The sequence below is a fragment of the Bos mutus genome, chromosome 21 (genome assembly GCF_027580195.1).
Source record: "Bos mutus isolate GX-2022 chromosome 21, NWIPB_WYAK_1.1, whole genome shotgun sequence".
NCBI lineage: Eukaryota > Metazoa > Chordata > Mammalia > Artiodactyla > Bovidae > Bos > Bos mutus.
In genome coordinates this window covers 22,500,347-22,571,161 of record NC_091637.1, presented here as the reverse complement: position 1 = coordinate 22,571,161, position 70,815 = coordinate 22,500,347, and the positions used below count along the sequence as shown (strand labels likewise).

The following is a 70,815-nucleotide window of genomic DNA, read 5'->3' as shown; positions in this document are numbered from 1 at the left end:
CAGAGCATGTGAAATGTGCTGAAGGCTGTATATGAGGTTGAGGACATGGATGCTCCCTGGATGGAGGAGTGGACACTCCTGTGAGTAGGCAGGAAGCCTGGCCAAGTCCAAGAAGGGAAACTGGAACATGTGAGATAATTATAGACCTGCTTTATGTCAATGACACCTGAGAATAAGAAAAATATAGAAAACTAAACAGAGATGAGAATGGAAACAATATAGAGCATGTAACAGCTGCTCAGCTCCAGCCACCCAACCGTATTATCTATCACCAAGGGAATGTAGCCTAGTGACACCATATTTTTTGAGTCTTCTAAAGGAGGTAGACATCTACATTTTCAAGTGAAATTAAAGTGCTGTACAGCAACCAAACATGCTGTTGTTGTTCAGTCACTAAGTCATGTCTAACTCTTTGTGACCCCATGAACTGCAGCATGCCAGGCTTCCCTGTCCGTCACAATTTCCCAGAATTTGCTCAAACTCATATCCATTGAGTCAGTGATGCCATCCAACCATTTCATCCTCTGTCATCCCCTTCTACTGCCCTCAATACTTCCCAGCATCACAGTCTTTTCCAGTGAGTTGGCTCTACTCATCGGATGACCGAAGTACTGGAGCTTCAGCTTCAATATCAGTCCTTCCAATGAATATTCAAGTTGATTTCCTTTAGGATTGACTGTTTTGATCTCTTTGCTGTCCAGGGGACTCTCAAGAGTTTTCTGCAGCACCACAGTTCAAAAGCATCAGTTCTTCGGTGCTCAGCTTTCTTTATGGTCCAACTCTCACATCCGTACATGACTACTGGAAAAGCCATAGCTTTGATATACAGACCTTTGTCAGCAAAGTAATGTCTCTGCTTTTTAATACACTGTCTAGGTTTGTCATAGCTTTCCTTCCAAGAAGCAAGCGTCTTTTAATTTCATGACTGTCACATTAAATGGACACAAAGTTGTCATTTACTCTTAAGTATGAATCATAGGGTCATTTTGGTAGTAAGTTGGGAAAAATGAAGAGACAGTATGACCCTCCAGTTTCCCTCACCCCAGGACCCCTCCCCGACCCCAGCAGTGCCCACTGGGAGGCCAACAGGCTCCAGGGCTCCACTGGCAATTGGGGCTGAAAGAGCTTTGTGAGTCCAGGGAGGTTCTCAGGGTTTGCTCTGTGTTTCTCTTTCCAGCCTCAGCTTGTCCCAGGTTTATTATCAGCAGAGGTGACAGGGCCCCTGATGGCAGGAAGCTGGCTGGGGCTCAGGCTGCTGGCCCTTCAGCCCTCTCAGCAAATAGTCCCTTGGAAACAGGGCAGCTGTCCTTGAGGAGGGGGCGGGCTGGGAGGGGCCTTACTCCCCCCACACACTGGACCCTGGAGGAGTCCCTGTGTGAGCAGGACTGCAGCCCTGGCTGGCGGGACTGTCTTGGGCAGGTGACCTGGGCAATTCCGTGGTCTCCAGGGTCCCTGCCACTCTGGCCACATGTCCCTGTCACAGCCCTGAAACCCCTTTAGGCCCCTGTTCTTCTGTCTCAGTTGCAGTCCAAGCCCCTCCTCCATGGGGAAGGTTGGCTCCATGCCTGCATCCCTTCTGGGTCAGAAGACACCTATTGGGCTGCCTCAGGGCCACTGGGACCCTGGGATCCCCCCAGTCATCTCCACTCTGCCACTCCCAACCCCACCCCAGTCCTGGGTGCATCCTCAGGGTTGTCCTTCCCAGGGGTCCATTCGGTGCCTTCTCTTTCAGCTCCTGCCCTTAAAAAGGGCCCCATCATCTGTCCATCCCCATCCCCTCCCTGGATACCCTGAAAGGCTCCATGTCATAATCAGACACAGCATCCTTGTTTATTTCTAATCCCTTCTTCCCAGCTTGGAAGCTGCTAACTGGGGGCTGGGGGAGGGGGTGGGGCTTCCCAGGTGACTAAGTGGTAAAGAATCAACCTGCCAAAGCAGGAGACACAGGTTTGATCCTTGGTTTGGGAATAGCCCCTGGAGAAGGAAATGGCAACCCACTCTGGTATTCTTGCCTGGGAAATTTCATGGACAGAGGAGTCTGGAGGGCCAAAAAGAGTCAGACACGACTAAGCATAACACAGCTGAACCAGTCTCACAGGCCTAAAATCTTCACTCAGGTAGGGCTAGTCCTAGATCTTCCCAGACTCACAGTGGGATGGCAGCTTCAACCCAGGGTTCGAACTCAGGTCTCCCGAATTGCAGGCTGATTCTGTGCCAGCTGAGCCACAAGGGAACCCCAAGAAGCGCATCTTCCCCACCCAAGAATTGAACTGGGGTCTGCTCCATTGCAGGCAGATTCTTTACCAACTGAGCTATCAGGGAAGCCCTTTAAAAACCAAACATTATGTTAATTTATTCTGCGGCTCCCCCATGATACTCCACATTGGAGTCTTGCTAGGTTGGGGTCTCCCTTCCCCAGTGGGAAAGTCACATGTGAAGGCAAAACTGGGGGAGGGAATTCACAACAGTCCCTACTTCCCATGTCATCTTGTCCCCACGGCCTTGCTATCACCCCTGGCTCCTCCCTGTTCACCCCTGGAGCTGCCCTCCTCCAGGTGGGGCTGTGTCCCTCAGATGGCAGCTCCTTCTGGTGATGCTGCAGGGAGGAGAGGCCGGGACACTGTGTCTTCAGGTTGCTGTGGAAGGAGGCTGTGGCCCTGAAGGTGTGTCCTGGGTCCCAGAGCTCCAAGCTTTTTCCCTTGGCTCCCACGCATGGGCCCTGGTGACATGTGGGCTGTAAAGCAAAGTGTTCAGGCTCCCAGCTTTGGCGTTTTTATCTGGGTTCTCACTCCTATCCATGGAACGTTATTTGAGGCACTTGGTTCCCTGAGCCTAATTTTCTCTTTGTCAGATGATTTAGGACAATGTATTTATACAATCACTGTTCTGAAAACTTTGAGGTCAGATCTGCTCCAGAATCAGAATTTTTCAGTTTCAGGCAGGTGACATGGTGCATCTACTTTATAGGAGATAAAACCCTACTGGAGTCTGAAAGCACTTAGTAATCAACACATTCGGTTCTGTGTGTGCTCAGTCATCTCCAACTCTGCAACCTCATGGACTATAGCCCAACAGGCTCCTCCATTCATGGGGTTCTCCAGGCAAGAATGCTGGAGTGGGTTGCCATTTCCTACTCCAGGGACTCTTCCCCACCCAGGGATCAACCCATGTCTCCTGCATCTCCTGCGTTGGCAGGCAGATTCTTTACCATAGCTCCACCTGGGAAGACCCAGTCAAATATGTTAGTGTTTTTGCAATTGAACTTTTGAATTTTTGCACTAAGTGAAATAAAGACCATAAATTGTCTCATGTCCGTTCAGGCCAAATATTCTTATGAAATAAATTTTTTAAAACTTGTATAATTTTCAGAGCCTTGGAGACTGGAGTTACAGATAAGGACAATTCTACCTTGTGTCTCTGATAGTAATGGCAAAAGCTGAAAGAGATAAGTAATGTTTATGGTCTGACGCCAGATCCAGCGCAGCTGTGAGGTTGGGATAAGCCAAGTCTGACAAGGCCAAGGGTGAAGGGTGGGGAGAACCATTCTGGAACAGCTGTGCGGTTACCCAGGTGTCTGAACCATTGGTTCAAACTCCACAGATGCTGAGCCTCAGCTGTCACAGGTCCCTGAACCTTTTCTAGGCATCTGACTTAATCCACTACCAGAGCTGGATCTTCACCTGATGAGTCCTTTGCAAGGACCACGGCCATTCCATTGACAGAGACCCACATGACCATCATGACATCCGCGTCATTGTCCTCAGGTTTGGGCTCTGTGACCAACAAGAGCTACTTCCTCCACTTCCTGCAGCTGCTCTCCACCTGCATGGCCTTCTTCCTGGTGACCAGGGAGAGCACTTGGAGTGTGCTCATAAGTAACTGGTCCATGTTTGTCTGGTGCTCCTGCTTCACCGTGACCCTCCTTACCCTCATAGCTGAATTATGTGGACTCCAGGATAAACTTCACTTCTCCTGGGACAGACTTCTCATCACCTCTGCCTGCTACTGCGCCCTTTTCTGCCTCTCAGCCTCCATCATTTACCCCATCATCTACCTTCAGATTTTTCCCGATGGCTCCCCCCGACACCATGTTATTGCTTCCACTGCATTCTCCTGCATCACTTCTGTGGCTTATGCTATCGAAGTGGTCTGGACCTGTGCCCGGACTGGCGAGTCCTTCTACTCTTTGCTAGGCCTGCTCAAGAGGCTGGAGATCTTCGTGGCATGTGTCATCTTCGCCTTCCTCAGCAACACCTACCCGTATGAGCACCAGCCAGCCCTGGTGTGGTGTGTGGCCGTGTACTGCATCTGCTTCATCCTGGGGGCTGTGGCTATGTTGTGGCACCGGTGTGACTGTGACAAGAGTCTGCCCTACTCCTGTTTGGGGTTTGGGCAGTCTGTGCTCTCCATCCTCCTCTACACCACTGCTCTGGTCCTCTGGCCTCTCTACCAGTTCAATGCGCAGTTCGGTGGGCAGCCCCAGCGGTCCAACGAGTTGAGCTGCATTGATGAGCGCACTTCCTACATGTGCGTCTGGGACCAACGACTGGCTGTGGCCATCCTGACAGCCATCAACCTGCTGATTTACGTGGCGGACCTGATGATCTTGACTGTGGTCAGTGACCGAGGCTCTACGCAGGGGCTCCAGATTCCTCTTCTTACCGAGCTCTGCCTCCTCTGACACCCTTTTCCTGGCTCCTCTCTCTCGTTTATCTCACTCTCTTTGCTGTTTCCTTCTCTCCTTCTGCTCTGTCTCCGTCCTGTCTTGAATGTTTGCCCACATTCTGTTTTACCTCTTTCTCTTGCTTCTCTCACCTTTCCTACATTTTCTGCTTTTTGGCCCTCTTTCAGTTATTCTTGGTTTTCTCATCTCCTGTTTCCAGACCAGGACATTTTCCTTCTTTGGATCTATTGTCATAGCCGTGAGTTCCGGGAAACAAACTCACTCAGAAGGACAATGCAGATAGTGGAGTACAGTTTATTACACTGGTGGGCCCAAGGCAGAGTCTCCTCTTAGTCAAGGACCTGGACCAGTTTTTGTGAAAACTTTATATACCTTAAGTGTACATGCCCAAACCCACCTCCCCAAATTCCCTGAAACTAGTCTGAACAAAGGAAAAGAAAGATACAGTCAAAGATGACCCATGATTCAGATGCCTTGCTGCTGCTGCTAAGTCACTTCAGTCGTGTCAAACTCTGTGCGACCCCATAGACGGCAGCCCACCAGGCTCCCCTGTCCCTGGGATTCTCCAGGCAAGAACACTGGAGTGGGTTGCCATTTCCTTTTCCAATGCATGAAAGTGAAAAGTGAAAGTGAAGTTGCTCAGTCGTGTCTGACCCTTTGTGACCCCATGGACTGCCACCCACCAGGCTCCTCCATCCATGGGATTTTCCAGGCAAGAGTACTGGAGTGGGTGCCATTGCCTTCTCCTCAGATGCCTTAGGCCTAGGTAGTTAACAGAGGACAATTATCAATAGGCCTGTGGTTATATCCCAGTAAGCATAATAGAATTTATGATTCTATTGGTTTACACAGATAATTAGGGTATTCTTTTAGGTGAGGGAGAGTCTAGGTACGAGCCCTGGGGTTCTTCCATGGCGGGTGAAGGGGTGGGGAGGGGGTCTGGTTTTCCAGTTGGTATGTTGTTTCCATAGATACTGGGCTCAAAGTCCACAGTCCGGACCAAGATGGAGTCCTGCTTTCAAGATGCAGCCCGTTCTGTCTGTTTCCTCCTTCACTATCAGGACCCGAGACTCCTTCCTTCTCTGCCCACCACCCTTCCCACCTCCTAAGGTGCTGACTCCACAGCACACAGCCCTCTGTGCAGCTGTCACACCCTGGGCCTCCAGAGGGGCCTCGTTGCCAAAGGGTGTCTGTCTCCCTGACGGTGCCTTAGTTGCTGTGTGTGTTTGGTGTATGTGCAGGTAGCTAAGGATTTGACCCCCTTTCTCTCAGGATAGGGCCTTGTACAGTGCACTTCCCCTTTCAGTTAAAAGGAAAAACTCCAGAGGTCAATAGTTTTCAGTGAGTTGCAAGCTTAAAGCAGAGACCCTGGATCCAGAGGCCCTGCCTGTTGCTCAGTCCCACCTGAGATTGGCTCCAGAATTTTTGTGGGCTCACTAAAACTCTCTGCCTAGACCTCATCTTAAAGCTAGCAAGAGGTAGATGGCTTCCATTCCAATTACACTAGGGGGAGTCAAAAATTGAACTGGAAAAGAACTGCAGTTTCTTGAAGACAACCTCTGAAGTATTTTAGAGGGGCAGGGATGTGACAGCCTCAGAGCTAAAAACTGCATATCCTGCCTCTGCAGGCAGAAGAACATGGACCTTGCCGCTTAAAGAAAAATAGCCATTTAAAGCTGATGTTAGCTAGTATCAACTTTAAAAAGTAGTCACAACCTAGAAGATGAGAGTTATGTTTTATTTGATGGGAGTTTTTAGGACTTCAAGCCCGGCAGCCAGCATCTCAAGTGACCCTGAGAGATATGTTTTGAGGAGGCGGGGTTGGGAGGTGGGCAGGAGTCAGATTATATAGAAGCTTGTAACAAGGAGCAGGTAATCTAAACATCAAAGAATTATTGCTAATTAAGGAAATCCAGATCTCTCTAGTTAAAGAATTTAACACTTTTCTGTGAGAAGATGCAAGAGTTTGAGCTTACTAAAATCATTCCTTTCATTTGCATCTCAGCTGTCTTGGGCCAGCATCCAGAGATTTGATTACTCACATCCTTAGTTCTTTGTTCATGGTAGGGAGTGGCAGCAGCTCATGTTGCCAACTCAGTAGCTGCTGGACAGCAGGCATTGTTCTTCCTGGGCTCAGAAATTCACGTTTAGAGGGCTGGAAGACTGTGACATCCTGTTTATTGATATGGCAGGAAATACTCCATTTCACACTCAGTTCAGTTCAGTTCAGTCGCTCAGTTGTGTCCGACTCTTTGAGACCCCATGAACTGCAGCACACCAGGCCTCCCTGTCCATCACCAACTCCCGGAGTATATCCAAACCCATGTCCATCGAGTCAGTGATGCCATCCAACCACCTCATCCTGTCGTCCCCTTCTGCTCCTGCCCTCAATCTTTCCCAGCATCAGGGTCTTTTCCAATGAGTCAGCTCTTCACATCAGGTGGCCAAAGTATTGGAGTTTCAGCTTCAACATCAGTCCTTCCAATGAATATTCAGGACTGATTTCCTTTAAGACTGACTGGTTGGATCTCCTTGCAGTCCAAGGGACTCTCAAGTCTCCTCCAACACCACAGTTCAAAAGCAGCAATTCTTCTGTGTTCAGCTTTCTTTATAGTCCAACTCTCGCATCCATACATGACCACTGGAAAAATCATAGCCTTGACTAGATGGATCTTTGTTGGCAAAGTAATGTCTCTGCTCTTTAATATGCTGTCTAGGTTGGTCATAACTTTCCTTCCAAGGAGTAAGTGTCTTTTAACATCATGGCTGTAGTCACCATTTGCAGTGATTTTGGAGCCCAGAAAAATAAAGTCTGTCACCGTTTCCATTGTTTCCCCATCTATTTGCTATAAAGTGATGGGACCAGATCTTAGTTTTCTGAATGCTGAGCTTTAAGCCAACTTTTTCACTCTCCTCTTTCATTTTCATCAAGAGGCTCTTTAGTTCTTCTTCAGCCTGTGTAATTTTTCTGTTTTTGTTTGTTTCTTTTCTTTTTGATCAAGGGCCAAATTACTATGTGACCTTATTCTTAAAGGGAAATGTCTTTCAACCCTTTTTCAATTGGCAGGTGGGTTGGGTGGGTGGATATTATTGCTACAACAGTAAACATAATTCCAGTGCCTGACTATGTTACACAAGCAAGTTTCCGTGTGCCAGTTGCTTTCTGCTGCTCCTACATGCTTCTCTGGGACTCATGTATAACGTGATCTACATAAATGTATATAAATTTAAAGAATTACCTGGAGTTGCTTGGTCCCAACAGTCCCTGCTCTGAATCATAGCGAGAAGGCTTGTTCCTTCTCCTTCATCCATAATGTCTTTTTTAAAAATATAAATAGAAAGATAAAAGCAAAAAAACAAAAACAAAAACAAAATCAACAATCTAATTGACCCAAATTTGCCTAGAGTTCTGAAGCAACTGAGCAGACTTCCATTCTCACCCAAACCACCATCTCTGTAAACCTGTCCCACTGTCTCCCAATTTCCATATTAGCCAGAACCTAAGGGCTTGGCTCAGTGCTGCAGATCTAGCGGTTGGGTCCCACCCCAATGCCCAGCGTTCTGTCCCCTAGCTCTTAAAGGGGCCATGATAGCACCTGGAGACCCCTCTATAAAGATATGTGCCTGTGTGCATGCTCAGTGTGTGTGTTCCTGGGCATGAGCACACTGAGAGCAGCAGCTCTCTGCAGTAACTAGTGGCTGTGATGGTCCCAAAGTCTCCTGCTCCCAACCACAAACCCACAGAACCCAGCATCCTGGCATCACCAGGGCCACAGGGGCCAGGCAAGCAGAGCTGTGGGGGGTGGGGGGGCAGGGGAAGGCCCCCCACTGCTGCCCCTTAATCCTGTACTGGGATTAAGTGTGTGATCTTCACCCACAGGCAGATAGGGTGGATGGGGAGGGCTCCCAGGAGGTGATCCCCATGGTGAAAAAATGGTAAGATGTAGTAATTTCCCTATTTTAAGGCAAGACAAGAAAAATTTAGACAAAATTTTTAGTTTGCTCTTTGGGCCTCCTCTCTGCCCTCTGGTGTGCAGTGTGCATCTATGTGCATTATGCGTTAACCTGACTTCCTCAAGGGCAAAACTACTTGCTCCACCATAAAGATAAATTTTCTTCTTCAGGCCCCAATCATGTAACTCCTTAGAAGACATCCCTACTTACTTATGACTGGGTTAATGTCATAGGCCATAGTATTTGTGTTCTGTGCTTTTCCTAAGATAATTGCTTCCTGCTTTAAAAAAAATATGTGATTGAGCCTCAGATAGAAATAATGATGACTTGAAATGATTGACCTAAAGTATAGTACTGTAAGATCCATTGTTGTAACAGTACGACTCTGGAGAGGGGAAGAAGCAACAGGGGGGAAATATTTGCTGGAATCTGACAAACTAGTAAAACAGGTGGTCCAGAGGACTGAGGTTACTATTAACAGGACTAGGTGAGGCCTACCAACAAAATCTTCTCCTGACCTGGGAATGCATTCCTGGTGTCCTGGGACAAACTGGTTATGAATGTCTCCCAAACCTTGGTTGAAATCAAGACCAAAAGGCAAGGGACTGTGATATAAAAATGTTGCCCACCACCCAGTTCTACAAGAATTAAGTCATTAACCACTGCAGTCCTTGACTTAAAATCAATCCTGGAAGGGATTCAGAGTGAAGATCAGGCTGAGGCACTCAGTATTCTGAGAAAACTGACAGAACCGGCCCTCAGATATTTAGATATCTCCAGGAAAAATTTTCATGAGCCCAGTTTCTTGCATCTTGCCATACTTAGAAAAGCACTAAAAGCATTAACTAAGATATCTGTTCCTCCTGAGTGAAGTAACCTTCTACCAAGCTATGTGCTGGTTGCCATGTCCCCTCCCCCAAGTCATATAGGCACTGTCCTCCCCCTCTTACATCCTGGGAACAGACAGAGACTCTCTCCCCAGTTGCAATCTTCGGGTTGGCTTGAAATAAAATTTCCATCTATTTTTCTAATAGATTGACTATTAGTTTTTCATCCACAAAAGAAAGTATGTGTTTACCTCCACAAGTTAAATGCAGGAAACTCATGATCTGATATTTTCCTGAATCAAATTGAACACAGCCCTGGGATCTCACTTCCCAGGAGGATGGAAATGCCTCTCTGCTTTAGTAGAAGAAATGCCCAGGGTGGGCTCACCTGAGGGGCTCACTGTCCAAGCCTCATGGTTCATGAGGGCAGCTGCTCCATCCCTCCTGTTGGGGGATTAAGGGTCATTTGTCACAATTCCAAGCCTGGTCCAGTCCCTCACTGTGGAGCTCAAAAGAGAGTGTAAAGGTCCTCTGCTTAGTCCAACCCTCTCATCATAGAGGAGGAGCAGCTGGACCCCAGGGAGGGACAGGACTTGTCCAGAGTCACCCTGTGTGTGGCAGAGTCAGAGTCAGGACCAGGTGTCCTTTCACCAGGCTGGCTGTCTGCTCACGGCCTCACACTGCTTGTGACAAATGTGGCAGCAGCATCCTCCAAACTGGGATTCTGCCCCATCCACCCTCATTCTGCACAAACCTGCCCCATCCCCTGAGGAGGGCACTCACTGCTGGGTGAGTCTACTAAAGTATTACCAATGCTGAGAAGAGAGCATGGCACATTGAGGTGTTTGTGGAACGAATATTACAGGAGCTTACAGGATCAGACTCTAGGCTAGACCTCCCAATCAAGATACATTCCAACTCTTCTGCCTTTAGGGGAGATGTTTGAGAATTACCAGACATGTTTTATCTCATGTATTCCTCCTAACAACCCCAAGTCCTTGCATGAAGGATGTCTCCAGGGAGGGGACAACTGAGAACCTGAGACAGTATTTGAAGATGTCCTCATCATGTAAGTCTTGGTGAGAGACTAGGCCTCAGACACATAAGAAACTTAAGAGGCCAGATAAATAGCTGACTTTCCCCTCAAGTGGTGTCTGGACACACACATAAGTAGTAGGTGACACACAGACACAGGTCAGATCAGAACTCCTTCTGCGGGGCCTGCAGTAGGAATAGCCGGAATACTGGAAGCAGTAGCACCCACTGTCTGCTTCCAGTGGCCACAGTGCCTGGACCAACTGCCCTAGGCTGTGGCTGCCCAGCACCCCTCCTTCCCTTCCTCATCTAGGCCTGGTCTAAGCCTGGTTTCTCCCTAATAATTCTCCAAGCTACCCAGCAGGCTTCTAGGACAGTTGTTCTCTGCTTAAGTTGTCAATGATATTCTTTACAGGATGTAATTAGGATTTGTCATGTCCAAAAGCAGGTGCTATAACCATTCCTTGGATGAGGAAACTGAAGCTTAGAGTGGCATTGACTGAGCACAGGACTACTGTGTGCCAGGCTGAGCTCTGGTCTCAGTTCAGGGTTGGAGGTGTGTAGACATGTCAGGGAAAAGGCTCTGAGATGACCAAGAGGAACTGGAAAACATTCTCAGTGGCTCAGACTCTCTCAAAAGGAGGGAGGTGAGGAGGCTGGATGTTGGGAGCCGCGTTAGGCATTACTGACAAAATGGAGGCACAGCCCCAGCCCCATCTCTTCATTCCGCAGGCACGGACCCGGGATGAAGGAGTCAGCTCTTGTGATTCTGACTTGTTTCTTCCTTTCTTCAGTTGAGTTATCTGGAAAGAATGTTAAGGTGCTTATTGTTCTTGAGAGAAACATGAGAAAGCACAAAGCCTTCTGTAGTTGTGCCCAGAAAAATAATCTATAAAGTAACCATTGACATTTGTTCAAGGATCTTTACAAAGATTGTTCCAGGATGAGCACGTAGGCCACAGCTTGAGGCCATGGGAAGGATTGGTATCTGAGATCTGTTTGTGAGGGAAATGTTTATGGCAAAGGAAGTTTACTGAGCTTAGGGTTTAGGAATAATTAAGAATAGCTAGAAGCCTTTTTAGGAGATAGTGAGCTTAAGATACTAGGGGCAAGCAGGACTTAGAAAGATAAGAAATAAACTGAGGAATGTGGTATGCAGCCCAGACATAAGCATGAGTTACAATGTAAACACAAGTAGACACGATTCTGAGAGAATCGCTGAATCAGGAACTCTGTTTGAAGGGCAGCAATGAGACAATAATCTGGGTGAGGGGGAACTGCAAATGTCAAACCTCTTACCTGATGCTTTTGAAAAAGTATAAAAGAGAACCTGAAGCTTGAAATAAACATGTAGTCCTGTACCTCGAGTCAGAGGCTACATCATTCTCCACTGACACCACTCATCCCTTCAGGCTGATTCCCTGGCTGCTGGAGCTGGACTCAGGCAGCTGGAGAGGTAGAAAGGGGTCTGAGCTTGCAGGGCTTTGGAGGTGATGTTTCAGAGTTTGTGTTTCATCCCAAGAGAGTGAAGAAAAGCCTTCAAAGGTGTTTTAGTTTGAGTTCAGTCCAAGCAGACATTGAGGGAAGAATGGAAATAGAGGAATCAACTAGAAGCTGCAGGTGAGGGGATGGATTGATCTGGGGATGAAGAAGGTGTCTTTAGAGATGAAGAAGAGTAGGTGGGTTCACAAGTATTTTGTGAAGAGCATCTGTGAAGGTGGTGCCAGTGACTGAGATGGGAAAGATGAGGAAGGATCAGTATATGTTGGGGGTGGGGGATTGAAAGGTGGGACTGGACGTGTTGAGTGTGACGTGTCCTGAAACATCCAGAGGAAGAGATCAGGAGGCGGTTGGGTGTGACTGTGGATCCAAGAGAGATCAGCTCCGGAGGCAGGAACTGGGGAGTCATCATCATAGAACCTGTTCACTTCATTCAGTATCTTCTTATACGTAACATCCATCAAGCATCTTGATCTCCACCTGCCGAGGTCCAGCCCCGGCTGATCCAGGGTATTCGAAGGGGAGACGGCGTCGGCGACTATTTACATATTTATCAAAGATATAAAGAGTAATAGAATGAGGATAGCTCAGTAGGAAAATTCAGTGGAGAAAAGAAGCTGAGTAGCTTGGTTTACGCGAGAGACCAATAAAACTTCAAGACAAGAAGTTTGCACCACTTACGTAGGCCGCAGGTGTCCTTCCGTTCTCCCGAAGGAGAGGAGACACTGAGGCCTACCTGGTCGGATCTTAGAAGCCCAGGTATAATTAGTAAACATGGTGGGTTCTGCGCTCCAGATGGAGACTCAGCTGGAAGTTAAAGGGAAGAATGACATGGGGAGACCAAGCGTTGGTGAGCAAGGCCCGTAGCTTTATTTTCAACAGGGGCTTATATATCCTAAGTTACACATAGAGGATAATAGGGGATGCAAAGTCAGCAGTTTTTGATCCTTATCAAAAACCAGAGTTTCTTTCCTGCAAATTTATCGTATACAAATGCTTTAGGTGATTTACATCATCTTCTGGCCAGAAGGCCTATTAACATTTTATGACTCTTGACAAGGACTTAACAACAAAGACTTACTTTCTGTAAGAGTAATTATTTTAAGGTTTGGCACCATCTTCTGAAGATAAAATTGCATTCCTATACGGCGGATGTGTAATGGGTTTACAACAAAGGAAAGAATTTATTACCTTAAGGGTCTAAAGTTACTAACACCAAGGCCACTACTTATTTTTTCTACATACCAACTATTAATTAATACACATTCAAGGATACAATTCAGGGGATGTGAAAACTTGGCAGCAAGCATTGGCTCATCAATGAAATCTTTTACTAGTTTATTCTGACAGTTTCTAACTCTCTGAGAGGTTCTAAGCTATTTGAATATCTTAAGCTTCCGTGCCTCTCGAGGCTGGGAGACTGTAAACAATCGTATGTATAGCTGTAGGAGTCCGGGTAAACTTGTCAGGTGAGTTAGAGAGCCTTCTGAGGGGTTTGGATTTAAACACTCCTAATTGCCCAGGAACTTTATTAATTGGAGCTGTAAGTTAACTCTTTGACAGAGAGAGCGAGATGGTGGTGGGGGACAGCCCCCAGTAAAGTCAGAGGTGAGAGCACAAAGCAATAAAGTAGGCAGACTCTGGTTTTTTGGGGGGTAGATGCTCGAGAATATCCGGGGGGACTCCTGAGGCTCGATCCCGCCTTTGCGTATGCCGAGCCTCCTTCCTCATGACCTTTGTCATGAGTGGAATGCCTCACCGGCTCCCAGCATCCACCCACCGAAGACAGCAGCCTTGCCCACCCCACTCCAATAACTCTCTTTTCCCCTGTTTTCTCTTTGTGCATGTGTGCATGCTAAGTTGCTTCAGTTGTGTCTGACTCTTTGCAACCCTATGGGCCGTAGACCACCAGGCTCCTCTGTTCATGGAATTCTCCAGACAAGAATACTGGAGGGCGTTGCTGTGCCCTTCTAGAGGGGATCTTCCTGCCCCAGGAATCGAACCCAGTTCTCTTATGTCCCCTGCACTGGCAGGCTGGTTCTTTACCACGAGTGCCACAAGCCAGTGAAAGTGAAAGTCGCTCAGTCCTGTCCAACTGTGGACTGTAGCCTGCCAGGCTCCTCTGTCCATAGAATTCTCAGGCCAGAATACAGGAGTGGATAGCCGTTCCCTTCTCCAGGGGATCTTCCCAACCCAGGGATCGAAACCAGGTCTCCCACATTGCAGGCGGACTCTTCCGTCTGAGACACCAGGGAAGCCCAAGCTAAGGGGCCTGCAGAAGCTAAAAGAACAGAGGAATGACCCTCCTGGAGCATCAGAGACAGCACAGCCCTGCTGAAAACTTGGCTTTAGGTTTCTGGCTTCCAGAACTATGGGACATAAATTTCTGTTGTTTTAAGCAATCAAAATAGTAATAGTTTTTTGGATATAGTTAAAGGAAACCAAGATGAATACTCAGAAGTAAAAAATAGAGTCTTTGTCATATCTTTTTCTAAGTTTCCAGAAATGGATTCTGACCTCCTGTTCTAGAGCATGATAGTCACATAGATTCCAAGACCCCTTGTCATATCCTGGGTCCTCCCTGTGTCTGAGACTCACACAGGAGGATCCACTGACCTAGACAAGTGAGTCAGTCCAAACACCCATAGGAGCCAGGAGGGAAGGAAATAAGTAAAGGGGATGGAGAGGACGAAGGACCCTGCAGAGGACCAGCTGCAACTGTCGGGGGTGGTAGAAAAACAAGATATTGTGTGATGACAAAATCTCATGTTTATAAAACAGGAAAAAAAATACAGATATGCCCTACAGACACATGTACATGTATGTACACACATGTCTACATATGATTTCAGAGCCTGTGAAATGTGTTGAAGGCTGTCCATGAGGTTGAGGACCTGGGTGCTTCCTGGATGGGGAGGTGGACACTCCTGTGAGCAGGCAGGAAGCCTGGCCACGCCCAAGAGGGGAAAGGGGCACATGGGAGATGATCACGGTCCTGCTTTATGTCCATTATACATAAGAAGAAGAAAATAGAGAAAACATTAAACAGAGATGAGAGTGGAAAACAATATAAATGGCATAGCAGCTGCTCAGCTCCATCTACTTGCCTTCCTGAGGGAACACAGCCCAGTGACACCAGATCTCCTGAGGCTTCAAAAGGAGCTGGAAATGTGGATTTTCATGTGAAATTAAAACACTGCAGCTACCAAACACTTAGTGAAGAAATAATACTTTACACTGTGAAGGAAAACCTAACACACCTATGGGCCACCTCCAGTACAACTGGTTTGCAGTCTCTGATATGGAGCAAATCAAGCTTGCATGTGCTTATGTCCAGAGTGGGGCAGGGCCTTCTGGGTCCTCTGTGAGGGGGATGGGTAAGGGAACAGGTAGCTGGCATGACTGAGTGCACCATGTGACAGGTCCCCGGATAGACCCTCAACTTCCTTGTCACTCTGAGTGTCTTTCCTACTAGCTTCCTCCTTCTCTGCCCTTCTTGCACCTCTTCCTTCTTCCTTTGTCCCAGCCATGACCTTCCCAGCTCCCTGTCTTCCAGTCCACACGCCTGGCTGCTGGGCAGGCAGGGCTCAGCCACATCCAGCCTGTGCTCTGACGGGGGCACCATGTCCAGGCTCACAGATTAGAGTGGAGGAGGGGCTGCTGGGTGGCTCAGGCAAAGCTGCTGCTTTCCAGGTGGGGAAACTGAGGCCCAGAGAGGGCACAGGCCTTACCCAGGGTCACACAGCAGGAACCCCCATGGCTCTCCTTCCCCAAAAACTCACTCTATGCCATTCAATGGATCCAAACTTGTCATTTAACCATAAGTATATATCACAGGCTTACTTCATGGAGGTTAAGTTGGGAACAAATTTGCAGACAGACAGCAAGACTTTGCCGGCATCCCTGATAGCTGGTGCCCCTCCCCCACACCTGGCAGGGCCCACTGGGAGGCCAGCACCTTATAATCATACACATTAGTGTTTCTGTCACTGAACTTTTAAGTATTCACACTAAGTAAAATAATAAAAACCATGAAGTGTCTCCTGTCTGTTCAGGTCAAATTTTCTAAGGAACCTTTTTTTAAAAGTATTCTTCCCTCATAGCTCAGTTGGTAAAGAATCCATCTGCAATGCAGGAGACCCCAGCTCGATTCTTGGGTCGGGAAGATCCACTGGAGAAGGGATAGGCTACCCACTCCAGTATACTTGGGGGCTTCCCTTGTGGCTCAGCTGGTAAAGAATCCGCCTGCAATGTGGGAGACCTGGGTTCAATCCCTGGGTTGGGAAGATCCCCTGAAGAAGGGAAAGGCTACCCACTCCAGTATTCTGGCCTGGAAGAATTCCTTGGACTGTATAGATAATGTATAGATAATGGTACAAAACACAAAGAGATTTAAAAATGTTCACGGTTTGAAGCCAGACCCAACCCAGCAGTGAGGTTCAGAATAAGACAAGTCTCCTGACAAGGCCAAGGGTGATGGGTGGGGAGAACCATTCTGGAGCTGCTGTGCTGTTACCCGAGTGTCTGAGCCATTGGTTCCAACTCCACAGATCCTGAGCCTCAGCCCTCACAGGGCCCTGAGGTTTTTCCAGGCGTCTGACTTAATCTGCTCTTAATCTAGATCTTTCTCAGGTGTCTGTTCCAGAGGATCAAAGTGCAGTCCTCCAACAGTGACCCGCAGGACCATCACATCCTCCTTCTGACCATCCTCCGGCCTGGGCTCTCTGACCATCATGGGCTACTCCCTCCACTTCCTGAAGCTGCTCTCCCTCTGCATGGCCTTCTCCCTGGTGGCCAGAGTGGGCACTTGGACGGTAGACCTAAGTAATTGGTCCATGTTCATCTGGTGCTTCTGCTTCACCGTGACCCTCCTCATCCTCATAGTTGACTTATTTGGGCTCCAGTATCACCTATGCCTCTCCTGGGACAACTTTCTCATCACGTAGGCCTGCTATGTCACCCATTAATGCCTCTCAGCCTCCATCAATAACCCCCTTATCTACCTTCAGTCTTGCCTTAAGGCATCGTCTGGAACCACACCAGCTCTGCCTCTGCATTCTCCTGCATCTGTGGTTTATGCCACCGACGTGGCCTGGACCTATGCTGGACTGGTGAGTTCTCTGGCTCTATGCTTACTGAGCCAGGACTGCTTAAGAGGCTGGAGCAAGATGCTGGGCTTGGCTGAGAGCAGGAGAGGAAGAAGGTTTGGAATGACTTCACAGCCACCAGTTACTTTAAAGGGCTTTTGGTGTCAAGGCATGTATGAACACAAACACACACGACCACACACAGACCCACACACTGAGCATGTACTCAGGCATACACCTTTAGATAGAGTCATGCAAGTGCTGGTGGGGGCCTTTTAAGAGCTAGGGGTCAGAAAGTTAAGAGTTTAGGGGGTGCAACTGCTAGCTGTCTTGGGCTGGGCCATGTCCCCAGGCTCTGGGGAAAGCTGGGAGTGGGGAGACTGTGGGGAGACCTCACAGAGATGGTGATTTGTGTGAGAACAAAAATCTGCCCAGTTTTTCTGAGTTCTAAGAAAATTTAGATCAATTAGGGTATGTCAATTTTATTTTATTTTTTAAAATCTTTGTATCAAGGTTTAAAAAAAGAACATTATAGATATGGGAGAAAGGACAAGGCTTCTCTCTATGATTGACAGCAGTTTTTGATAGTAACCAGAAATTCCAGGGAAGTAAAAATTACTTGTGTATTTACATTTATTAGATATGGGAAGAAACAACAGGAAGGGATCATTTTCTAGAGCTTGACAGACTCTTGAGATAGGAGGTTCGGGATTAGGCCACTGTTGCCAAGACAAGATGAGAAATAGCACTTGAGTGGTCTATCAGTAAAATTCTTGGCTGACCTGGGAATGAGTATTCCTAGCACCCGGAGACAAATTGGTGAAAAATGCCTCCTAAATTTTGGTTGAACTTAAGACCAAAAGGAACAAGATTGTGAGTAAAGAATGTTACCCACCACCAGTTCAACAAGAATCAAGTCACTAGCAACTGCAGTTACTGACTTACAATCCACCTTGAAAGGAATTCAGGGTGAAGATAAGGATGAGGTCCTCTGTGCTCCAGGAAAACTGGTGAAACTGAAACTCACATAAATATTTTCAGGAGAAATATTTATGATTCCAGTTTCTTGCATTCTCTCATACTCAGAAAAGCACTGAAACCATTAAATAGATGCTTGTTCCTTGGGAAGACTGTGTCCCCAGTTGTAACTGTCAGGTTGGCTTGAATAAAATTTCCTATTCCTTCCTTAGAATGACTACTGATTAATTTTTTATCCATAAAAGCAACTATGCATTGACCTCCACAGTCTGGGTGCAGGAATCCCATATTATACTATTTTACGGAATCAAATTGGGCCCAAACCTAGGCTCTCACTTCCCAGGAGGATGGCAATGCCTCAGTGCTTTAGTAAAAGAATTGCCCAGGGTGGGCTTACCTGAGGGGCTCACTGTCCAAGGCTGGTGGTTCATGAAGGTGGCTGCTCCATCCCTCCTGTTGCAGGAGGTTAAGTGTCATTTGTCTGCCTCAGGGCCACTGGGACCCTGGGATCCCCCCAGTCATCTCCACTCTGTCCCCCCCCCACTCCAGTCCCAGGAGCATCCTCAGGGTGGTCCCCTCCCAGGGGTCCTGCAGGGGACTCCTCTTTCAGCTCCTGCCCTTGAAAGGGGATGATCATCCGTCCATCCCCACCCCCTCTCTGGGATGCCCTGAAAGTCTCCACGTGAGCATCAGACATAGCATCCTTGTTCATTTCCAATCCCTTCTTCCCAGCCTGGAAGCTGCTAACCAGTCTCCCAGGCCAGGAGAATCCTGCTCAGGTAGGACCACTCTTAGATCTTTCCAGACTCCCACCTGAATGGTAGCTTTGGAGCTTAAGAGCCAAAAAGAAGTGTAAATGAAATTGTTAGTCACTCAGTCGTGTCCAATTCTTTGTGACACCATGGACTGTAGCTCGCCAGGCTCCTCTGTCCATGGAATTCTCCAGGCAAGAATACTGGAGTGGGTTGCCATTCCCTTCTCAAGGGGATCAAACCCAGGGTTTGAACTCGGGTCTCTTGCATTGCAGGCAGATTTTTTTTACCGTCTGAACCACCAGGGAAGCCCTAAGAGCCAAACATGTTTATTTATCCTGTAGTTTCTTCAAGACACTCCTCCTTGGGGTCATACTGGGTTGAAGTCTCCCTTCCCAATGAGAAAGAGTCACATCTGAAGGCAAAATTGGGTGGGGGTGGGGGAGAGGGGATTCACAATAGCCCCTACTTCCCACGTCATCTCGTCCCCACGGCCTTGCTCTCACCCCATGGCTCCTCCCTGTTCACCCCTAAGGCTGCCCTCCTCCGAGTGGGGCTGTGTCCCCTCAGATGGCAGCTCCTTCTAGTGATGCTGCAGGGAGGACAGGCTGGGACATGTGTGTCTTCAGATGCTGTGGAAGGAGGCCGTGGCCCTGAAGGTGTGTCCTGGGTCCCAAAGCCCCAAATTTTGGTCCTGGGGTCCCACCCCCGGGCCCTGCTGTTGTGTGGGCTGTAGAGCCAAGGGTTCAAATTCACAGCTTTAGCATTTTTATCTGGGTTCCCACTCTGCACTTTTTTACCTTAAACAAGGCACTTGACTGGACTTTCTCATCTGTAAAATGGGATCCGCAGGACAATCCACGATCCCTTTTCTGAAAACCTTTGGTTCAGATATGCTCCGGAATTTAGAAGTTTTCAGCCTCCAACAGCTGAAATGGTGTATCTGCTCCCCGTGACATGACACCCTACTGGGGTCTGAAAACACCTTGTAATCAAATACTTTATTGTTTCTGCAAAAGAACTTCAGAAATTCACACTAAGTGAAATAAATATAGACTGTAAATAGTCTCATGTCTCTTTTAGTAAAATTTTCTACCCCAAAATATTTTTAAAACATTATCTTTTTTTTCAGATCCTTGAAGCAGTGGGATTGTGGATAAGGGCCACCCTCCCCTGTGTCTTTGTGGATAATGGCACACAGCACAAAGAGATTAAAACATGCTCATAGTTTGAGGCCAGGCCCAACCCAGCTGTGAGATGAGACAAGTCTCGTGACAAGGCCAAGGCTGATGGGTGGGGAGAATCCTTCTGGAATGTCTGTGCTGTTACCCGAGCATCTGGGCCATTGGTTCCAACTCCACAGATCCTGAGCCTCAGCCATCACAGGGCCCTGAGCCTTTCCCTGGCATCTGATTTAATCTGCCTCGGAACCTGGATCTTTCTCCAGTGGACTCCAAGTGAAGACCACTGCCATACCAGTGACTGTGACCTGAACACCCATCAGGACCTCCATGTGGTGTACCAGACATGGACACTGATAGAGTCCGGTTATGCGTCTACCGCCTGCTGCAGCTGTTCTCCACGTGCGCGGCTTTCTCACTGGTGGCCAGCTTGGGCACTGGAATGGGGGCTGTAAGTCACTGGTCCATGTTCATCTGGTGCTTCTGCTTTGTCATCACCCTCATCACCTTCATAGTCCAATTAGGCGAGTACCAGCCCAGTCTCCCCTTTTCTGGGAAGAGCTTTCTCTTCACCTATGCCTGCCTCGCCACCGTTTTCTGCCTCTCAGCCTCCATCATGTATGCCATCACCTACATCCAGTTCTTGCCTCATGGCCCCTTCCGGGACCAGGCCACTGCCGCCACTGCATTCTCCTGCATCGCGTGTGTGCTTTACGCCTTGGAAGCGGCCTTTCTGTGGCTACTATTCCTGGGTGAGACCACTTTCTATTTTGCTACCATTCATGGCCTGTTCAAGCTGCTGGAGACATTGGTGGCCTGCATCATCTTCGCCTTCATCAGCAACACCTACCTGCACCAGCACCAGCCGGCACTGGTGTGGTGTGTGGCCGTGTACTCCATCTGCTTCACACTGGGGGCCGTGGCCATGCTGCTGAAGCTGGTCAAATTCGAGAACAGACTACACACCTTCTTCCCTCGTTTCCTGTTGGGGCAGACCGTGCTCTCTGTCCTCCTTTATGCCAGTGCCCTGATCCTCTGGCCACTCTACCAGTTCAATCAGGAGTTCGGCGGGCAGCCCCAGCGGTCCAGTAATGTGAGCTGCAGTGATGAGCTTGCCCCCACACTATGCATCTGGGACCAAAAACTGACTGTGGCTATCTTGACAGCCATCAACCTGCTGATTTATGTGGCTGACATGGCATACTGGATCCACTTCATTTTTATCAGGTACTGAGCTCTGCCCAGGGCCTCTGGATTCCATCTTCTTACCAAGTTCTGTAATCCTCCGACATCCTCTTCCTGGCTCCCCTCTCTCCCTCCTCACATCCTTCCCCATTCATCTTTCCTGTTTCCTTCCCTCCTTCTCATCTGTCTCCTTCCTGCTTAGTGTGGTTCCCCACACCCTGTTTTGCCTCTTTCTCTTGCTTCTCTCATCTCTTCTACATTTTCTGCTTTTTATCCCTTTTCTGATCATCCTTGGTTTTCTTATCTCCTGTGTCCTGACCACCTCTCCCCATTTTCCTTCCTCTGATCCATCAGGACATGAGACTCCTTCCTTCTCTGCCCACAGCCCCTCCCACCTCCTAAGGTGCTGATTCCACAGCACACAGCCCTCTGTGCAGCTGTTTACACCCTTGGCCTCTGGAGGGGTCTCGTTGCCAAAGCGTGTCTGTTCCCCTTGCGATGCCATTGTTGGTATGTGTGTGGGGGGTGGGATAAGTAGCTAGTCATTGGGCCCACTTTCTCCCAGTAGGGGAGAGTGTACAGTGTGCCTCTCATCTATTTATAGAATAAATCTCTGGAGGTCAATAACTCCCAGCGAGTGGGAGTCTAAAGCAGAGACCCTGAATTCCTGGGCCCACCTGGTGCTCAGCCCCACTTAAGATTGTCTCCAGAATTTTTGTAGGCTTACTAAAACACACTGCTAAGAACAACGGAGTCCAACATTTTTGGCATCAGGGATCAGTCTTTTGGAACAACAATTTTCCATTTCTCCCTGGGGTAGGGCGGGGGGATGGTTCAGGTCATGCCCGTTGCTCACTTCCTGCTGTGCAGTCAGGTTCCTAACAGGTCACAGACCAGTACCTGTCCGTGGCCCCAAAATTGGGGATTCCTGGCCGAGATAGCATCTTAGAGGAAGTTGAGATGACTTCCATGCCAACTGCTGTCAGGGGAATTTAAAAAGGAGCTACTGAAGAAGCCAGCGTCTTGAAGACACCTGTCTGCAGTGTTGATGAGGGGCAGTGATGTGGGCCTCCTGCCTCAGTGATCAAAACACCAGGTCCTGCCTCTGCAGGGAGAAGAGTGTGGCCCTGCAGCCTTAAAGGGATGTTAGCCTGGGTGTTCTCATTTTCTTTTCTTTTTTTTTCTAGTCAGGAGGTCAAAAATTACTGGGGGTCCCTATTCTTAAAGGGGAATTTTCTAATTTTCTTGGGCAGGTGGATGGGGGTGGTGGGATTGCTGCTTTCATAGTCAAGGGAGATGCGTTAGTTGAGCGTAAGGGGACACACACATGCTTCTTGTGCCAATTGCTTTCTTCTGCTTCTTCCTGTTTCTCTGGGACTCAGACATAATATAATCTCTACAAATATATATAATTTTCAAAAAATTCCTTGGACCTTCTGGTTCCCATCAGTCCCCGCTATCAATCATAGAGAATAACCTTGTTCCTTGCCTATGTTCATAAAGCCCTTATAATTTCAATATTAAAAAGCTTCCCAGGTGGTTCCCAGGTGGTGCAGCAATAAAGAATTTGCCTGCCAATGCAGGAGATGCAGGAGATGCAGGTTCGATCCCTTTGTTGGGAAGATCCCCTGGAGGAGGAAATGGCAACCCACTCCAGTATTTTTGCCTGGGAAATCCCATGCACAGAGGAGCCTGTCAGGCTACAGTCCATGGAGCCACAAAGAGTTGGGCACAACAGTGACTGAGCATACACATAAAGACAAAAGAAAATAAACACCCCCCCCATGCCCTCCTCTCCTCCTCACCTTCGCAAAACCAAAATTCACACACTGTAATTTTCCCAAATTTGCCTAGAGCTCAGAAGTGTCCTAGCCAATTTCCATCCTCAGGCAAACCTAAGTTTCTGGGACTCTCTGCCCATATCTGGACCAGACACTGGGGGTGTGGCCTAGGGGGTGGGCCCACAAGAGGTTGGGCCCCACCCCAGTGCCAACATCCTTTCCCCCTAACTCTTAAAGGGGCCATGACAGCACCTGGATGCTTCTCTTTAAAATGTGCTCCGTGTGCATGCTCAGTGTGTGTGTTTGTGTGTGTGTGTGTACTCACCTGCATTGAGACCGGCAGCCCTTTACAGTAACTGGTGGCTTGGATGGCATCACAAGCCTTCTTCCTCTCTTGCTCTCAACTGCAGAGCCTCAGAGCCCAGCATCTAGTGTCAAGCCAGGCAAGCAGAGCTGGCGGGGAGGGCAGGGGAAGAATCCCCACTGCTGCCACTCAGTCCTGTGCTGGGATGAAGCCTGTGATCTTCATCCAGTGGCAGGTTGAGTGGAGGGGAAGGGCTCCCAGGACAGGGTTCCCAGAGCAGGAAAATCTTAAGAAACGATGAAGTAAAATTCATATTTTTAGGCTAGGATAAGAAAAATATAAACATAAAAATTTTTCTCTGCCCATTTGGGTTCCTCCCTCCCTGGTGGTCTAGTGGCTAGGATTCGGTGCTTTCGCCACCGCAGCCAGGGTTCGACTCCCAGTCAGGGAAAACTTTCTTTCTAGGGACTTCCCTTGTGGCTCAGCTGGTAAAGAATCTGCCTGCAGTGCAGGAGACCTGGGTTTGATCCCTGGGTTGGGAAGATCCCCTGGAGAACGGAACGGCTACTCACTCCAGTATTCTGGGAGAATTCCATGGACTGTGTAGTCCATGGGGTCACAAAGAGTCCGACATGACTGAGTGACTTTCACTTTGCACTGCACTCCCCTCTAATGTGCATTGTGCATCTGTATTAACCAGCCCACCCCAATGGCAGAAATACCTGCTCAGCCACAAAGATCACTTTATTCCTCTGGTCCCAGCCATGTAACTAGAAGATAACACTGCTTACTTATTACATGATTAATGTCCCTAGCTATTTTCTGCCTATTTTACAAGAGTTTTGTTTCTTGCATTAACAAATGTGTTATCAACCTTGTGGTTAAAAAATAATGGTGCATAAACCACTTAAAACAATTGACCTAATGCATAGTTCTATAAGATCCTTGACTGTAATAGTGTGACAATAGATATGGGAAGAAACAGAAAGTGGAAACCGTTTTCTGGAACCTGATAGACTAGAAAGATAGGTGGTCCAAATGCTTTTGTTCACTATTAAGAGAACTAGAGTAATAGCACTTGAGTGGTTTATCAAAGAAATCCTTCGATGACCTGGGAATGAACATTCTTAGCACCCTGGGACAGACTGGTCCAAATTGTCTCCCAAACTTTTGTTGAAATTAAGACAGAAATGGAGGGGACTGTAATAAAGAATGTTGCCCACAACCCAGCACGAAGCCATTAGGCACTGTGGTCACTGACATGCAATCCACCCTAAAAAGAATTCAAAGCCAAAATCAGGATGAAGCATTTTGTGCTCTGGGAAAACTGGGAGAACCAGCCCTCAGACAGATATTTCAAGAGGAATTTTCAGTAACACGTTTTTGCATCTTCCCATATTCAGTTCAGTTCAGTTCAGTCGCTCAGTCGTGTCCGACTCTTTGCGACCCCATGGACTGCAGCACGCCAGGCCTCCCTGTCCATCACCAACTCCCAGAGTTTACTCAAACTCATGTCCATTGAGTCGGTGATGCCATCCAACCATCTCATCCCATATTTAGAAAAGCACTAAAACCATTAAGCAAGATGGCTGTTGTCCTGGAAGAGCAGTAACCTGTAACAAGGTGTGTGCTTGGTGGCGTGTCTCCCTCTCTCTGAGCCACATCCCTACTGCTCCCCCCGTACTCTTCTCAACAGTTCTCAGAGCTTCCTGAGAGACTGTTTCAGCAGCTTTACTCCTCAGGCTACTTTGAATAAAATTTTCCTTTTCTTTCTAACTTGACTATTGATTAATTTTTTCACTGACAAAAGCAAATATGCATTGACCCCCACAAGTCTGGGTGGAAGAATCTCATATTCTATTTTCCTGAATAATATAGAACACAACCCTGGGAGCTCGCTTCCCAGAAGATGGCGATGCCTCTGTGCTTTAGTACAGAAATTGCCCAGGGTTGGCTCACCTGAGGGGCTCACTGTCCAAACCTCCTGGTTCATGAGGGCGGCTGCCCCATCCCTCCTGCTGGGAGGTGAAGGGTCATTTCTCACAATTCCAAGACAAGGTCCAGTCCCCTCACTGTGGATCTCAAAAGAGAGTGTAAAGGTCCTCTGCTTAGTCCAACCCTCTCGTCATAGAGGAGGAGCAGCTGGACCCCAGGGAGGGGCAGGACGTGTCCAGAGTCACCCTGCGTGTGGCAGAGTCAGAGTCAGGACCAGGCGTCCTGTCCCCAGGCCGGCTGTCTGTCCATGGCTCCATGCTGCTTGTGACAAGCGTAGCAGCAGCATCCTCCAGGCTGGGATTCTGCCCCGTCCACCCTCGTTCTGCACAAACCTGCTCCGTCCCCCCGAGGAGGGCACTCACTGCTGCTGAGTCAGTTTCCTCATCTGCTAGATGGGGGAGGGGTGCCAGAGACCCCCTGGTCCCTCCCACGCCCCCTCTTCCCGGGGCCTCTGGACTTGCCAGTCCTGGAGACTCAGACGTGGAGATGGAAGCCGGCTCCCTCTCCTCTGTCCACCCTCTCTGCTTGTTTCCTCTTGGCTGCTGGGTCCTGTTTATTGGTCACATCCTCCCTGATTACACAGACCCTCCTTCCCAATGACCTCTGTTTGGTGGGGACCATGTTTCTCTCTCATGAGTTTCCTCAGTTACTTCCCAGGGGTCCAACTCTCCAGTGATTCTTGTCAAAAACACAAACTACTTCCAGGTGGCCCCACATTCTGAGGTCTCCCAGACTCCCTTGTTCCAGCACATTCTTGACTATTCACTTCTTCAGAGTCCAAATCAGCAGCCCAAGTGGTCTTGCCCTGTTTGGGGAGCTTTGTTCCTTTAGGGAATGCAAAGTCCTTTCTGCAGGGTGTACAAAGGGGCTGACCGTAAGCAGGGGAAGATGAAACAGAAGCCCAGAGTGAAGAGAGAGGCAGACCCAGAGTACACCATGGTTCCACAGTCTCATGTGGGTCTGATTCCCAAGGAGAAAGCCTGGAGGAGGAGCTGAGAGATGCTCTCACAGGCCTGTCTCCAAAGGCAGAGGGAAGGGAGGCACTTTGGATCCAGGGATCTGGGGAAGGGGAGCTGTGGTCCCCAAGTCCACCTGCTGTGACCAGGACTCCCCCAGTGCCGGGAGCCGGCATATTGCATATTGAGTGCATATTGCATATTGCATATTGAGTGCAGCACTTTCCACAGCATCATCTTTCAGGATCTGGAATAGCTCAACTGGAATTCTATCACTGCCGGGAGCCAGTGTGAGGAACTCTGCCCATGACAAAGGTCATGAGGAAGAAGGCTCGGCATACGCAAAGGTGGGATCGAGCTTCAGGGGTCCCCCTGGAAATTCTCGAGCATTTACACCCAAAACCAGAGTCTGCCTACTTTCTGCTTTGTGCCTTCACCTACACTTCTGACTTTACGGGGGGCTGTCCCCCACTACCTCTCTGAAAAAAGAGTTAGCTTACAGCTCCAGTTAATAATTCCTGGGTGTGACAGTGTTTAACCTACAAACTCCTTTGGAAATCCTCTAGCCTGCCTGAATAGGTTTTTCCGGCCACATGTGATTGTTCAGAGCCTCCCAACTGTAAGAGGCAGGAGATGTTCTAAACTGTCTAAACACAGATTCTTTTGAGTAGTTAAAAGATTGATTAGAAATTGTATTGGTGAAGGGATTTTCACTTGTTGGGCCAATGTTTGCTGCTAAGTTTCCATATCCCTTACCTGCTGTGTCCCTGGCAGTGTATTGATTAATATAATTGGTGTAAGTAGTAGCTTTAATGTTTGTAACCTGGGACCCTTGAGTTAATTCTTTTTCTTGTTATAGCCCACCACACCTTTGCTCTGTAGGAATGCAACTTTATCTAATGCTTTTGAAGGGTGGCTCCTGACCAATCACCTTTAGAGAAAAATAAGTTTTCTGAAGAAAAGGTCTTAAAATGTTAACAGGCCTCCGGGCCAGAAGATGATGCAAATCACCTAAGCTTTTGCATATGATAAGTTTGCAGGAAGAAAGCCTGGCTTGCTGCAAGACTCTACCCCTTCCCCCATTATCCTCTATGCATAACTTAAGGTATAAAAACTACTTTGGAAAATAAAGTGCGGGCCTTGTTCACCGAAACTTGGTCTCCCCATGTCGTTCTCTCTCTTACCTTCTGGCTGAATTATTCAGCCTCTTTTCTCCACTGAATTTCCTCACTGAGCTATCCTTATTTCAGCCTCTTTTCTCCACTGAATTTCCTCACTGAGCTATCCTCATTCTATTACTCTTTATATCCTTAATTAACGTTTAATTAAGCAATTGTTTCCTGATCCTCGCCTATGCCGTCTCTCCTTCGAATACCCTGGATCAGCCGGGGCTGGACCCCGGCACCCCAGACCTTTAGTACACACAGTTGATGGAGAAGACTCCTGGTGCCCAAGCCTCAGGCCCTTCCCTTGCTCCCTGCTTGGCCTGGGCTCCCTGTCTCCAGGGGCAGTGGCCAGAGGCTCCCTGTTCAGCCGGCCAGAGCTTCCTCCAGGCAGGGTGACTCCAGCTGGCGCACCCCCCTCCCACCCCCCCCACCCCCCGACATCTGCCAGACTGTGTCCTGAGCTGCATCCAGAACAGAGCCCAGGGCACAGATGTTTCCATTCCATGGCTCTGGACCAGCTTCTTGGAAAAATCACAGAGCTGACCTTCCTCAATCCTCCGATGAGTAGAAAGAAGTGGGCCATTCCCTCGGCTCTCAGAAACCTGGCTATCTGCCTTGGGGGCCAGTGCAGATGGCCAACCCAAGTGGCCCTTGTCTGTATGTCTGGCTCCTGTCTAAAAGTTCCTGTAGGGAGCCCAGTGAGCTGAGGAGAACCCAGTGACGGTCCAGTCAGCACCTCTCTAAGTCTCCACACTCTCTGGCATTTTTTGGCTGGCTTGTCAACAGGAAGTCTGGACAAGTTGAGGGCATTGCAGCCAGACCAAGACCCACAGGAGGCAGGAGATGATTCTTCGACCCAAGAGAAGGGTGTCAGCATTCAGTAAATCTCAGCATTTCCCGAGGTTCTATTACCTGCTGAGTTTTGCAGGGAGACAGACGTTTATTCAAATCCAGGCTCTGTCAGGGAGTAAGTGTATGACCTTGAGTAAAATGATCTAATGTACTCTCTGAGCCTCAGTTTCATCATCTGTTAAATGGGGATGACAATAATAATATCCTTGAAGATAAAATGAAATAGGGGTAATAAGTCACGTTGTCAGACTTGCTGCTGAAGGCTATTGTCTCCATTTTCTGGATGAGCAAACTAAGGTTTGGAGTGACACTGACTGGGCACAGGACTACTGTGTGCCAGGCTGAGCTCTGGTCTCAGTTCAGGGCTAGGGGATGTGTAGACATGTCAGGGGAAAGGCCCTGAGATGACCAAGAGGAACTGGAAGACGATCTCAGTGCCTGGAGGGAGGGAGGCAATAAGGCAGGAAAAGTAGAAAGGAGTCTGGACTCTCAGGGCTTTGGAAGTGACATTTTAGAGTCCGTGTTCCATCCTAAGGGAACAAAGAGAAGCCTTCAAAATATCTTAGTTTGACTTTATTTCTAATTCATCTTTGAGGGAAAGGATGGAAATAGAGGAACCAACTAAAGCAGGTGAGGGGATGGATGGATCTGGACCAGGTGGCTGTAGAGATGAAGAAAAGTAGGTGAATTCGAAGTATTTTGTGAAGAGCATTCAGGAAGGCAGTGCCATTGACTGAGATGGGGAAGATGAGGAAGAGCCCAAATTCTGTGGTTCTTATCCTGATGCCCCAGGCAAGGGGAGCCTGGAGCCTTCAGCCTCCCTCCCCCCAGTCTCTGGAAGGAGGGGGAATTCTAGTGCAGGAGCAGCGGTGGGGGGACTGCGGGGTGGGGGGAGAGGAGGAGAGCCTCAGAGCCCCCACGGCTTGAGGAAGAAAGGAGATTTGAAGTAGTCTCTCTCTTTAAGACCTAACAGGATACTCAGTTTGCCCAGAGTGTGTTCCCTACAGGGCCGGGGCAGTGGGAGGGTGGGGGGTCTGGGGTGGGGGGTGGGGAGTAGATTTTCACTGAGACAGTTCCCTGCAGGAGGTCTGAGTGCAGTAGGACAGCCCTGCGTGCTTGTCTGCTCAGTCATTTCCAACTCTTTGCAACCCCGTGGACTGTAACCCAGCTGTGGACTGTAGTCTTTGCATGGGATTTCCCAGGCAAGAATAATGGAGTGGGTTGCCATTCCCTTCTCCAGGGGATATTCCTGACCCAAGGATCAAACCCAGGTCTCCTGCATTGGCAGGTAATTCTTTACCAGCTGGGCCACTGGGGAATTCCTACTAGGATATCCTTTTGGACAGCCATTGCTTAATTTTATGCTCCATTTTCCATCTCGCACATACTAAACTGGAAAAATGCCATTCCTCCATATCAAGCTCTTCTACAAAAAATGGTTCATTAGTATTTTTTTCAACCCACCATCCCGGTGATGATTGTGTTCACAGCGGAGGAGCGGCACCTTGTCCCAGACAGAGCCCAGCACTCATCTCTCAGTATTTCGCTTGAGAGATGAGCAGCCAAGCCTGCATTTGATAACACAGCCACAAGGTAAGGGGCCTCCAGAAGCTAAAAGAGGCAAAGAAGGACCCTCCCCTGGGCATCAGAGGCAGCACTGCCCTGCTGACACCTTGATTTCAGAGTTATGATGCCCAGAACTGTGAGAGAATATATTTCTGTTGTTTTAAGCCACCAGGCTTGTCATAATTTGCTGCAGTGGCCCTAGGAAGCCAAGATGAAATTTTAGAAATAAAAAGTGTACTCTATGTCGTATTTTTAATAAATTTTCCAGGAAAGCATCCTGACCTCCTGCTCCAGAGCATGATGGTCACATGCATCCAGGACCCCCTGTGTCCCCCAGTGTCTGAGACTCACAGGGGAGGGTCCACTGATCTAGAGAAGGACAGTCAGTCCAAACACTCCCAGGAGCCAGGAGGGAAGTAAATAAGTAAAGGGGATGGAGAGGACCAGCTGCACCTGTCTGGGGTGGTGGAAAAGCAAGATTCTGTGTGATGATATAGTCTTGCATTTATAAAACAGGAAAAAAAGATACAGATACTCACTATAAGCATATGTACATGTATGTACACACACGTCTACATATGACATCAGAGCATGTGAAATTTGTTGAAGGCTGTACATGCAGTTGAGGACACGGATGCTCCCTGGAGAGAGGGGTGGACACTCCTGTGAGGAAGCGGAAGCCTGGCCATACCAAGGAGGAGAAACTGGGCACATGTGAGACACTCATAGTCCTGCTTTATGCCAATTATACTTGAGAATAAGAAAATACAGAAAATTACACAAAGATGAAAATGGAAAATAACATATAGCATGTAGCAGCTGCTCAGCTCCATTCACTGGCCCCCCATCTTGAGGACACACAGCCCAGTGACACCAGATCTCCTGAGGCTTCAAAAGGAGCTGGGAATCTGGATTTTCATGTGAAATTAAAACACTGCAGCCACCAACACTTAGGGAAGAAATAATACTGATTCTACACCATCTCTTCCTGAAAACACTGTGACGAAACACAAAACACATCCCTGGACCACCTGTAGTACAAACAGGTTTGCAGCCCCTGATCTGCAACAAATCAAGCTTGCGTGTGCTGATGTCCAGAGTGGGGCCAGGGTGTTCTGGGTCCTCTGTGAGGGGGAGGGGGACAGGTAGCGGGCATAGATTGAGCGTGCCGTGTTCCAGGCCCTCTGATGGGTCCTTCACGTGCTTTTGTTCATTCATTGACACAAAGCTGGGATTAATTCCATTGCAAAGATGGGGAGACTGAGACTGATGAGTAACTTCCCCAGTATCTTCCACCTCTAAAGTATCTCCTCCAGGCCCCACCTCTCCCTGTAACTGAGTGTCCCTCTCACTTCCTTCTCCTTCCTTTGTCCAGGCCATGACCTTTCCGGCTCACTGCCTTCCAGTCCACACGCCTGGCTGCTGGGCAGGCAGGACTCAGCCACATTTAGGCTGTGTTCTGATGGGGGCACCATGTCCACACTCACAGATTACAGTGGAGGACGGGCTGCTGGGGAAAGTGAAAGTGAAGTCGCTCAGTCGTGTCCGACTCTGCCACCCCATGGACTGTAGCCCACCAGGTTCCTCCGTCCATGGGATTTTCCAGGCAAGAATACTGGAGTGGGTTGCCAGTTCCTTCTCCAGGAGATCTTCCCAACCCAGGGATTGAACCCAGGTCTCCCACATTGTAGGCAGATGCTTTACTGGAGGAAGGGTTGCTGGGGAGACTCAAACAAACTTCCTACTTTTCAAGTAGGGGAAACTAAGGCCCGGAGAGGTCACAGGCCTTACCCAGGGTCACCCAGCTGGAATCCCCACACCTCTCCTTCTGCAACCCTCCCTTTGTAGCATTAAAAGGATCCAAAGATCTCTTGTAGTTCTAGGCGGAATTGTAGATGGGTTCTTGGAATTAGGTGGGGATCAAATTGGGGGATAGGCATCATGACACCACCTGCCTCCCTCACCCCAGTATCCCTCCCCACCCCTGGCATGCCCACTGGGAGGCCCGCAGGCTTCAGGGCTCCACTGGCTATTGGGCCTCAAGGAGCTTTGTGAGTCCAGGAAGGTTCTCAGGTTTGCTCTATGTTTCTCTTTCCAGCCTCAGCTTGTCCCAGGGTTTATTATCGCAAAGGTGACAAGGCCCCTGATCGCAGGAAGCTGGATGCGGCGCTGGCCCTTCCACCCTGGTGGCTTCTCAGCAAAAAGTCCCTTGGAAACAGGGCAGCGGTCCCTGAGGAGGGGGCGGGCTGGGAGGGGCCTCACTCTCCCAACACTGGACCCTGGAGGAGCCCCTGTGTGAGCAGGACTGCAGCCCTGGCTGGCGGACTGTCTTGGGCAGGTGACCTGGGCAATTCCATGGTCTCCAGGGTCCCTGCCACTCTGGCCACGTGTCCCTGTCACAGCCCTGAAACCCCTTCAGGCCCCTGTTCTCCTGTCTCAGTTCCAGTCCAGGCCCCTCCTCCATGGCGAAGGTTGGCTCCATGCCTGAGTCTCTTCTGGGTCAGAAGACCCCTACTGGGCTGCTTCAGGGCCACTGGGGCCCTGGGCTCCCCCCAGTCATCTCCACTCTGAACCCCCCTGCCCCCTGCCCCTACCCTAGTCCCGGGAGCATCCTCAGGGTTGTCTCCTCCCAGGGGTCCATCAGGGGCCTCCTCTTTCAGCTCCTGCCCTTTAAAGGGGGTGATCATCCGTCCATCCCCATCCCCTCCCTGGATACCCTGAAAGGCCCCCATCAGCATCAAACACAGCATCCTTGTTCATTTCTAATCCCTTTTTCCCAGCTTGGAAGCTGCTAACCAGTCTCCCAGGCCAGGAGAATCCTCACAGGTAGGACTACTCCTAAATCTTTCCAGACTCCCATCTGGATGGCAGCTTTGGAGCTTCAGAGCCAAACATTATGTTAATTTATTCTGTGTTTCCTCCATGATGCCCCACCTTGGAGTCATGCTGGGTTGAAGTCTCCCCTCCCCAGTGGGCAAGAGTCACATGTGATGGCAAAATTGAGAGAGGGGATTCAGAACAGTCCCTACTTTCCACATCATCTTGTCCCCATGGTCTTGCTCTCACCCCATGGCTCCTCCCTGTTCACTTCTGAAGCTTCCCTCCTCCAGGTGAGGCTGTGTCCCCTCAGATGGCAGCTCCTTCAAGTGATGGCTGTAGGGAGGATAGGTCCAGGGCACGTGTGTCTCCAAGTTGCTGTGGAAGGAGGCCATGGCCCTGAAGGTGTGTCGGGTCTCAAAGCCCCGAGCTTTGGTCCTGGGCTCCCACCCATGGCCCTGATGACATGTGGGTTGTAGAGCAAAGTGCTCAAACCATGGCTTTGGTGTTTTTATCTGGGTTCTCACTCCTAACCTTTGACCTTGGGGAAGGTACCTGAGTCTCTCGGCTAACTCTCATCAATACATGGGAGTAGCAGTAGAATCCACAGTCCTTTATCTTTATCTTTGGGCTCAGGTATGCTCTAGAGCTCATAATTTTTCAGCTTCAGACAGATGACCAGATAGTTCTCTATAGAACATAGCATCACCCCAGAGTCTGAAAGCACCTTCTAATGAAACACATTAGTGTTTCAGCAACTGCAGTTTGGAACATTAACAGTAAATGATGTAAATAATGACCATAAATTGTCTCATGTACATTTTGATCAAATTTGCTTACCAAATAATTTTTTTTTAATCTTTTTCAATTTGGAGAGACTTGAAATTTTCAGATTGTATATAAGGACCATTTTACCTTGGGCCCCCATAGATAATGGCACACAGCACAAGAGGTCCAAAACGTTAATGGTTTGAGGTCAGACCTAACCCAGTAGAAGGTTTGGGATAACACAGGTCTCCTGACAATGTCAAGGGTGATGGGTGGGGAATGTAATTCTGGAGCGGTTGTTCTGGTATCCCAGGTATCTGAGCCACTGGTTCTAACTCCACAGATCCTGGGCCTCAGCCATCACAGGACTCTGAGCCTTTTCCAGGAATCTGATTTAATTCACCTCCAGAGCCGGATCTTTCTCTGATGGGTCCTCAGGGAAGACCACTGCCGTGTTGGTGACTGTGACCTGCTTGACCATCACAACACCATGTTCTTCAGGGTGACATCTCGAGACAAGGTGCCTTGGACGTCATGTGCTGCCTCCTCCGCCTGCCGCAGCTCTTCTGCACCTGCATGGTCTTCTCCCTCGTGGTCGACATGGGCATCCTGAGGGGGGCCGTAGGTAACTGGTCCATGTCCATCTGGCGCTTCTGTTTTGCCATGATCCTCATCATCTCCACTGTAGAGCTGTGTAAGCTCCAGTCCCCCTTTCCTTTCTTCTGGTACAACTTACCATCATCTACACCTGCTATGTTGCCCTCCTCTGCCTCTTGGCCTTCATCATCTGTGCCGCCACTCATGTCCATTTCCTGCCTTATGGCCCTTACCAGGACCGAGCCATCATGGCCACTGCATTCTTCTGTGTTGCTTCTGTATTTTATGCCATGGAAGTAGCCTGCTCATGGCAGTATTATGAGCTCAGTGAGATCCCCTGCTATGTGCACACCATGCCAGGCCTGCTGAAAGTGCTGGAGACCTTCGTGGCCTGTCTCATCTTTACGTTCTTTAGCCACACCTCCCTGTACCTGCACCAGCTGGCCCTGGAGTGGTGTGTCGCCGTGTACTCCATCTGCTTCTTCCCAGCAGCCCTGACCATCCTGGGGAACCTGGTTGGATGGGAATACAGGCTGCCTGTGACTGTCCCCATTTTCCAGTTTTTGCTGACCCTGCTCTCTGTCCTCCTCTATGTCAGCACTCTGGTCCTCTGGCTGCTCTACCAGTTCAATGAGAAGTTTGGCGGGCAGCCCCAGCAATCCAATTATATGGACTGTATCGATGGGCTCATCTATTACATTTGCACCTGGAATGAGGAATGGCTGTGGCCATTCTGACAGCCCTCAACCTGCTGATATGCGTGGCTGACCTGGTGTACTGGGCCCACCAGGTTTCTGTAGGGACTGAAGATTAGCCTGGGGACTCCTGAGCCTCTCTGATTACCAGATGCATATTTACCAAGCTCTGATGTCTTCTTGTCTCTTCTCTCTCCCTACTCACATCCTTCCCCATTCATCTCACTCTCTTTTTTGTTTCCTTTTCTCCTTCTGTTCTGTCTCCTTCCTGTTTTGTGTGGTTGCCCTCATCCTGTTTTGCCTCTTTTTTTTGTTTCGCTCATCTTCTCTAAATTTTCTGTTTTTTTGCTCTTTTCTGGTTTTCCTTGGTTTTCTTATCTCTTGTGTACTGACCACTTCTTCCCATTTTCCTTGTCCTGATTAGAGCAGCCTGGCATGAATGAAACTCCCACTCTAGATCTCACTTGAAAATAAGACAGGAAATATTGGAAATAACCCAGGTGTTCATCTTTAGGATACAAGTTAATAAACCATGGCATAGTGCAAGAGGGAATCTTTTCCAACGATGATAAGTAAATATCTCTAGGATATATGATATAAAAAGTAGTAAGATACAGGCTGGGTGATTCAAGATGATGGAGTAGAAGGATGTGTGCTCATCTCCTCCTGTGACAGCATGAAAATTGCAACTAACTGTTGAACAACCATCAACAGGAGGATGTTAGAACCCACCAAAAAAGGATATCCCAAATCCAAAGACAAGGAAGAAGCTGCAGTGATATGGTAGAAGGGGCACAATCGTGATAAAATCACACCCCATACCTGCTGGGTGGGTGACCCACAAACTGGAGAACAATAATACTAAAGAAGTTCTCCCACTGTTATGAAGGTTCTGAGTCCCATGTCAGGGTTCCCAGGCTGGGGATCTGAAAAAGGGACTATGAATCCCCAAGGAATTTGATTTTGAAGGCCAGCAGGATTTGATTATAGGACTTCCAAGGACTAGAGGAAACAAAGGAGGTTTTGGAGGTCACAAACAAAATCTTGCATGCACCATGACCCAGGCGAAAGGAGCAATGACACCACAAGAGACTGAACCAGACCTCCTCTTAGTGTTGGAGGGTCTCCCGTGGAGGGTGGTTTGGCAATGGCTTGCCATGGGGACAGGGGCATGGGAGCAGGAGTCCTTGAGGGACCCCTTGGCATAAGCCCTCTTGGAGGTCACCATTAGCCCTACCATAGAGCTGACAGACCCAAGGGCTGGATTGCCTCAGACCAAACAACTAACAGGGGGAGCACTACCCCACCCATCAACAAATATGTGGATCAAAGTTTTGCTAAGCATGGCCCTGCCCACCAGAAGACCCAGCTTTTCCCTCCACCAGTCCCTCCCATCAGGAAGCTTACTCAATCCTCTTAGCCTCATCCACCAGAGGGCAGACAGAGGAAGCAAGAAGAACACTAATTCCACAGCAGCTAGGATGAAAACCACATCACAGAAAGTTAATCAGAATGAAAAAGCAGAGGGTTATGTCCTAGATGAAAGGGCAAGATAAAACCCCAGAAAAACAACTAAATGAAGTAGAGATAGGCAACCTTCCAGAAAAAGAATTCAGAATAATGATAGTGAAGAGGATCCAGGATCTCAGAAAACCAATGGAGAAGATGCAAGAAATGTTTGCCAAAGACCTAGAAGAACTAAAGAACAAACAAACAGAGATGAACATTACACTGCTGCTGCTGCTGCTGCTAAGTCACTTCAGTCGTGTCCGACTCTGTGCGACCCCATAGATGGCAGCCCACCAGGCTCCCCCGTCCCTGGGATTCTCCAGGCAAGAACACTGGAGTGGGTTGCCATTTCCTTCTCCAGTGCATGAAAGGGAAAAGTGAAAGTGAAGTCATTCAGTCATGTCCGACTCTTAGCAACCCCATGGACTTCAGCCTACCAGGCTCCTCTGCCCAGGGCATTTTCCAGGCAAGAGTACTGGAGTGGGTTGCCATTGCCTTCTCCAGAACATTACACTGCTGCTGCTCCTGCTAAGTCGCTTCAGTCATGTCCAACTCTTAGTGACCCCATGGACTGCAGCCTACCAGGCTCCTCCATCCATGGGATTTTCCAGGCAAGAGTACTGGAGTGGGTTGCCATTGCCTTCTCCGAACATTACACTAGAAGGTATCAACAGCAGAATAAGTGAAGCAGAGGAACAGTTAAGTGACCTAGAAGACAGAATGGTGGAAATCACTGCTATGAAACAGAATATAGAAAAAAGAATGAAAAAAATAAAGCCAGCCTAAGAGACCTCTGCTGCTGCTGCTGCTAAGTTGCTTCAGTCGTGTCTGACTTTGTGCGACCCCATAGACGGCAGCCCACCAGGCTCTCCTGTCCCTGGGATTCTCCAGGCAAGAACACTGGAGTGGGTTGCCATTTCCTTCTCCAATGCATGAAAGTGAAAAGTGAAAATGAAGTCGTTCAGTTGTGTCTGACCCTTAGCGACCCCATGGACTGCAGCCCACCAGGCTCCTCCATCCATGGGATTTTCCAGGCCTCTGGCATAACATTAAATGCACCAACATTCACATTATAGGGGTCCCAGAGGAGAGGAAAGAGAGAAAGGACTAGAGAAAATATTTGAAGAGATAATAGCTGGAAACTTTCCTAACATGGGAAAGGAAATAGTCAGCCAAGTCCAGGAAGCACAGAGTGTTCTAGGCAGGATAAACCCAAGGAGAACACATCAAGACACATAGTAATCAAACATGAAAATTAAAGACAAAGATAAAATATTAAAAGCAACAAGGGGAAAATGACAAATAAAATACCAGGGAATTGCCATAAGGTTATCAGCTGATTCCTCAACAGAAACTCTACAAGCAAGAAGGGAATGACATGGCCAGAGCTGGTGTGGCTGTGAGGGGCCATGGCTTGCTGTCTGTGGCCAGCTGGCCAGCTGGTGTTGGGCACCGGGCTTGCCTTGCCTGTCTCGGGGTGCCCAGGATAAAGGTAGTAGTGATGTTGATGCTGGCAAGCAAGCTGAAGAGTCAGCCACAGCCACTGACTCCACTCGGCTAGTGTCTGTGAGAGACAGGCTGCTTGTTAAAGAGGTTGCAGAACTTGAAGTTAATTTACCTTGTATGTATAAAGTGCATTTTCCTGATCCAAACAAGCTTCATTGCTTTCAGCTAACTGTCACCCCAGAGAAGAGTTACTACTAGGATGGAAAATTTCAGTTTGAAACTGAAGTCTCCAATGCATACAACATGGTGCCTCCCAAAGTGAAATGCTTGACCTGGATCTGGCACCCCAACATACAGAGACAGGAGAGATATGTCTCAGTTTACTGAGAGAACATCCAGTTGATGGCACCTGCCAGGCCCCTAAGAGGACACTGAAGGATGTTGTTTGGGGATTAAACTTTTGTTTATTGATCTGTTGAATTTTGATGATCCACTGAATATCAAAGCTGTAGAACATCATTTGTGGGACAAGGAGGACTTCCGGAATAAAGCTGAAGACTACATTAAGTGCCATGCCAGATGGTAGGAGGAGAGGACTGCAGGGCCATGGACTGTGCATGAGAAGAGTGTCTCAAACCAAAACTGGACTTGTATCCCAGTCCTCGGCTCCCCTCATTCTCGCTGGGTCATCCGAGTCCTGTGACCATGTTGTCATGAGGAAGAATGTCTTCACGACCACCCATTGTAGCTGGAGAGTTCTGCATAAATACAGCCAGAAAATGTGTCTGGGGTTCTAAACAGTTGTCTTCTTACCTTAACATGTTTACTTTTTTGAAACTTTACTGAATAGGCTGTTGATGAGAATGAACTCAGCATCGAGGTAAAAGTTGCTTCTCCTCCCCCCAGTCAGTCCCTGCACAGGTGATGCTCATGACGTGCTCAGTGTAGCTTGCAGATTGGCCATCAGAAACCTCCTACAAACTGTGATTGGTGTGAAGTCTCTTAGCTTCTCCCACGAATGCCAGCCCTGCCTAGGTTCCCAGGATGCAGAGTCATTCACTGTAGATCTCTTACTGAAATGCATATTTTATTTAATGTAAATATATTTTGGAACAGACTTGTAATTCGTACAATTTAGTGCTTTATTTATTTTTTCTATTCTCATTTAGTTTGTATTTTCATTGTATAGAGCAGACAGAAAGATGTTGGGTCAAGCAACTATTGAAGAGAAATACAAAGAAAATATGAAAGGCAAAAAAGAGAGAGAGAGAAAGGTATGGCATGATATATTCAAAATGATGAAAGGGAAGAAACTACAACCAAGAATACTCTATGCAGAAAGACTCTCATTCAGATTTTACAGAGAAATCAAAAGCTTTAGAGACAAAAGTTCAGCGAATTCAGCACCACCAAACTAGCTTTACAAAAAATGCTAAAGGAACATCTCTAAGCAGGAAACACAAGAGAAGGGAAAGATCTACAAAAAATAAATCCAAAACAATTAAGAAAAATGGTAATAGGACCATACATATTGATAACTACTGTGGAGCCCTATACCAAGGTCACAGGTGTGGAGCTCTGTACCAAAGTCACAGGATAAAAATCTCTGGAACTGACCAAGCACATAGTGCTTGGTCCAAGCCATGCCTCTGGATCCAAACCAGCCAGTTGCCTGATCCCACATTAGGTAAAATACCGACCCTATAGCTTCTTAACCAATCACCTAATGTCACCATTCCAGTAGGAATTTTCTGTGTCTTGAAGCTATAAAAATTGGTAGCTAGCCTGTGAAAAGGTTTAGCTCTCCCTTGAACCAGTCCACTGTTCTAACAGTGTCTCCTACTCTAATCAACTTTATTCTCTGTTCAATCTGCTTCATGTCTGGAAATTCTTTTCCAACCCATGCATGGACCACAACATTTTGGTGGCCTGTACAAGGACTTGGGGTCTCTTCCCCAAGTCTTACCTCTCCTTTCTCGTAGGGACCCTCTATGAACAGGCAAGTGACTGTGGAAGCAGCTGAGGAACTCTGGCCAGGGTTACCCTCTGATGTGTTCCAAAGGCCCCACTGCTCAATCTGTCCCAGTAGCTGAAACCCAAAGGAGTGAGGGTCTCTCTTATTTACTACTTTCCAACTGAGGACTAGGCCAATCAATATTGTGCAGGCATAGGTCAGGCACTTAAAAGCCACTAGGGCACTTGTCACTGGAAGGCTTCTGTGAAAGGATAACGGATTGTGGTGGGGGTGGGTGGTGGGTGGGTCATGGAATGGACAAGGCCACAAGGGCATCCACCCCGAGCAAGACAACTTCGGTGTACCATATCAGGCACATATTGGTTCAAACAAATCACAGTCCACCACCCCTGGCCACTGTCTCCCCTATAGGATTGTGAGGCAGATTCCTCTGCCTATCTTCCCTGTCTCTTTCACTTCTTTCCCTTTCAGTCTGGATTGATTTACAAGTACCTAAGTGTTGCCTCCGAGCTATCCTAAGAGTGCCTTCCATGTTTCAGGGAATCACCAAATGGTGAGTCACCCAGTTGCTCCCAGGGATCTCTGTCTTTCCCTGTCCATGTCACATGGTTCCTTGTTGTTGTTCAGTCACCCAGTCATGTCTGACTCTTTGCAGCTCCATGGACTGCAGCATGTCAGGTCTCCTGTCCCTCACCATCTCCTGAAGTTTGCCCCAGTTCATGTCCATTGCATTGGTGATGCCATTCAGCCATCTCATCCTCTGATGCTGTCTTCTCCTTCTACCCTCAATCTTTCCCTGCCTCAGGGACTTTTCCAATGAGTCAGCTGTTAGCATCAGATGATCAAAATACTGGAGCTTCAGCTTCAGCATCAGTCCTTCCAATAAGTATTTAGGGTTGATCTCCCTTAACATTGACTGGTTTGATCTCCTTGCTGTCCATGGAGCTTTCAGGAGTCTTCTCTAGCACCATGGTTTGAAGGTATCAATTCTTTGGCATTCTGAATTTTTTTTTTTTTTTTTGCATTCTGATTTCTTTGTAGCCCAGCTATCACCACCACACATGACCACTGGGAAGACCATAGCCTTGACTATACAGACCTTTGTTGGGAGAGTAATGTCTCTTCTTTTCAACACACTGTCTAGGTTTGTCATAGCTTTCGTGCCATATCTCTGAATCTGGCTTAGACAGTAAAGCGTCTGCCTGCAATGCGGGAGACCCGGGTTCGATTCCTGAGTCAGGAAGATCCCCTGAAGAAGGAAATGGCAATCCACTCCAGCACTCTTGCCTGGAAAATCCCATGGACAGAGGAGCCTGATAGGCTACAGTCCATGGGGTTGCAAAGAGTCAGACACGACTGAGTGACTTCACTTTCACTTTCACTTTCCTGCCAGAAAGCAGCTGTCTTCTGATTTCATGGCTGCAGTCATCGTCCGCAGTGATTTTAGAGCCCAAGAAGAGGAAATCTGTTACTACTTCCACATTTTCCCCTTCTATTTGCCATGAAGGAATGAGGCCAAATGCCATGATCTTAGTTTTTTTAATATTTAGTCTTAAGTCGTCTCTTGCACTCTCCTCCTTCACCCTCATCAAGAGGCTCTTTAGTTCCTCTTCGCTTTCTGCCATTAGAATGCCATCATCCTCATATCTGAGGTTGTTGATGTTTCTCCTGCCTATCTTGATTCCAGCTTGTAACTCATGCAGCCCAGCATTTCTCATGATGCGCTCAGCATATAGGCTAAACAAACAGGGTGACAGCAGACAGCCCTGTCATACTGCTTTCTCAATCTTAAACCAATCATTGTTCCACACAGGGTTCTAACTGTTGCTTCTTGACCTGCATACAGGTTTCTCAGAAGACAGGTAAAATGGTCTGCTATTCCCACCTCTTTAAGAGCTTTCCACAGTTTGTTATGATCCATGCAGTCAAAGGCTTTAGCATGGTTAATGAAACAGAAGTAGATGTTTTTCTGAAATTCCTTTGCTTTCTCTATGATCCAGTGAATGTTAGCAATTTGATCTCTGGTTCCTCTTCCTTTTCTAAACCCAGCTTGGACATCTGGAAGTTCTTGGTTTGCATAGTGTTGAAGCCTAGCATGCAAGATTTTAAGCATGACCTTACTAGCATGGGAGATGAGTGCAACTGTCCAATGGTTAGCACATTCTTTTGTACTACCCTTCTTGGAAATTGAGAGGAGGATTGACCTTTTCCAGTCCTGTGGCCACTGCTGGGTCTTCCAGACTTGCTGACATATTGAATGCAACACCTTGATGACATCATCCTTTAGGGTTTTGAATAGCTCTATTGGAATTCCACCACATCCACTAGCTGTATTAACAGCAGTGCTTCCGAAGGCCTACTTGACTTCACTCTCCAGAATGTCTGGCTCTGGGTGACTGACCACATCATCATAGTAATCCAGTTCGTTAAGATCTTTTTGTACAGTTCTTCCATATATTCTTTCCATCTCTTCTTGATCTCTTCAGTGTCTACTAGGCTCTGTAGCATTTCTATCCATTATTGTGCTCATCTTTGGGTGAAGAAAGAAAAGCCTTGGAAGAAAAGCTATGACAAACTTAGACAGGATATTAAAAAGCAGAGACATTACTTTGCCAACAAATATCCATCTAGTCAAAGCTATGGTTTTTCCAGTAGTCATGTATGGATGTGAGAGTTGATCTATAAAGAAAGCTGAGCACCAAAGAAGTGATGCTTTTGAACCGTGGTGTTGAAGAAGACTCTTGAGAGTCCCTTGGACTGCAAGGAGGTCTAACAAGTCCATCCTAAAGGAAGTCAGTTCTGAATTTTCATTGGAGGGACTGATGCTGAAGCTGAAAATTTAATACTTTGGCCACCTGATGTGAAAAACTGACTCATTGGAAAAGAACCTGATGCTGGGCAAGACTGAAAGTGGGAGGAGAAGGGGACAACAGAGGATGCAATGGTTGGATGGCATCACTGATGTGATGGACATGAGTTTGAGAAAGCTCTGGCAGACGGTGATAGACAGGGAAGCCTGGCATGCTGCAGTCCATAGGGTCACAGAGAGTCGTACATGAGTGAATGACTTAACTTGGGCAAAATATTCTCTTGATATTTCCAATTTTCCTGAAGAGATCTCTAATCTTCCCCTTGTTGTTGTTTTCTTCTAGTTTTATTCATTGTTCATTGAAGAAGGCCTTCTTGTCTCTCCTAGCTGTTCTTTGGGACTCTGCATTTAGTTGGATATACCTTTCCCTTTTTCCCTTGCTTTTTACTTTTCTTCTTTCTTCAGCTATTTGTAAAGCCTTCTCAGATAACCACTTTGCCTTCTTGCTTTTCTTTTCTTTGGAATGGTTTGTTTGCTGCTTCCTATACAATATGATGAACCTCCACCCATGGTTCTTCAGGCACACTGTTGAGTAGGTCTAATCCCTTGAATCTGTTCATTACCTCCACTGCATATTCATAGGGGATTTGATTTAAGTCATACCTGGCTGGCCTAGTGGTTTCCCTGTTGTCTTTAGTTTAAGCCTGAATTTTGCTATGAGAAGTTGATGATCTGAGCCACAGTCAGCTCCAGGTCTTGTTTTTGTTGATTGTATACAGCCTCTTCATCTTCAGCTACAAAGAATATAATCCATTTGATTTCAGTATTGACGATTTGGTGATGTCCATGTGTAAAGTCATCTATTGGGTTGTTGACAAAGGATATTTGCTGTAACCAGTGCATTGTCTTGGCCGAATTCAGTTAGCCTCTGCCCTGCTTCATTTTGTTCTCCAAGGCCAAACTTGCCTGTTACTCCAGGTATCTATTGGCTTCCTACTTCTGCATTCCAATTCCAAATGATGAATAGAACATCTCTTTTGGTCTTAGTTCTAGGAGGTCTTCTAGGTTTCCTAGAGCTAACACACGGTGCCTCAGCTGCACAATTCCCAGGAGTCACCTCTCACCATCAGACCTGACTGTTGGGACAGTCGGCCGTTTTGTGCCGTTACCTGCATGGAGAGATCACTGGGACAAAAAGGATGCCTTTCTGTCAGCCAGTGACTCTCAGAACTCCCATTCTATGGCATGCAGGCTAAGAGCTTATTCTGGTAGGTCCCAAGAGCCTCTCTCAGACTCACCCCTTGACTATATTATCAGGAACTGGAAAAATTTGACCCTGAAAATCTCAAAAAGACCTAGCCCTAGTACAAATTAGGGGATGAAAAATGGCCTCTGAATGGCACACTAGGTTGTAGCCAAAGCAGGGAAGGTTTTCACAGGTCCCTTTTGTTCAGTCCTTCATGGCCCTTAATCAGAATCCAGATCTGAGGGACTCAGGCCACGTGTCCTTTTATGACCATCCTATCTCCTCACCCCCCTCTGTCTCCCCCTCCATCAGATTTCCTAGATGACCCTTACTTGACCTTTCCTATCCACATTTGATCTCTATTGTTGGACACAAAGAAAGGATTCTGAGGTTCCCTTTGATCTAGGACTTTCTCCCATAATCAAAAGCCTGAAGGATCAAAAACATCTCACCCCAATCCAGTACTCTTGCCTGGAAAATCCCATGGATGGAGGAGCCTGGTAGGCTGCAGTCCATGGGGTCGCTAAGAGTCAGACACGACTGAGCGACTTCACTTTCACTTTTCACTTTCATGCATTGGAGAAGGAAATGGCAACCCACTCCAGTGTTCTTGCCTGGAGAATCCCAGGGATGGGGGAGCCTGGTGGGCTGCCGTCTATGGAGTCGCACAGAGTCGGACTCGACTGAAGTGACTTAGCAGTAGCAGCAGCAACATTCTAAAGAATCCCCTTCCAACTTCTATCTCTCAGGGTGGGGAGGGACCAAGCTTCTCCCACTCCTGCAAGTTCCTTTTCCCTTCCAAATTCTTCTAATCAAACTAGGACCACACCACATTTCCCCAGAGGGGTAATTCCTGCTGGGACAACTTTTATCAGTCAATCAGCCCCTGTTATCAGAGTCAATTTGAGCACTCTGTAAAATTTAGCTGTGAGATAATGACGACAGCAGGAAAAAGATAGTGTGGCCATGATAGTAGACTCTGGAGGAAACTGGTTAAAATGAAATCTTTTGAAATTACAAAACTGGTTCTTACATGAAAAAGCTAGCTTGTTAAAATTATGCCTAGGAGAAAGTTTGAAGTTAACTCTTGTCATATGCGTGAAATTTACAGACCACTTTGCCTGAGACTTCAACTTTGAGCAAATTAAAACTTCAAGCCAAGAAAAAAAGGTGGGGCGGGGGGCGGGGGCGGAGGACAAAGAGACATTTTAAATCTCAAGCAGATAACTGTGAGATCTATGTCTGTCTGTCTGGATTTATGCATGTCTCAGTGTATGTCTTTGTCTTTGGATAATATTACTGAGGTTAGGTTGTAAATGAGCTCTAGTTTAAGTGACCTAAAGAAAAGTAAGCACTTACAAATCGAACAATTCTAAATACAAGAGAAATTAACCTAAATTAATTTCAGGTTCACATAAACTAGAAATATTCAGTATTAAATATCTGGCATTAATGTTTGTTTAGTGATCTAATTAATGTAGACATGTCTAAGAGTCACATATTAAACATAACATTTTCATTATACTTAGGTTTGATATAAGTTTAACCTTATTATATCTGTCACAAATTTGTCACCTAGGAAAGTGACTGGAGTCCAAAAAAACTCTTCATGAAAGAAAATATGAAAAAGATAAGAGCTTATAGATAAACTCTATTAAGAATAATTATGCTTTAGGAATGTTGTTTGAAATAGTCTCTCCAGATTGAGGCAACTTGAATTTCTAGGGGTTTGTTAAACTAAGTGATGGAAGTTTACTAAATAGCTAGGTCATTTCCAAATAAAATAAGTTACTGAAACATTAATTACTGAGCACTAACTTCCTCTTACAGAGAAACTAGAGATTCTGAACTATTAATGAATATGTGTGGTGTCATCCTGAGATGTTCTCTATAAGAAAACAAATGTTTTTAGAAATCATCACAGGTATTTATGTTCACAAATCTACAGAATGCTAATCTAAAGGACAGCTGATGGTTGTTTAAGGAAAGTAGGATGTATGTTTTTAATAAAGAAGGTATAAAGAATGAAATTTCATTTTATTAAGAGAAAAGAAAGTAGGTCTGACTTACAGGTAGCTGTTTCTAAATGAACAAAGTGATAGATTAAAAAAAAAAAAAAAGGTTTACGAAAAGTGGACCCCAAGAAAAGAGTTTTGTGTATAATACAAGTTTTCTTAATATGTTGAACTGCCTTTGATAATGGGTTTTAAGTTTCTTTACCTCTAAAGTGATCTGTTCTGTGTTTACCTTTGAAATCTTGTGTTACTTTGGGTAAGCAAATAACTATTGTTTCAGTGACCTATATGATCCAATCTGACTGTTATAAACGCTTTAGATATTTTTGGAAAAACTTCCTAAAATTAAATTCTAATGAAGTTCTTTGGACCTCTAGCTAATTTTGGAGTGTTTCAGAGGGCCCCTGAGACATCGCAAAGAGATATTAAAGTATTTGGGTTCATTTGACGTGTTAAATTACTTGGGAAGTATTAGTAGAGGAGTGATGAATCTTCTCAGGTTATATTGTCTGGTTGATGTTACTAATTTAGATATCCTAGAAATTATACCGAATTCATGAAAATCTAGTATGTTCTGGTAAAATGTCAGTTATAATTCTGTTGTCATGTTAAAGTGTTACATGTCACAGCAATGACCAAGTTGCTTTGTTGATTGCAATTTGATTCTAAATGTGCCTTCTATGGTTTCACTCTGATGCCTTTGCAAGAATACTGCTACTTCTTCAAGGTTTATGGAAAAAACTTTCTAAGATTAACCAGATAAATAAATTTTGTAATTAATAGTAAACTGGTGCCAGAGTGAAATTTAGTTTTGTTTTTTCTGTTCATAACACAAAGTTTTCTTGAAATGTGGCTTTTAATAACAGACTATGTAAATTTCTTTACCTTTAAATGATTTATATTTGTTTTTAAAAGCTTTTCTTACTCTGGTAAAGTAAATAAGCATTATTTCACAATGATCTATTGCCGGAAGCCAGCACGGGAATCCCCACCCATGACAAGGCCATGTGGGAGAGTTCTGGTGGGCAAGGCGAGCCAGAACTCGAGGGGTGCCCCTCTGGGCCTGCCTGAGCATCTACCCCAAAACTAGAGTCTGTTTTACTACTTCATGACTTTCACCAACTCCTCTGACATTAAAGGGGGGCTATCCCCAACCACCTTTCTCTGTAAGAAAATCAACTTAAAACTCTAGTTAATAAGTCTCCTGGGCATAATAGGAGTGTTTCAATTCAAACCCCTCTGATGACTTTCTAGCTTGCCTGACAGGTTTGTTCAGATTCACAGCCTCCCAACCACTAGAGGCACAGGAAGCTTAAGATATTCTGACAATACAGAGCTTCTCAGAGAGTTAAAGTTGTTAAATAGAACTAGTAGAGGATTTCTTTGTTGAGTTAATGCTTGCTGCCAAGCTTCCATATCCCTTACCTACTGTGTCCCTGGGAGTGTATTGATTAGTATAGTTGGTGTATAGAAATGTAAGTAGCAGCTTTAATGTTTGTAACCTTAGACCCTTGAGTTAATTCTTTTCTTGTTATAGCCCACCACTTTTGCCCTATAGGTATGCAACTTTATCTAATGCTTTTGGAGGGTGACGCCTGACTTTAGAATAATCACCTTTAGAGAAAAATAAGTTTTCTGAGGAAAAGGGTCATAAAATGTTAACAGGCTTCCTAGCCAGAAGATGATGTAAATCACCTAAAACTTTTGCATATGATAAGTTTGCAGGAAGAAAGCCTGGCTTCAATAAGGATCAAGGACTGCTGACCTTGCATGACTCTACCCCTTCCCCCATTATCCTCTATGCACAACTTAAGGTATAAAAACTACTTTGGAAAATAAAGTGCGGGCCTTGTTCACTGAAATTTGGTCTCCCTGTGTCATTCTTTCTTGTTTCCTTTTCCTCCTTTTCTCTTCTGTTCTTCCTTCATGCCAAAATAATTGGAGCACGGGGGTCCTCTGCGACCACTTACTTGCCTGGGCTTCTAAGACCCACTCCAGAAGGTGCCTAAGGTGGGGCACCTTCCGCTATTCGAGAGGGCGCCTGCGGCCTCCGTGGTCAGAGCTAACCTGGTGTCACAGGTTATATTGATTTTCCACGTAAACCAGTTATTATTGAGCATCTAATAAATCTCTGCTTTGCTATTCTAATCGCCAACGCCGTCCTCCTGAGGGAATCCCTGGATCCAACCAGGGCTGGACCCCGGTAATCTATAAAGATTATGGTGCATATAGATAAAGCTCATTCTGCTTCTTCAAAATATTAACCCCTCACTGTCAGACTTTTGCTATCCTGATGTCCTTAAACATGGCAATAGTCTACTCCTAAATCCGGGAATAAAAATGGGTGAACAATAGCTGTAAGACAGTCAGGGCTGTGGGAAATCCAAGACAGCTGCTTGGCTTTCCCCAGATCCCTGACAAACCTCATTTTTATGTGATGGGTTAAAGCCTTCCCAGACTGCAGGGTTAATACCCACCCCCCCCCCCCTCCCCACACACACAATTATGTCTAAATATTAAGTTTTAGTTTTGTTAATTAATGTTTGTGTTTACTTTGACTCATTTCTGAGATAGTTCCTTGTTTATGTTATACTGCTAAAAGGTTTAAGTTATTAAAGAGGACAGCCTAAGTTTGTTTCTAAAGTTTATCTCAGTAATCAGTCTTTAAATAAAGATCAGATGCTCCAAGATCTACAAACAGGAAATTAACACTAGTCGATAGCTGCAATTCATCGGGTCGCAAAGAGTCAGACATGACTGAGCAACTGAACTGAACTGAACTGATAGTCTTTGAGGCTTCCCAGGTGGCACTATTGGTAAAGAACCCACCTGCCAAGGCAGGAGACATAAGAAATGAGGGTTCAATCCCTGGGTCAGGAAGATCCCCTGGAGGAGGGCCTGGCAACCCACTCCAGTATTCTTGCCTGGAGAATCCCATGGACAGAGAAGCCTGGTGGGCTGTAGTCCATAGGGTTGCAAAAAGAGTCAGACACAACTGAAGTGACTTACTATACATAATCATTTACCAAACTAGATCAGATGACCTGGGGATGTACTGGGCTATACCTAAAGGAAATTCTTGACTGAAATTCTTGACTTAAATTCTTGCTTAAGATCTTACTAATAATCGCTAGCTATATTTTCTATGTTGCCTGTTTCAGAAAATTGCTTCTTACATTATCAAATATGTGACTGAGCCTCTGATAAAATGATGATATGTAGTTCCATATGTGATCAGGAATTGTAAAAATCTAACTCTAGGTATGGGAAGAAGCAACAAGAGAGAATATTTTCCTGGACCAAGAGGCTAGAAATACAGGTATGGTCCAGAGACTTTTGCTACTTGTGAGGCCTGGTCCAGTAACAGCACAGTGAGTGGCCTGTCTCGGCAATCTTTGATAGAACTGGGAATGAGCATTCCTAGCACCGTGGGACACAATGGCCATGAAATGCCCCCCGCAAAAAGTCAAATTTATGACACTGAAGGGCTCTGTCAACTGGAAATTGGCACTTGCTGTTTGCCTCTACAAAGAATTAAATCATGATCACTGCAAGCTGCTGACCTTTGACACTCCCTGAAAGGAGTTCAGGGTGGAGATCAGAAATAAGGCACTCTGTGCTCTGGGAAAAACTGGAAGAATAGGCCTTCAGATAGTCAGGTGTTTTCAGGTAAAGAATTTCATGAGCTTAAATTCTTGCATCTTCTCGTACCTAGAGAAACACTAACATCACAGATCAACGTCTGGTCCTGGTTCTCCTGGCTAGTCTCTTGGCAGCTCTTCTACTTCTATTAATCTTCGGGCCATAAATCCTTAACCTGCTTGTTAAGTTTCTTTCTTCTAGAATACAACTAAGTCTCCCACTGGTAGTACAACAAGAATATCACTCAGCCAACACCCAGACAGTGGTGGAACAAGAAGCCTTATCATTCCATGGACTCTCATGTCCCGCTGTAAATGTACCCTAACCGAGATCAGGCATTGGGACCCAGGAACCCACAATGCCCCTGTCCAGCTTGAAGAAGCCAGGGCAGTCATCGGCCCTTTCCCCAATGACCTGGGTCCCCATGGCTCAAGACAGGGATAGGTAGACAGTTATTCATGAGCAGGGTGTTAAGGGGCTAAAGATTTGGTCCATAAATAAAAAGAGGGGGAATGTGGGACTGTATAACAAGGCCACAGGTGTGGAGCCCTGTATCAAGGTAACAGGATAAAAGTCTCTGGAACTGACCAAGCCCCATAGCAACTGTTGCCATGAGCCTCTGGATCTAAACTGGCTAGTTCTCTGACCCCATACTAAGAAAAATACCCAGCATATTACATACCCCATAGCAACCTAACCAATCACCTAATGCCACCATTTCAGTAGAAATTTTCTCTGTTTTGATGCTATAAAAATTGGCTACTAGCTGTTTGAAAGGGTTTGGCTCTCCCTTGTATTGGCCCACTGTTCTAACAGAGTTTCTCACTCTAATAAACTTTATTCTCCTTTCATTCTGCCTCACGTCTGAAAAAGCTTTTCCAATCTGCACATGGACCCATGACAATTACTTTAAATCTAAATGAATTAAATGCACCAATCAAAAGACATAGACTGGCTGGGCAGATGGAAACTTGTGCATGTATGCACTTCTACTTACCACATCACGCTACTTACCCCCAAAATTGTATGTAATTATTTTATACTGTTAGGTTAATCATGTTTCCATTATGGCTGGCAATTGTAATCTTCTTTATTTTTTGCCTGGCTATTGATTGTGAAAACTGATAAACTTCCTTTACTATTATGATTATGTAACTACTATTCACTTAACACCATTGTATCATAATTGGTCAACAGAAAATAGTAGAATTCTGTGTCACTAAAAGTACCTCTTAGTAGAAAAATCTGTACCACTTTTTAAAATCCAGATGCATATCAAAATTATCTGGGAATTTTTTGAAAACTACAAATGCCGACATACTGCTTTTTTTCTCCAAAGCTCTAAATGTGTTTCTAATGACCAGCCATGTTTAAAAACAACCGGACTATATGATGACCTTTTACTTTTATCTGGTGTGTTTCACTTTTTCTATTTCCTGTGCGGTACTCTCATTTCAATTAGTTTATGTTTTCCAATTTCTCCAACTCTTTGTTGTTGTTGTTCTTTCTCAAACCTTTATCAAGAGTAGTGGAAAAGCTTTTGAATACAGATATATATGTGTGTGTATATATATAGTATGTATAATGTGATAACTATTTTATAAAATGTATGAACTTTCTCCTAGCTAAAAGATTATTTTGATTCCACTTGTTTTACTTCATGTGAATAGAATGCTAGGTTTCTAACTTATATTCACTCAAAACTTCAATAAAATTCCATGTATTTTGGCATCTAGTATTACTGCTAAAAGTCTAAAAGTTTATTATCTTAGTGATTTTTCTAAAAATTGAATGAGGCTTGAAACTTCTTATCCAACTCTGCGAATATGAAGAAATACTATGCTGTAAAAAAATAAAAAACAAAACAGGAAATAAACAAATGATATAGTATTATTAACTAAAGAACAGATTTTATTCAAATTTCACAAATGTTAGTGTCCATTATTTGTTTTCATACCTTATTCAAGATTACACATTGTATTTAGTTGCATTGAGCAGCTTCAGGTGAATGCAACAGATTCTGGTAAATTCTCTTTTCATTTTTATTCTGTTACAAATATTTGCTAATTTGCCTTGTTATGGCTTCTTAGGTACACCCATCACTTAAAAATAGACATTTAATTTCCAAATACCTGGGTTTTAAAAAATACCTTTGATATTAATTTCTCATTTTGAGAATAATTTCTCATTAAATGCTTTCTTCTTTGCAATCACCCTCTGTGTTTTTTTCAGTCTTCTCACTTTACTGAGGTTTTCAATGGCTAAGTCAAATGTCTCTCTTGGTAAATGTCACATTGCACTTGAAAATATGTGGGGGTATATTCAAATCTTTTGATATTGATTTCTAACGTAATTCCACAGTAATAAGAGAACAGGCTCCGTATGATTTCAATACCTTTAGACCATGAAATTTTTGCACCTTGTTTTATGTCCCTGGATATGTTCCGGTGTCTCCTAGTTTATAGTCTATGGGAACCCAAACAGAATCTGTATCCTACTTTTATGTGAAAATTGTATAAATCTTAATTATGTTAAATTGATTCATGGTGCTTTCAGGTCTACTAAGAATCCTCCTGCCAGTACAGGAGACACAGGAGATGCTGGTGATCCCCTGAAGGAGGGCATGGCAATCCACTCTGGTATTCTTGCCTGGAGAATCCCATGGACAGAGGAGCCTGGTGGGCTACAGTCCACGAGGTCGCAAAGAGTAAGATACGGCTGAAGCAACTTAGCCTGCACATATGCATACCCTTCTACTTTTTTGGATAGTCATTTTATTAATTTTTGAAAGTTTGATATTGAAACTCCAACTAAAAATCTTAATTTATCTACTTAAAGAAATAAGTGTAATATAGAGTTGCTGCTGCTGCTGCTAAGTCGCTTCAGTCATGTCCAACTCTGTGTGACCCCATAGATGGCAGCCCCCTTCTCCAGCAATATATAGCAGAACTACATAAAATTTGTTCTGTATTTTCCTAGTCTCATACAAATGTATTCTCATACTTTCATAATTTAAAAAATAAAAAAAGAAAAGGAAAAACAAAAACAAAGGATTACTGCACCAAGAAGTTTACAAAAACCAGCCACCTCCTCCTCTTCTTTTAGTATTGATAAAAGAAGCCTGAGTTCTAACTCAGGTAAGATGGTTCTTTGGAACACTACCACTATCTTCTTGGTCTTCTGACTTTCCCAATAAAGTCATTATTCTTTGCCCCAAAACCTCATCTCAGTTTATTGGCCTCTCATGCAGGGAGCAGTAAGAGCCTGGATTCGGTAGTAGTGGTGGTGTAGAAAAAAACTGAATGGTAAGAATATAGGAAGGAAAATCCATGGGGAAGTTTGTGATGGTCAAGACAATGAATAGTGATGACTAGCTGGTCAAAGGACATGGTGAGGCAGATTCAAGAGTCAGTCAGTAGGTGCAATGTCAAGTTATCACTAGTCACCTCAATCACTTTAGGTCAATTTTTTATCTCTTAAAAGGACCTCCCAATTCCTATATAGTTACTTTTGTTTTATCCCTTATATTCCTCTCCCCATTTAAAATAAACAATCAATTACTAATCCACAAAAATAAACAGGACTGACTTTGACATCATTTAAGGCAATTCTCTCATTAATGACAAAATAGAGGTCACATTGTCCAAACCCAAAGAGTTGTTCCCCTGATCTCTAATCCACTTTTCATGCCATTGCACAAGGACTTTTGTTTTCCACTCCTTATTTTTACTTACATAAATTCTCAAAGAGAGATATACATTCCTTCCATCATCATTGCTTTCATAATTTGTATTCTTTCTCCAGGGAGTAGGTAAGGTTGGAAGGATGTTAAAAGAGGGACACAGAATCCTTCGACAAGCAGCAATGACATTACTTACCCACTGAGCCCCTCCCTAGGGTCACTGGGCTGTAGAACTCTCTCCTGAGTTGTTAGGTTCTACACTATAATCCTGCCTGCTTCCAGCCCAATGGGTATGCCTCCCCTTGGAAAGCCCACACTTTTGTCTGTTTGGGTATGGCATTAAATGGAATGTCATTCCAGTGACACAAAGCCACCTTTGTGGCTTTCCATCAATATCTCCCATTAAGAACAGCCAAGTGAATGTCTGATGGACTGTGTCTGATGGAAACTTCAATGGTTTAACAGCTCCAAACCCTGTCATACACGTCTAATGAGGGAACATACAGATTTTCAGCTTGTCACAGAATGTGATGCCCATGGTATAATAGCTTTCCGTATTTCAATGTTTACCTTTAAAAGCTCACCTTCTACTTCCATATCACTGACAGCTGTTGTTAAATTTCTAAGTAAAATAAAAAGATAGTAAGATACAGATTGACATGCAGCATGCTATTTTTTATGTAATAAAAAAGAGAACTAAAATTGAATACATCTGTATATGCTTGATTTGCGTCAAGAAGCAAGGCAAGGGCAAGGCTACGCTGCTGACGCAGTGGATAAGGATCCGCCTGTCATTGCAGGGGACATGGGTTCAAATTCTGGTCTGGGAAGGATCTGCCTTTCATTGCAGGGGACATGGGTTCAAATTCTGGTCTGGGAAGGATCTGCCTTTCATTGCAGGGGACATGGGTTCAAATTCTGGTCTGGGAAGGATCTGCCTTTCATTGCAGGGGACATGGGTTCAAATTCTGGTCTGGGAAGATTCCACATGCCTCAGAGAAACTAAGCCTAGTGCGCCACAACTTCTGAGCCCAAGCTGTCGGGTCCGTGAGCCCCAGTGAATGAGCCCCTGTGCTGCAAGCATTGAAACCTGTGCCCCTAGAGCCTATGCTTGGCAACAAGAAGAGCCACTGCAATGAGAAGCCAGTGCACTGCAATGAAGAGCGGCCCCTGTTCTCCGCGACTAGAGAAAGCTGGAGCACAGCAAAAAAAAAGATGCAGTACAGCCAAAAATAAATAAATAAATACTTAAACAGAATGAAAAAGAAGAAACAAGGGAAGGGCTCCTGTGAATCCAGTGGAGCAGTCACTTGGTCCTGGAGGGAGCGAGGAGCTGAGGGGAGAGTGGATGGAGACTCAGGTAGAAGTGATGTCTCTCAGGGTGTGGCTTTTTAGAGCATTTTGGCTTCAAACTTTGAAAATATATTACTTTTTTAAGAAAATAAATTTTAATTTTCAAAAATATACAAAGTAAAGAAGAAGGGGTCAGGGGAGGGATAGGTGACCAGATGGTCTCCATGCTCCCTGCAGCCCTGACGGACAGGCTGGGGGAGGAGCTGAGAGATGCCCCCACAGGCCTGTCTCCAAAGGCAGAGGGAAGGGAGGTGGCTTGGGTTCTGGGGTCTGGGGAGAGGGATCTGTGACCCCCAAGCCCACAGCTGTGTGGTCAGGGCCTCCCCCAGCCCTTTAGCACAAAAAGTTGATGGAGAAGATCCCCGGTGCCAAAGCCTCAGGCCCTTTCCTTGCTCTCAGCCTGGCCTGGGCTCCCTGTCTCCTGGGGGCTTGTGGTCAGAGGCTCCGTCCTGAGCTGGTCAGCCAGAGCCTCCTCCATGCAGCGTGACTCTAGCTGACGCATTTCCCCCACCCACAAGACTGTGTCCTGAGCCACATCCAGAACAGCGCTGGGAGCCCAGATGTTACCATTCTTTGGCTCTAGACCAGCTTAGAAAAATTACAGACCCAGCCTTCCTCAGTCCTCCTCTAAGTGGAGAGAGAATGGACTCTGCTCTAGAGCAGCCTCAGGTACCCATCCTGGGGGCCAGGCATCGACTGCCAATCCATGTGATCCTTGTCTGTGTGGCTGTCTCCTGGGGAAAAAAATCTCTGTAGGATGGCTGATGGGCCCAGGAAATTAAGGCAAAGCTCCAATCAGTCCCTCCCTAGTATCTGCACCCTCTCTGTCATGTTCTGCTGGCTTGTCAACAGGAAGTGGTCTGGTTGAGACGGGGGCACTGCAGCCAGAGCAGGACAGACAGGAGCCAGGAGATGATTCCTGGACTCATGAGAAGAGGAAAGGGGCTCAGTGTTTACTGAGATTCTATTACCTGCTGAGCTTCACAGGGAGACAGACTTGTATTCAAATCTGGGCTCTGACAGATCTGTGTGACCTTGAGCAAATGACATAATGTTCACTCTGAGCCTCAGTCTCATCATCTATAAAAGGAGGATAATAATAATAATAATAGCCCTGAAGATGAATGAAATGGAGGTAACGTCACCTAGTGAGTGTGTCGGTGCTGAAAAAAATATTGGCCACTCTGCCCCTTTGGGTCTAAGGTACAAATCAAACCCAGGCCGATTTTAAGGTCCTGAACCCACATGACTGGGTTCAAATCTAGCTCTGCCACCTAAACCTGTACGATCTTGACCAGCTAACATCTCTGTGCCTGTGAAAATGGGGACACTGAGTGCACAGTTCAGGGGCTGCTGGGAGGAACAAAAGAATCCACAGCAGAGCTCGACCTTCAGTGAGCACGACACATACGACCTCTTGTAACTGTTGTGTCCACAGCAGCCCCGCTGCAGCCCAAGTCCTCAGGGCCGCTTTCTCAGCCGACAGAACCTGTGAGCTGTCACCTGAGGTCTCTTCTGGAGCCAGGCTGGGCTGGTGAGGGTTTGTCCACTTGGTCTTTTCTGGGTCTGCTTCTGACCAGGGATGGAGAAGTGGTGGGGGTGGGGGAGCTTAGTTCAAGCCCATCTCCTCACCCCCGACTCCAACCAGTATCTGTTTCCATAAATCCCTTCAGTGCTTTGGCTGGAAGGAGGGTGAGCTTCCTCAGGGAGCAAAGTTCCCCAAAACCACCCATCTGGGCCACCAAGCTGCTCATAGGGTGAGGGGGTCCCTCAGATTTCTTCCCCTCCCTACATTGGCCCTGACCAGCCTTAAAGCCAATGACACCCTCTCATCACTACTGCCAAGGGAAGTCACTCCCCTGGTTCGTGCTCCCAGGTGTCCACTGCTGCCTGCAGCACGCCATCCCTCAGGGCACCCAGTGACTGCAGTGATCCATGTCCATGCTGAGCTGGGTCAGCTGCCCGTCAGCCCAGACGACCGCCCCTTGTTACACTCTTGTTACTAGTCTGGGATCACTCCTTATGCAAATCCCTTAAAAAAAAAACAAAGAGTTTGAGATTATTTCTGATGCTTTGGGGAGAAGGAAGCACTTTCAGAATATTCTGTTTCTGGATGCTGGCAGACTCTAGCAGGTGCCCCAAATCCCTCCATTGCTCTTCTCACCTCTGCCCACTTCCCACGGGAATCTGGCACCCCATCTTTCTCCTCCCTCTCCTCCACAAACTTAATTTAAGCTTTGTTCTTGATGTCAACCAGAAGTTGCTCAAATAATGCACAAAAGGAAACTGTTCTGTGTCATTAAGCAAATAGGGCAGGGAAGCCCACAGTCCATTAGTAGGAAGCCATTATTTTGTCTTGAAATAAGCATGATATGTGATGAGTATATTATTAAAAGTGCACACGTGCGTGCTCAGTCATGTCCAACTCTTTGTGGCCCCATGGAGTGTAGCCCACCAGGCTCCTCTGTCCAAGGGATTTCCCAGGCAAGAACACTGGAGTGGGTGGGGGCCATTTCCTTCTCCAGGGGATCTTCCAACCCAGGGATAAAACCTGTATCTCCTGTGTCTTCTGCATTGGCAGGCAGATTCTTTACCACTGAGCCATCTCGAAAATGCCAGTTTTTTGGTTTTTTTTAATATAACATGAGGACAGGGAAGCCTGGCATGCTGCAGTCCATGGAGTAGCAAAGAACTGGACACAACTGAGCGACTGAACAACAACAACAACATGAGCTTACCGCCTCAGGCTCCAGGCTGGGTCTCCTGGCCAGGATATATTCCATTTCTTCAGCCTTTAGTGGAAATGTTTGAGAATTCTTGGATTTGGTGCTATCTCATTTAATCCTCCTAACAGCACCACAGCCTTGTGTGATGGACATCTCCAGGGAGGGGAACCACTGAGAACCTAAACTACCCACTATATTTGAGGATGTCCCCATTGTGTACTTGTGACAGACTGGGCTTCACCCTAATAAGAAACTTAAAAGGTCAGATAAATATTGGACCTGCCCCACAAGTGGGGCCTGGACACACACCTAGGGAGCAGGTAGCAAACAGACACAGGTCAGATTAGAATTCCTTCTGCGGGGCCTGAAGCAGCATCTACTGTGTGCTTCCAAAGGCCGTGGTGCCTGGACCAGCTGACCTTGACTGTGCCCTGGCTGCCCAGCTCACTTCCTTCCTGTTCTGAGCCTGGTCCCTCCATAATAATTCTCCAAGCTACCCAGCATCCTTCTAGCACAGTTGTTCTCTGCTAAAGTTGCCAGGGAGATTCTCCACAGGGTGCGATCATGTCTAAAAGCAGGTGCTATTATCTCCATTTTCTGGTTGAGGAAACTGAGGCTTAGAGTGGCATAGACTGAGCACAGGACTACTGTGTGCCAGGCTGTGTTCTGGTCTCAGATCAGGGTTGGGGGACTTGAGACATGTAAGGGGAAGTCCCTGAGATGACAAAGAGGGACTGGGAGAAGTTCTCAGTGGCTGGAGAGAGAGACGATGAGGCTGGAGAGGTAGAAAGGGGTCTGAGCTCGCAGGGCTTTGGAGGTGATGTTTTGGAGTCTCTGTTTCATCCAAAGAGAAGCTTTCAAAGGTATCTTAGTTTGAGTTTAGTCCAAAACAGGCTTTGAGGGAAAGAATGGGAACAGGAATCAGTTAGAAGCTTATGGCAGGTGTCCAGCTGAGACGGATGGATGGATCTGGACCAGGTAGCCCTACAGAAGAGGAAGAGTGGGTGGATTCATGAGTGTTTTGTGAAGAGCGTCTGTGAAGGTGGTGCCTTTGAGACAGGAAAGATGAGGAAGGACCAGCGTGTGTGTGCGGGGGTGGTCCGGAGGTTCAGGAGATGTGATTGGACATGGTGAGTGTGAGGAGTCCTGAGACATCCAGAGGGAGAGAGCAGGAGGCGTTGGATTTGACTCTGGACCCCAACAGAGATCAACTGGAGGCAGGAATTCCAGAGTTTTCATCATACAGCCTATTCACTTCATTCAATATCTTCATAAATGCCTACCATGCCCACTCACCTAAAAGAGCAGCCTGGCCACTCACACCCACACACTCCAATAACTCTTCTCACCAGTTTTGCCTTCATTATGGCATTTATCATCCACTGACCTGATACTGTATACTGGTTGCACATGGTCCATCTTCTGTACTAGAGTGTCAGCTCTATGAGGACAGAGTTCTTGGTCCTCTGCTCTCTGTCCAGACCTAGAACAGTGCCTGGCACACACTGTGCACAAGGATATTTGTCTATTGAGTGGAGTCTTAAAGCCATCAGACTGGATGAGAACACACAGAGAACATGGCACACAGAGAAGATGTGATCTGGCTCCAAGTCCTGAGGACCTGAGACCCTCAGATGATGAGGAGGAGCAGGAGGAGGGAGGCAAAGGGGAGGAGATGCTGAGCCAAAGGGCAGCTCTTCCTTTATTAGGTCGTGGTGACAGTGCTGTTTGTGGGTCCCCACCTCCCCTAGCCCAAGGCTGGGCACCCTGTCTATGGGATCTCAGTCCCCTTCTCAGCGCTTTGATGGAGGACATCCTCATCTCACAGAGGGAGACACAGAGTCAGGAGGGCTGACTGAAGCTGGGGTCTCTCTAGAGCATCAGCCTCTCCTTCCCCGTGACTCTACTGGGAGCAGACTGTGCAGGAAGCAGGGGTCTAGGGTGGGGGTGGGGCCACAGCACACGCTGTCCTCTGGGGTCTTGACCCTCACCTTGGGGCCACCTAGGAGGTGGGGGCGGCCTCCTCAGGTTTTCCCTGCCCTGGGGCATGCAAACCCCAGAGCCAGGAGCAGAATGTCAGGTTAGAGATTTCCTTTAGGAAAGCTTTTCCTCTGGGAATCCTGGCTCCTCTTCTTTCCAGGAAGCCTGACCCTCTGGAAGGAACTTGGGCCGGGAGTCAAGGAGCCTGGGGGTCACCTTCCAGGCCAGGCTGCACCGCTGCCTCAGCCCCCTCCCAGTCTCAGCTCAGTGGCTGAGTGAGGGCACCTAGAGGGTCCCTGGAAAGTGAGTCAAGTTGCTTCAGTTGTGTTCAGCTCTTTGCGATCCCATGGACTGCAGCCCACCAGGCTCCTCTGTCCATGGGATTCTCCAGGCAAGAATAGTGGACAGGGTTGCCATGCCCTCCTCCAAGGGATCTTCCCAACCCAGGGATCAAACCTAGTTCTCCTGCATTGCAGGCAGATTCTTTATCGTCTGAGCCACTAGGGAAGCCCAAGAATACTGGAGAGGTCTCTGGAGCCGCCCCCTAACCATGTCAAAGACCTAGCCCCTCACATTTCCTGCCAGAGTATCCATCAGGCTGGTTCTGCCTGCAAGTCAGCCTGGAGGAGAGATAGTCCAAGCGCTCTCCCTGGTGGCCGGTCATAATCAGACAGGCAGCCACACCCAGCAGCTTCCGAGGTTCATGAAAAGAGTTAACAGTAGAAGCCATGACCCTAAACCCTAGAGCCTGGACAGGAGAGAATCCTGAGAGGTCAGGCTACAGCTCCCTGCTCTCCCAGACCAAGTCCCCAAAGGTCAGTGTTACAAATGGCAGGTATGGCCACTGTAAAGTTGAGTGAAAAGCACAGTAGTTTGATGTCATATGAACTTGGATTTGAATCCCTGAGTTCTTAACCTCACCTGGAGCCCCTCATGCATGCAGTGGGCTGTTAGGACATATCCTGCAGGGCTGTGCCCTCTCTCTGCATGAACAGGTAGCCAAGGGAGATGGCAGGGACGAGGCTGAACCAGTGACCGGAGTCCCCTGGAGGTGCTCAGCCCTTGGGCCAGTGGCCCATCCGTGGCTGCACAGCACAGTCGTCTGGCCCTCGGGCTGAGCTTCTCAAAGCGTGGGCTCCCTGCCTGCTGCACAGCCAGCTCTCAGTGGAGGAAGCCCCACCCAGAGGTCCTACAACAGCACCCCCTTCTGCTGTTGGCAAGCTTGCCAGAAATATCCTGAGAGAGTCAAGATGCTAGGCAGGGTCTGATTGGTGCCTCCTTGCCCTTCCCCCAGCCCACCAGCCTCCCTACAGGGGCCCTGGGATAGGAGTCAGCCATACAGACAAGGGCCACATGGATGGACCATCTACACTGGCCCCCAAGACAGATAGTCAGGTGCCTGAGGCTTCAGGAGAGAAGAGACCCTCTTTTCTCCACTCAAAGGTGGATAGAGGAAGGCTGACTCTGTGATCCTTCCAAGAAGCTGCTCCAGGGTCAGAGAATGGACCCGGGCTCTGTTCTATACCAGGCTCTGGCCACAGTCTGAGCCTGGTGTCAGCCAGGAGGCTCTGGCTGGCCGGCTGAGGAGGGAGTCTTTGGCCACTGCTCTGGGAGGCAGGGAGGCCAGGCCAAGCAGGTAGCAAGGGAAGGGCCTGATGCCTGGGCACCCGGGGTCTTCTCCATCAACTGTGTGTACTAAAGGGTTGGAGTTGGCCCTGGCCACTCAACAAGTGGGCATGGGGGCCACAGCTCCTTCTTCCCATGTTATAGACCAGGGTTCTTGGCCTCCTTAATCAATAGAAATTGATTTGGTGCTGTCCAGGTACAAGCAAGGGTTGCAGCAAAGGGTCCAAGATCGCAGCCTGTCTTGTATCCAGATCCCTGAACCCAAGGCGCCTCCCTTCCCTCTGCTTTTGGAGACAGCCTGTGGGAGCATCTCTCAGCTCTTCCCCAGCCTGTCCATCAAGGCTGCAGGGAATATGGAGACCATCTGGCCAACGATCCCTCCCCTGATCCTACTTTTCCACTTGGTATATTTTTCAAACTTTAATTTTGTTTTCTTAAAAAAGCAATTTGCTTACATGTTTCAAAATCAAAATGCTCAAAAAGGCCATATTCTGAGAAATCTCCCTTCTACCTGTGGCTCCATCCACTTTCCCCTCAACTCCCCTCCCCCACCAACACCAGGTATCTGAGTCTAAAAGAGGGTATCAAGGGACATCAGAAGTTGGTGAAGAAACTGCAGGTGAAAGGGAGAATCCAGAGTCCCTGGGCTGAGCCTCAGTCCATACAAAAGTCTCTAGGATCAAGTACATCATGTCAGCCACATAAACCAGCAGGTTGATGGCTGTCAGGATGGCCACAGCCAGTCGAAGGTCCCAGATGCAGACAATGGTAGTGAGTTGATCACTGCAGCTCATATCACTGGATCGCTGGGGCTGCCCCCCCAACTTCTCATGGAACTGGTAGAGGGGCCAGAGGATCACTGCGGTGGCGTAGAGGAGGACAGAGAGCACAGTCTGCACCCACAGTAAAAGGGGGATGCGAAGGGGCAGCTTTTTGTCGTTGTCACAGTCACACCCATTCACAAGGAAGTTCACGACCCCCAGGACGAAGCAGATGGAGTACACGGCCACACACCACACCAGGGCCGGCTGGTGCTGGTACAGGTCAGTGTTGCTGATGAAGGGGAAGATGACCCAGGCCAGATGGTTCTCCAGCCTCCTGAGCACACCTGGGAAGGTGGGCACAAAGCAGACCATGCTGCCGGGTCGGACACAGACCCAGGCCACTTCGATGGCATAAAGCAGAGCAGCCACGCAGGAAAAGGCGGTGGCGATGATGGCGCGGTTCTGGGCGGGGCCTGGAGAAAAGACCTGGATGTAGGAGGTGCCGAAGATGACGGAAGTCACGATGCAGATGATGATGAAGTGGAAGGAATAAGCATGAATAAAACCATCCCAGAAGCGTGGGAAGCGGGACTGCAGCCCACATAACTCCACTATGGAGGTGATGAGGCTCACGGCAAAGCAGAGACACCAGACGAACATGCACCAGTTACCCATGCCCTCCTCCCAAATGCCCAGGCTGGCCCCCAGCGAGAAGGACACGCAGGTCGAGAGCAGCTGCCCCACGCGGAGGAAAAAACCCATGATGGGCTTGGAGGCCAGGCCTGAGGACCAGCACATGGTGATGGTGACGATCAGGTGGTCAACGTCACCGCTGTTGTAACCAAAGCTTCTTGCTTTGGTTTGTTCTCAACCAAAGGCTTGTAAACAGTTTAAACACAGCTCCGGATTTGACGTTCTGAGTTCAGATTTGCTTTGCCGGTTAAGCTCTGTTTGTGTCTCCGTTTTTTCCTCAAGAAAATATACGACCACTGACCCCTAGAACTGATGTGCTGATCTGAACAAAGTAAGGACCACACTCACCTTCTCAATCCAGCAAGGCGGCCCGGGGTTAATGTAAAGTCTCCCAAAATAGAAGCACAGCGCACCCCTGGCACACAGCCTACGGCCGTTTCAGTTTTCTTCCTTGTATAAATTCCAGCTGAGCCTTGCCGTGTTGGAAGTTGGTTCTTTTGCGCAGTGATCCACCTTCTCCCCTGCCCGCCGGCTTGCTTAACATAAAGCTACTTTTCTTCTGCCCAAGACTTATCTCTCAGTACTGGCTTCTTCAGGGACGAGCTGTCGAGCCTGAGCTGGGTGACAATGTTATGCATCCAGGCAGCAGCCAGGTCCCCGGGGTTCCTGCCCTCCCCCTCTTCCTGGGGCGAAAGGGACAGTGCGGCTAGGAAAGTCGGGGTGCCCGCTGCTCCCACTGAAGATCTGTAGGTATTTTTCCAGCAGCTGTAAAACTTACCTACCCCTCCCCACTCCTTGCTCACAACCTGCTTTCACTTTCTGTTGAGAGCAGGAAACTGGGCTCTGACGGAGCAGCCAACCTCTTGATCGAGTGAGTAAAAGAGCATGCGTCCTGCGAGGCCACCTTCCCCGCTATTTGGTCATATTCTTTGCTCTTTGGGACTATGCGGTCAGTAGGATGCTGCAGGAGTGGGGAATGGCTTATTTGTGACTCTGTACCACTCTTTTCCCAAGGAAGAATTGGTTTGGTTGCTTTAAATCTGTTCTGGGGGAGCCAGTTAAGTTGGGGGAGGGGAGTCTACATCCATCCCTTCTAGAAGTCCACTGGCACGCATCTTGGCAGATTGGCAATACTAGAGCTATTACCCAGTAGGCAGCCATGAATAAAATGCTTTTTTAATATAGCCCAAGTCGTGTATGTTTTCGATTCTGAAGAACAGTGGCCCTGGAATGGGTCTCTAAATTACTATTTTCCAGTTAGAATTCTTTTGTCAATGATCTGATAAGTGGGAGGCTTTCCTGTTACTCATAATAAAGATTCTTCCAACAAGGGCACCAAATTAAAAGCAAAAAAAAAAAAAAGAAAGAAACTGTGAAAAGCCTGCCTCCTTTACAGGGGTGACTTTGCAGGCAAGGGAGGAAGAAGAGGGGGTCAGCTTTTTAGGGAACTGAATCCACACCGACCTCTATGGTTTCTGTCCTGGTGCCCCAGGCAGGGGATGCCCGGGTCTGTGCCGCCTCCCCCCAGTCTCTGGAGGGAGAGGGGTTCTAGTGCAGAGGCAAGGGTGGGAGGAAGAGCCTCAGCGCCCCCACAGCGTGAGGAAGAAAGGTGGTACGAAGTAGTTTCTCCCTTTAAGATCCCACAGGACACTCAGTTTGCCTGGAGTGTGTCCCTTACAAGGGGACAGGGAGGGAAAGTGGATTTTCACTAAGACAATTCCCTAAGGAGGTTTGAATCCACGAGGACAGCCGGTTGGCTGTTGTTGGACATACAATCTTTTTTTCACCTTAGACTACTAAACTGGAAAAAAGAAAATCCTCCATACCAAGATGATTCACAAAAAAATGGTGGAAATGTTCATTAGTACTTTTTTTAACCCACCGCCCAACATGGGCTGATGCAGACATGGGTGGTGATTGTATTCACAGCGGAGGAGCGGCAACTTGTCCCAGACAAATCCTGACACTCATCTCTCGGTATTTGGCTTCTTGAGGACTGAAGAGACAAGCCTGAGTTCAGTAACACAGCCACAAGGTAAGGGGCCTCCAGAAGCTAAAAGAGGCAAAGAGGGACCCCTTCCTGGGGCATCAGAGACAGCACAGCCCTGTTGACACATTGCTTCAAAACACTGACCTCCAGAACTGTGAGAGAATGCATTTCTGTTGTTTTAAGCCACCAGGCTTGTGATAATAGCCCTAGGAAACCAAGATGAACTTCCAGAAATGAAAAATATATTATTTGTCATATATTTTTATAGTTTCCAGAAAAACTTGCCGACCTCCTGCTCTAGAGCATGGTGGTCACATGGATCCCAGGATCCCTTGTCATATCCTGTGTCCCCAGTGTCTGAGACTCACTGGGAAGGGTCCACTGATCTAGAGAAGGGGGTTCAGTCCAAATGCCCACAGGACCCAGGAGGGAAAGAAATAAGTAAAGGGGATGGAGAGGACTAGGGCCCCAAGAGAGGACGAGCTGCACCTGTCGGGGGTGGTGGAAAAGCAAGATGTGGTGTATGATGATATGGTCTCATGTTTATAAAACAGCAAAAAAAGATACAGATACTCCTTACAAACATGTGTGAATGTGTGTACACACATGTCTACATATGATCAGAGCCTGTGAAATGTGTTGAAGGCTGTACATGAAGTTGAGGACCTGGATGCTCCCTGGATGGGGGGGGGGTGGATGTGCCTGTGAGCAGGCAGGAAGCCTGGCCACACCCAAGAGAGGGAATGGGGCACTTTTGAGATGATCACAGTCCTGCTTTATGTCAATTAAACATGAGAAGAAGAAAATGTAGAAAATACTAAACAGAGATGAAAATGAAAAATAATATAAACGGCAGAGCATTTGCTCAGCTTCACCCCACACCAAAGGAACATAGCCCAGTGACACCAGATCTCCTGCAGCTTGAAAAGGAGCTGGAAATGTGGATTTTCATGTGAAATTAAAACACTTTGCAGCTACCAAACACAATAGAAATAAATAACACCAATTCTATACCCTCTCTTTCTGAAAACACTGAAGGGACACCAAACACATCCTTAGATCACCTCCAATACAAACTGGTTTGCAACCTCTGATCTGGAGCAAATCAAGCTTGTATGTGCTATGTCCAGAATGGGGCCAGGGCCTTCCAGGTCCTCTTTGAGGGAGCAGGGGAGGAGAACGGACAGCTGGCATGGACTGAGTGTGCCATGTGACAGGCCTTCTGATAAGCTGTTCACATGATTTCGTTAATTAAAGTAGGTATTGAACCCATTGCACAGATGGGAAAACTGAGGCTCTGGTGAGTCACTTTCCCAGGATCATCCAGCTATGAAATGTCTGCCAAAGGTCCAGAGCCTCCTTGTAACTCTGGTGACCATCTCCCCTCCTTCTCTGCCCTTCTGGCACCTCCTCCTTCCTTCCTTCCTTTATCTTGGCCATGACCTTCCCGGCTCCCTGTCTTCCAGTCCACGTGCCTGGCTGCTGGGCAGGCAGGGCTCAGCCACATCCAGGCTGTGCTCTGACAGGGGCACTGTGTCCAAGCTCACATATTAGAGTGGAGGAGGGGCTGCTGGGGAACTCAGGCAAACCTGCTGCTTCCCAGTTGGGCAACTGAGGCCCAGAGTGGCACATGCCTTACCCAGGGTCACACAGCAGGAACACCCATGGCTCTCCTTCCCCAAGCCCTCCCTCTGTCCCATTGTGCACAGCTGCTCAGTCATGCCCAACACTTTGCAACCCCCATGGACTATAGTCCACCAGACTCTTCTGTCCATGGGGATTCTCCAGGCAAGAACACTGGAGTGGGTGGGGGCCATTTCCTTCTCCAGGGGATCTTCCAACCCAGGGATAAAACCTGTATCTCCTGCGTCTTCTGCATTGGCAGGCAGATTCTTTACCACTGAGTCATCTCGAAAATGCCAGTTTTGTTTTTTTTTTTTTTTTTTTAATATAACATGAGGAAAGGGAAGCCTGGCATGCTGCAGTCCATGGAGTAGCAAAGAACTGGACACAACTGAGCGACTGAACAACAACAACAACATGAGCTTACCGCCTCAGGCTCCAGGCTGGGTCTCCTGGCCAGGATATATTCCATTTCTTCAGCCTTTAGTGGAAATGTTTGAGAATTCTTGGATTTGGTGCTATCTCATTTAATCCTCCTAACAGCACCATGGCCTTGTGTGATGGACATCTCCAGGGAGGGGAACCACTGAGAACCTAAACTCCCCACTATATTTGAGGATATCCCCATTGTGTACTTGTGACAGACTGGGCTTCACCCTAATAAGAAACTTAAAAGGTCAGATAAATATTGGACCTGCCCCACAAGTGGGGCCTGGACACACACCTAGGGAGCAGGTAATAAGCAGACACAGGTCAGATTAGAATTCCTTCTGCGGGGCCTGAAGCAGCATCTAGTGTGTGCTTCCAAAGGCCGTGGTGCCTGGACCAGCTGACCTTGGCTGTGCCCTGGCTGCCCAGCTCACTTCCTTCCTGTTCTGAGCCTGGTCCCTCCATAATAATTCTCCAAGCTACCCAGCATCCTTCTAGCACAGTTGTTCTCTGCTAAAGTTGCCAGGGAGATTCTCCACAGGGTGCGATCATGTCTAAAAGCAGGTGCTATTATCTCCATTTTCTGGTTGAGGAAACTGAGGCTTAGAGTGGCATAGACTGAGCACAGGACTACTGTGTGCCAGGCTGTGTTCTGGTCTCAGATCAGGGTTGGGGGACTTGAGACATGTAAGGGGAAGTCCCTGAGATGACAAAGAGGGACTGGGAGAAGTTCTCAGTGGCTGGAGAGAGAGACGATGAGGCTGGAGAGGTAGAAAGGGGTCTGAGCTCGCAGGGCTTTGGAGGTGATGTTTTGGAGTCTCTGTTTCATCCAAAGAGAAGCTTTCAAAGGTATCTTAGTTTGAGTTTAGTCCAAAACAGGCTTTGAGGGAAAGAATGGGAACAGGAATCAGTTAGAAGCTTATGGCAGGTGTCCAGCTGAGACGGATGGATGGATCTGGACCAGGTAGCCCTACAGAAGAGGAAGAGTGGGTGGATTCATGAGTGTTTTGTGAAGAGCGTCTGTGAAGGTGGTGCCTTTGAGACAGGAAAGATGAGGAAGGACCAGCGTGTGTGTGTGGGGGTGGTCCGGAGGTTCAGGAGATGTGATTGGACATGGTGAGTGTGAGGAGTCCTGAGACATCCAGAGGGAGAGAGCAGGAGGCCGTTGGATTTGACTCTGGACCCCAACAGAGATCAACTTCGGAGGCAGGAATTCCAGAGTTTTCATCATACAGCCTATTCACTTCATTCAATATCTTCATAAATGCCTACCATGCCCACTCACCTAAAAGAGCAGCCTGGCCACTCACACCCACACACTCCAATAACTCTTCTCACCAGTTTTGCCTTCATTATGGCATTTATCATCCACTGACCTGATACTGTATACTGGTTGCACATGGTCCATCTTCTGTACTAGAGTGTCAGCTCTATGAGGACAGAGTTCTTGGTCCTCTGCTCTCTGTCCAGACCTAGAACAGTGCCTGGCACACACTCGGTGCACAAGGATATTTGTCTATTGAGTGGAGTCTTAAAGCCATCAGACTGGATGAGAACACACAGAGAACATGGCACACAGAGAAGATGTGATCTGGCTCCAAGTCCTGAGGACCTGAGACCCTCAGATGATGAGGAGGAGCAGGAGGAGGGAGGCAAAGGGGGAGGAGATGCTGAGCCAAAGGGGCAGCTCTTCCTTTATTAGGGTCGTGGTGACAGTGCTGTTTGTGGGTCCCCACCTCCCCTAGCCCAAGGCTGGGCACCCTGTCTATGGGATCTCAGTCCCCTTCTCAGCGCTTTGATGGAGGACATCCTCATCTCACAGAGGGAGACACAGAGTCAGGAGGGCTGACTGAAGCTGGGGTCTCTCTAGAGCATCAGCCTCTCCTTCCCCGTGACTCTACTGGGAGCAGACTGTGCAGGAAGCAGGGGTCTAGGGTGGGGGTGGGGCCACAGCACACACTGTCCTCTGGGGTCTTGACCCTCACCTTGGGGCCACCTAGGAGGTGGGGTGGCCTCCTCAGGTTTTCCCTGCCCTGGGGCATGCAAACCCCAGAGCCAGGAGCAGAATGTCAGGTTAGAGATTTCCTTTAGGAAAGCTTTTCCTCTGGGAATCCTGGCTCCTCTTCTTTCCAGGAAGCCTGACCCTCTGGAAGGAACTTGGGCCGGGAGTCAAGGAGCCTGGGGGTCACCTTCCAGGCCAGGCTGCACCGCTGCCTCAGCCCCCTCCCAGTCTCAGCTCAGTGGCTGAGTGAGGGCACCTAGAGGGTCCCTGGAAAGTGAGTCAAGTTGCTTCAGTCGTGTTCAGCTCTTTGCGATCCCATGGACTGCAGCCCACCAGGCTCCTCTGTCCATGGGATTCTCCAGGCAAGAATAGTGGACAGGGTTGCCATGCCCTCCTCCAAGGGATCTTCCCAACCCAGGGATCAAACCCAGTTCTCCTGCATTGCAGGCAGATTCTTTATCGTCTGAGCCACTAGGGAAGCCCAAGAATACTGGAGAGGTCTCTGGAGCCGCCCCCTAACCATGTCAAAGACCTAGCCCCTCACATTTCCTGCCAGAGTATTCATCAGGCTGGTTCTGCCTGCAAGTCAGCCTGGAGGAGAGATAGTCCAAGCGCTCTCCCCGGTGGCCGGTCATAATCAGACAGGCAGCCACACCCAGCAGCCTCTGAGGTTCATGAAAATAGTTAACAGTGGAAGCCATGACCCTAAACCCTAGAGCCTGGACAGGAGAGAATCCTGAGAGGTCAGGCTACAGCTCCCTGCTCTCCCATTCCAGGTTCCCAAAGGTCAGTGGTACAAATGGCAGGTATGGCCACTGTAAAGTTGAGTGAAAAGCACAGTAGTTTGATGTCAAATGAACTTGGACTTGAATTCCCTGAATTCTTAACCTCACCTGGAGCCCCTCATGCATGTGGTGGGCTGTTAGGACATATCCTGCAGGGCTGTGCCCTCTCTCTGCATGAACAGGTAGCCAAGGGAGATGGCAGGGGCGAGGCTGGACCAGTGACCGGAGTCCCCTGGAGATGCTCAGCCCTTAGGCCAGTGGCTCATCCGTGGCTGCACAGCACAGTCGTCTGGCCCTCGGGCTGAGCTTTTCAAAGCGTGGGCTCCCTGCCTGCTGTACAGCCAGCTCTCAGTGAAGGAAGCCCCACCCCGAGGTCCTACAACAGTACCCCCATCTGCTGTTAGCAAGCTTGCCAGAAATATCCTGAGAGGGTCAAGATGCTAGGCAGGGTCCAATTGGAGCCTCCTTGCCTTCCCCCAGCCCACCAGCCTCCCTACAGGGACCCTGGGATAGGAGTCAGCCATACAGACAAGGGCCACATGGATGGACCACCTACACTGGCCCCTAAGACAGATAGTCAGGTGCCTGAGGCTGCAGGAGAGAAGAGACCCTCTTTTCTCCACTCAAAGGTGGATAGAGAAAGGCTGACTCTGTGATCCTTCCAAGAAGCTGCTCCAGGGTCAGAGAATGGACCCGGGCTCTGTTCTACACCAGGCTCCGGCCACAGTCTGAGCCTGGGAGGATCAGGCTCAGGCAGGGAGCAAGAGAAGAGCCTGATGCCTGGACACCCGGGGTCTTCTCCATCAACTGTGTGTACTAAAGGGCTGGAGTTGGCCCTGGCCACTCAACAAGTGGGCTTGGGGGCCACAGCTCCTTCTCCCCATGTTATAGACCAGGGTTCTTGGCCTCCTTAATCAATAGAAATTGATTTGGTGCTGTCCAGGTGCAAGCAAGGGTTGCAGCAAAGGGTCCAAGATCGCAGCCTGTCTTGTATCCAGATCCCTGGACCCAAGGCGCCTCCCTTCCCTCTGATTTTGGCGACAGCCTGTGGGAGCATCTCTCAGCTCTTCCCCAGCCTGTCCATCAAGGCTGCAGGGAATATGGAGACCATCTGGCCAACGATCCCTCCCCTGATCCTTCTTTTCCACTTGGTATATTTTTCAAACTTTAATTTTGTTTTCTTAAAAAAGCAATTTGCTTACATGTTTCAAAATCAAAATGCTCAAAAAAGGCCATATTCTGAGAAGTCTCCCTTCCACCTGTGGCTCCATCCACTTTCCCCTCAACTCCCCTCCCCCACCAACACCCGGTATCTGAGTCTAAAAGAGGGCATCAGGGGACATCAGAAATTGGTGAAGAAACTGCAGGTGAAAAGAAGAATAAAGAGTCTCTGGGCTGAGCCTCAGTCCATACAAAAGCCTCTAGGATCAAGTACATCATGTCAGCCACATAAACCAGCAGGTTGATGGCTGTCAGGATGGCCACAGCCAGTCGCTGGTCCCAGATGCAGCCAATGGTAGTGAGTTGATCACTGCAGCTCATATCACTGGATCGCTGGGGCTGCCCCCCCAACTTCTCATGGAACTGGTAGAGGGGCCAGAGGATCACTGCGGTTATGTAGAGGAGGACAGAGAGCACAGTCTGCAGCCACAGTAAAAGGGGGATGCGAAGGGGCAGCTTTTTGTCATTGTCACAGTCACACCCATTCACAAAGTAGTTCACGGCCCCCAGGACAAAGCAGATGGAGTACACGACCACACACCACACCAGGGCCGGCTGGTGCTGGTACAGGTCAGTGTTGCTGATGAAGGCGAAGATGACACAGGCCAGATAGTTCTCC

The 70,815-nt window shown here is 47.6% G+C and overlaps 3 protein-coding genes and 1 pseudogene across 3 annotated transcripts; 3 read left to right on the top strand and 1 right to left on the bottom strand.

Moving 5' to 3' along the window:
• Window positions 1-45: 45 nt before the first annotated feature.
• Window positions 46-4,681, top strand: LOC102277690 (myeloid-associated differentiation marker). The gene is made up of 2 exons (XM_070358199.1): window positions 46-80; window positions 3,667-4,681. Exons 1-2 carry the CDS (start codon window positions 46-48, stop codon window positions 4,679-4,681), a joined length of 1,050 nt encoding a protein of 349 aa, XP_070214300.1.
• A 15,497-nt stretch (window positions 4,682-20,178) lies between these two features.
• Window positions 20,179-37,597, top strand: LOC138984391 (myeloid-associated differentiation marker-like). Its single transcript, XM_070358377.1, has 2 exons — window positions 20,179-21,225; window positions 33,732-37,597. Exons 1-2 carry the CDS (start codon window positions 20,345-20,347, stop codon window positions 33,760-33,762), a joined length of 912 nt encoding a protein of 303 aa, XP_070214478.1. The 5' UTR covers window positions 20,179-20,344; the 3' UTR covers window positions 33,763-37,597.
• On the top strand, window positions 36,162-38,221 carry LOC102278530 (NEDD8-conjugating enzyme UBE2F pseudogene; annotated as a pseudogene).
• A 23,052-nt stretch (window positions 38,222-61,273) lies between these two features.
• On the bottom strand, window positions 61,274-62,251 carry LOC138984365 (myeloid-associated differentiation marker-like). Its single transcript, XM_070358198.1, has one exon. It carries the CDS (start codon window positions 62,249-62,251, stop codon window positions 61,274-61,276), a length of 978 nt encoding a protein of 325 aa, XP_070214299.1.
• Window positions 62,252-70,815: the final 8,564 nt, after the last annotated feature.

What these genes read in the sequence shown, in the direction of transcription:
- LOC138984365 (XM_070358198.1), bottom strand. Translation starts at nt 62,251, where the DNA reads ATGTGCTGGTCCTCAGGCCTGGCCTCCAAGCCCATCATGGGTTTTTTC.
- LOC138984391 (XM_070358377.1), top strand. Translation starts at nt 20,345, where the DNA reads ATGGACACTGATAGAGTCCGGTTATGCGTCTACCGCCTGCTGCAGCTG. An exon ending in ATCCACTTCATTTTTATCAG is followed by an intron (nt 21,226 to 33,731) that starts GTACTGAGCTCT and finishes CTAACTCCACAG; the next exon opens with ATCCTGGGCCTCAGCCATCA.
- LOC102277690 (XM_070358199.1), top strand. Translation starts at nt 46, where the DNA reads ATGGATGCTCCCTGGATGGAGGAGTGGACACTCCT. An exon ending in ATGGAGGAGTGGACACTCCT is followed by an intron (nt 81 to 3,666) that starts GTGAGTAGGCAG and finishes ATCCACTACCAG; the next exon opens with AGCTGGATCTTCACCTGATG.